General features: G+C 38.8%; 1 protein-coding gene and 1 long non-coding RNA gene across 3 annotated transcripts in view; both read right to left on the bottom strand.

Moving 5' to 3' along the window:
- Positions 1-39,200: 39,200 nt before the first annotated feature.
- Positions 39,201-56,128, bottom strand: LOC110552937 (caspase-12-like). 2 transcript variants are annotated; one of them, XM_021644593.2, is made up of 12 exons: positions 55,810-56,128; positions 54,611-54,862; positions 53,365-53,427; positions 52,250-52,327; positions 52,001-52,078; positions 48,443-48,537; positions 47,919-48,092; positions 46,968-47,202; positions 45,770-45,919; positions 42,879-42,988; positions 42,389-42,507; positions 39,201-40,031 (listed from the first exon to the last, which is right to left on the bottom strand). In XM_021644593.2, the coding sequence occupies exons 1-11, from the start codon at positions 55,814-55,816 to the stop codon at positions 42,409-42,411; spliced, it is 1,341 nt and encodes a 446-aa protein (XP_021500268.1). In that variant the 5' UTR covers positions 55,817-56,128; the 3' UTR covers positions 39,201-40,031; positions 42,389-42,408. The 2 variants fall into 2 exon arrangements, with proteins under 2 accessions (XP_021500268.1, XP_021500269.1); XM_021644594.2 differs by lacking the exon at positions 53,365-53,427 and having other exon boundaries at positions 55,810-56,127.
- An 11,732-nt stretch (positions 56,129-67,860) lies between these two features.
- Positions 67,861-72,089, bottom strand: part of LOC132648286 (uncharacterized) — a 6,620-nt gene continuing 2,391 nt past the window's right edge. The window contains exon 3 of the long non-coding RNA XR_009586652.1: positions 67,861-68,036. This is a non-coding gene — a long non-coding RNA (uncharacterized LOC132648286). The remainder of the gene's footprint in view (positions 68,037-72,089) is intronic.

Below are 72,089 nucleotides of genomic sequence, written 5' to 3'. Positions count from 1 at the left end.
CCAGCCTCTATACCTAAAATCTGAGCTCAAGGGCTTTATTTTATTCAGTATCACTAAGAGCAATTAAGAAAATGGAAAGTGATTCCCTATTCCCCATTTCTCTTTTCTCAAAGACCTGTCTCCTCTCTGCTCATTCTCCCACACTATGAAACTCAAGTATGCAGCAGGTAAGAACTGTCAATGTCTGTTCCAGATTCAAATTTGACTACTCCTGAATTATGTGTGAACCATTTGTTTGTAAAACTGACCCTAAATTCTACTTGGTCCAATTCCTCCATGTGGCTTTCTTCCCACATGTACCCATTTGCAACACCTATATCGTCCACATCCTTCAGCCAGTCTGTGGGAATTCCAAAGCTTTTGCTCTCACCATACTCTTTAACTGGCTCTCTATTACAAAAACCTGGCCTCCTTAAAAGCCTAAAACAACCACAGACAGATGATTCCCAAACACCTAATCTCTGTTCTTATCTCAAAAACTCTACTTTCTAACTCATACATATAAAAAATCCTCTCTAATTTCTTTTTCTGCTCTCAAAAAAAAAAAAAAAACAAAAATATCTTAAGATTATACTGTGAACTCTTATCTAAGGCTTTATATAATTTGATGACAACATGCTTTTCAAGCTGCCATATGACTTCACCTTCTTAAAATGACCACATAATATAAAGCAACATTTATAAAACTTCTTAGTCATAATTAACTATTTATTGTGTCATCTCCTTTTTAGACTAAGAAAGCAAAAAGTCTCATCTTCAATTGGTATAGACTTTTATGGTATTCTGTATATTGTCTCCTGGTATAAAATGTTCTTTATATGATGATAAACTTTCAAGGTTATAAAGGTCTATTCAGATTAACAAGCTAATTTAAAATATATGTCTAACTACTAATGTATTTACTAGTTCTTGGATGATGTTTCTGCTGCTACCAGCTGACTATGTTCTGGGTTTGCCTTTCTGGCCAATAGATTTGGTATAATAAATTCAAATAAAATTTTAAAATTGTTTTATGCAGTTCTACTATATTGCTAATTCTAAAAATGTGTTATTATTCACTCATGTTTTTATTGGCCAGGGTCAAAAAAACAAAATATGGGTAAAACTCAAAACTTGGGGTTACTAGATAAAAGTTTTTGCCTAGATACCTTTAAACTATGGCTATGGTTCCAAAGATACTTTAAATTGGGATACATTAATTTTAGATACATTTGTTTACAATGATAAAATTTAGTGTGGATACAAACATGTTTTTTGTTTTGGTCCCAAGTGTGGGATATGGGACTGATTCACATGGTCTACAGCAGCAGACTATTTGCTTTGTGCAGCCTCTGAGAGGAGCTCGTTGCCAACTGCAGACAGTAAAAATCTGAGGACTCTGGACAAAGAATAAATGCAAGAGCCCAGAGAGTGTGGAGCTAAGAGAAAGAACAATGCTGCTCCTGCTTCCCCCTTGCTGCTCTTGTTGCTGTTGTGAGATAAGAAAATGGAGATCTCCTGAAATGAGGACTGGACTGGCTTCAAGGAACCTGACAACCTTAAGCAGCAGAAAGCAGCTAAGAAAGAACTGTGACCCCTCTCCCACTAACCCTTTCTCTCAAGTGTAAACACCTACTTGGTGTTGGGGTGTTGGAAGGGATTGGGAAGGAATAAAGAGAATAAAATAAAAGAAACATAAAGAGTTTTCTAAAAAAAGTAGATCAACAAAAACTTGGTCATTATGTGCTATCTTCACCTTCAAAAAGGTTAAAAATCACTGCCTTAGAAATATTCTTAGACTTGTATCCTGAATATGGCAGTGTTATTAATATGTTGCTGTAGCCTTAGACTTTTATAACCTACAGACCTTTTATAAACTATAAACTAAATCATACAAAAATTGTTATGATCTCTTTATGGAATGACTAGGACTTTAAGATAAGTTATAAGCCTTTGATTAATTACAGGATGAAGCTAAATCTACTTAAAATAAACATGGTCACAAATGGCTACAAAATATGTAATCATAGATTATAGCATAATATTTTATGTTAGCAAGGTGTAATGTAGAGCAGATGACTAAATACAGAGATTGCTTAACTCAAATATGCTAGCCTTCAAACCTGACAGCGACCTGCTGAACATGGCATTTTAACATGTTTAAGCTTATTATGATACACAGAGACTCACAAATCCTAATAGTAACATCCAAGATGGTCTCTAAGAATATTTGGGCATGACAGATGACTTCAACCCTGGATTATGGTATGCTTACCACTAGGCAAGACTGCCCCCAATGCCTTGCCTGCCGCTAGGAGCTAGTATGAATTTCTGACAAACTAGACACCCGAAGAGTTATAATTTCATGTCACAGAAAATGCGATGAGGTCAATCTCTCCCATGCTTTTCCTCCACAGGAAAAACAAAACAAAACAAAACAAAAAACAAACAAAAAAAAACAACAAAAACAAAAAACACACAACTTTTATCTTCTGCACCTGATGACCGGACTGCCTGCCTGTGTTGCCATGGAGAGCTAGGGTAATTAGGATGTCTAGGTAGTGGACTCTGGACTGACTAGTCACCTCTGTCATTTTGATAGATACATAGATTCATTTAGCTCATAATTTATCCTTCTGAGATCTCTGATTATGTTGAAGCCTTAGCTAAAAGTGGCTTGACAGCAAAAGACAGGTCTCAGATATAACCTTTTACTATTCCTTTAGCTAAAGGACAATTGCTGCTCCCAACAGTCTCTCCTGTATCATTGTAAATAGGAAAAAGGCCTAAGGACACAAAAGCTTAAGTTACTAAGAAAGTATTTTAGGATATAGGAAGGTGAGTTAAGGTATCAAAAAATGCTTTTAATTTCTTCCTGTTGCTATGCTACTGTGATATTAAGAATATTTAGAGCTTTGGCATTACTCACTACAGCTCTAATTCTGGTAAAAAGAAAATCCACTATATAATCCATTATTATGGTTCCAAACTCAAGATTTGAAACTTTCTTTTGTCTTTTAAGTATAGACTTAAAAGTTGGTCCTCATTGTGCTAGATTCATAAACATCCAGTCTTCTGGATAGAGAGAAAAAAAAAAACTCTCTTTCATGATAAGTACTCATATTGAAAATTAATATCAAGTGAGCTTTTGCCCTTTTGCTCTACAGTTTTCTGTCCTCCCTGAGAACACCCACATTACTGTTTCACAGTTGTCAAAAAGATCCATGAGGCTTTTGCCTTTCCTAAGTTCACCTCAAAAAATATTCATGCTTTTAACCCAGTTTTTTTTCCAATCCTCTGCTATGCTATAACATGAAAATGTATGTCTACTGCCTTCATGTTAACATGTTCAAAACTTCTCTTCCTTGTAAACTAGAACAGATTCTTGTAAGCTGCAGGAAATCCACATAAATCTACCTCTCGACTCAAACAGAATCCAGAATAAGTATTTGCCAATCAACAGCCCAAGTTTCCCACCTACTTCCACTTTCAGAGGGTGAGAATTCCCCCCCCCTTTTCCCTGGTTTTGGGACTTCCCTCCCCAAACTTCCAAAACCATAGGTCTAAAAGTTTCAAACGTGTGCTGAGACTGGATAGGCTCTCCTGGCATCTGTGCACCCTACTTGTGGATTAACATCATGCCACTGGGACCCTATTTCTGGTCTGCACATGAGCAGCCCACTTTCAGGCTACCAGATTGCTACATTCCTGCACCCAACACAGGATAATTTGTGAGACTTCCCTTCTGGTTGGCATAAATGCTTCCTGCCATCCTTGCCAACCTACATCAGAACCCTTCATCTAGGATAATCTCCTTGGGTGAGATTTTCCCTCGCCCATCACTGTTTAGTCTGCTGCTAAAAATCCTAGTACTAAGTACACTGTGTCAGTCCAAGCTATATCCTTGGTCTCTGACCAGCACTAACAAGCTGCTGGGAGAGATTGCACCAAACTCCTTGAGCCAATCCTAGCTCTTGGGACACCTTGATGGGCCACTGTCTCCTACTCTTCCCATGGAAAGTCCATTTGCTCATTCTCCAAGTTCCCATCTGGGATGCCTTCTGGAGAATTTTAGATCCCTCTGCCTAGCGCCTGCTTTTGTTGTGCCCAATTTGCAAGACCCCAAAAGGCTGCCAGGAGTTGAGTCCATTGCAAAACACATGAGGATCTTTTTATTACAAGCTAGAGCTTGGGCTCATACTCACTAATGCAGTGGTTGAGAGTAGAGACTTGTGCTCAGGGTAGATGGGTGATTTAAAGGTCCCAGTCCCTTCCAGCGCATCCAAAGCAGGATAATTCCAGCCTAGCAAGCATCTATTGGTTGAAACACAAAAGGGGATGTTGCATTTTGAACTGATTGGCTGTAGGAAGTCCCCAAAACCATTAATGGTCGGTATGGCTTCTCTTTCCCTGTTCTAGGGGAGAAGGGCAATCTGGGCCAGTTTCCTAGTAACTGTAACTCTAGTGGGCAGGAAAAGAATGCAGTAAGGCTGGTTCTTCCCACAGGTGGCTGGGCATATCTCCATCTAGCTGGCCTTCGTTCATGCTTGTGTTTTAAACTTTAATTCAATAACCTAAAAGACTAATTTGTGATTATTTGGTCTCTCACTTTTAGGACTTCTAAGCTTACATGCCTCTGCAAGCAAACATGGTCTCAATTTTCCTTCAATTACAGATCCAAAACAGGACTTTTTAATTACAGTCAGCAATCAAGTAAATGAAAGGATGTTCCCTATGTTCAAGCTTTTTCTCTTCTTAGCTCCAAACATTTCCTCTCTACTAGCTCTCCCAAAATGTTTCAAATGTATACCTAAAAGGAATTTGCTCTCTAACTTCTCTAACCTTGTCTTCTGCCCTGTATATATTCCCATGTTCTTATCAAGTCCAGGTGTTTCCTACATCCATGGCAGCACCAAAGCAGCTACCCACAAGCACTCTCGTCTAACCTTGCAGATTGCATCAAGCTGGACCTGCATTTTTTTACCAAGCCACAGTTGGTCTTCTAGATCCTGAATAGCAAATAGAACAGCCTTTGCCCCTCCCCCCCCAATCAATTCCCCACTGTCAGCAGGAAGCAGCTAAAGACTGATTTCTGATCCCATTATCCATTTATTTTCAACAAAAGACTTGGATGTTATGTTTCTACCTACTGCTGGACATGGTGGGTAAACTTCACCTTCTACCCTAAGCTTTCTAGGGCAGGGGGCTTTCCGTCCTCCTCACCATGCAACCTGACATTTTTGTGCTTGTTGTGGATATAAGCATATTTTTGTTTTGGTCCCAGGTGTGGGATATGGGACTGATTCACATGGTCCATAGAAGCAGACTATTTGCTTCATGGGGCCTCTGAAAGGAGCTCTTTGCCATCTGCAGATACTTTAAATCTGAGGACTCTGGAGAAAGAATAAGCTCCAGAGCCCAGAGAATATGGAGCAAATGGAAAGAACATGGCTGCTCCTGCTCTCCCCTTGCTGATTCTGGTTGCTATTGTGAGATAAGAAGGTGGAGATCTCCTGAAATGAGGAATGGACTGGATCATCCAAGGAACCTGATGATCCTAACCAGCAGGAAGCAGCTAAGAAAGAACTGTGACCCCTCTCCCACTAACCCTTTCTCTCTCCTACCTGGTGTTGGGGTGTTAGGAGGGATTGGGGTGAAGTAGGGAAACAAAGATAAAAGAAATGTAAATAAAAGTTTTTTTTAAAAAACTAATGCCTACATGTGCTCTTGCTTTTTTCTCTCTCTACCCCTTTCTAATTTCTCATTTTGAAAAAACTGAACAAAAAAGGAGGAATGTTAACATGAAGACACCCTGCCTCTAGGTTCTTTAGCAACTCGATGTCATCACCTGCTGCCTGCCAGATAAAGGTAGCTGTCACACCACCTCACTCTTTTCTCTGTGACTATACCTCGGTTTGTCCCTCTGATTCTCTGTATTTTCCCCTCTCCACTATGGTCTCCCACTCTGTCTGTCTGTATCTGTCTTGCCTTTCCTATAATAAACTTCTTTATACCAGACTTTTTGCATGGTGTGTAATATTTCTATCTTAACTCTTGGTCTTGGGAGTTTCCTTTCCTGATTGCCAGGACCATGGGGCTAAACATTTGAAATGTACACTGGGATAAAAATTTCCCCCTAAACTCCTTAACAGCACCTTCTTCCCTACAGACTGCTATAACACCAGCTCTAGGTTTTGCCTTGGAATCTGTATCCTCAGCTTCAAAGCAGTTATCCCCAGGTGGTCCAGCCTCACAAACTGCCCCAGCCCATCAGTCCTTTCCTTTGGAGCCTGATCATTGCTGGAAACAGCCTGCTTTTCCCTGAACAGCATTTTACCATTCTGCCCCCTCAACGATGGCACCCCAGTGTCAACAGAAAGTAAGTCACAGAGAAGACTACAAGTCATTTATTATTAACAAAATCCTGGCAGGTTAGCTTGCAAACTCAGACAAACAGCTAAGGTACCTATTTAACACATCAAAGCAGATATTGGCTGCCCGGTTTTCTTGGACTACCTCAGTCCTGGCCTGTTACAGGGCCCATACTCTGCCCCTTACTCTGAACTCTTCAGCCCAGAGGCTAGACTGCTCTTCCCTACATAATCCACTATTCTGCTTGTCTACTCACTTCTCTTTCTACCTTTGGGCTTCCTGACTGCTGCACCTAGTTCACCTATATCCCCCTTTCTTCCCTTCCTTCTCTCCCCACATGGCCCAACTCAGAATGGTCATGCCCATTCTGGACTCTCCAAGATGTATCTGCCTCTGGCTATGCTCTTCCACATATCTATAGTAAGCTATCTCCTTTAGCATACCTAGGAGCAGTTGTTTTCTTTTCCTCCCTATTTATTTATTTTTTATGTTTCCATTCACCTTTATTGACCCATCCTGCAGGTCTGTCAATGGAGATCCTGAATGGGGGAGTGGGAATGAAAAGGGGGGACAAAGGCGGGAGAGATAAGACCAAGACAGTATTTCTGATCAAAGTCTCCGTTTATTCAAGTTTTCCATACAACTATATAGGCAGAAGCAGAAGGAATGTAATTGCCTTTGGCAGGGTTACTAAGTGACTAGAAATCACAGGATGGCCCACCAAGATGTGCTAATAATGGTAATTTGGAAAGTTCCTCAGAAGAGTTACTTAGGAAGCCCTGAGGGAAAGGAGGATTTAAGGTATTTCAGGAAGATGGTCTTATCAAAAGCCCCAGGTCAGCCAGGAATGCACTATTGTATCCAGGCAGTAGTCCTGTCAAGCCAGATGCCAAAATTCAGGGAGCAGCAAGGTGCCAGAAGGCCCCCAACACTTTATCTTGCAGGATGTCTGAATTTATGCTTGTGTAGATCCAATTTACTCCTCAGGTAGATCCAATTAAGCATCTTAACCTAAAACACAAAAGTCTTTGATTTTTTTTTTAATATAGCTTCCCAGCTCTAGAAAGTGGTGTCTGATTAAACATTCTTAATTTGGAAACTTTAATCACTTGATTGGGAAATATTAGCCAGGTTTGTATACATTAAGCATATTCTTTTCTCTAAAGTTTTAAAACACAGACTTTTAAAGCAATTTTAAAACACATAGGAATATAAAAAAGATGGAATGATGAGAATTGAAGTCAACTTTTAAAAAGTGACACAATGTTGCAACATATAGTGATTAAATCACATTTAGTTTCTATGAATGCAGGAAGCTTAATCAAAGACTTCCATGAAAAAAGATTTGTGGAAGGCAATTTATTTTTTGTCCTCTATAATTCTATACCTCAACAATGGCTGTTTCTTGCCCTTATTTGGAAAGACAACACAGCTCCCTAGTGCTGAAATAATATGTTTTGGTGGAGTATTAGAATTGCATGTCTAGTTAGAACAGAGCCTGTAGCTGATGATCAGTGCCTCTGATCTACGGTTTGCAGATACAGTTTGATGGTTCCTTTGAGGATCTATCCATGGTTTCCCTTTTCAGAGTCAGGGAAATTAGTGACTGTGTGACTTTGGAAGTTATTCTGATTAAAATTAAAAGTGGGGTCTTTCATTTGAACCAGTAGTGGGAACTCAGGTCTTATACTTCTGTCAACTTTAATTTGCAACTACCAATTGGAAGTGACATTGTCACCTACCTCATTTAATTGTGGAGATTAAATGCTCAATAATACAAAGCTCTAAGAAATGTGCATTCTTAATGAGGATGTAAAAATCGCTGGCTATCCTCATTCTGCTAACTGTAAAGTACCTTTTCATAGGTAAATTTGCTAGGGCTTTAATGCTACCATGACTGTTTTGTAGCAGTCTGTTAACTACCTACTTGTTTTAGTTGTACATATAGAAAAGCTGTTACAAAAAACAACCACCCACCACTAACATAAGGAAGCTTTAGTGGTTAGGAAGATGTCAAGTTCTTTCCAGATATATACTGTGATTAGATTCTCTTTAATGTTGTGCAGTAACATCTGTGGCATAGTTTGCCCTTAGTATCTACCCAAAAGTGACAAATAAACATTTTATTAAGTATATTACAAAGAGAAAGTATTTTTTAGGCTTCTCCAGTGATAACATAAAGAAGATAAGTGAAATACTTAGAGCCATACATGTGTTCTAAGTTTATTTATGTTGTGTTCACGTTTCCCCCGGTTATTGTGTTCTCTGCAAGGACACATTGCTTTGCACACTGCTGGAAGTTAATGTCTTGATTTACTCCAAATTTGAAAAAGTATGGGCACAATTTCTTCAACATTCAGTCTTCCAATCTGTGGAATGCCATATAAATGAAGCCTATGCAACTTGTAGAAATTTAGGAATAGTCAGCTCCTTTTGAGACAATGGAGTGAGTGCCGAAATGATGCTCACAACAGTTATTTTATGAAAGAGGTTTATTGAATGGAGATAGAGCAAGAGAGAGTTGAGAGTGAGACGTGATGGGGGCACCCACACAGAGAAAGGGGAGAGGGGGAGAGAGCAAGAGCTCAAGAGAGAGAGGTAAGAGGCAGCAGTCCATTTATAGCTGCTGCACAGCTGAACTGCACCTGCCAGGTGCATCTACCTGGCAGGCGACACATGATGACATCATAGGTTACTAGGCAACCCAGAAGCAGGCTGCCTGAATACTAACACTTGCTACCCAGCCTGATCACCTGAGTTCCATCCCTGAAATGAGAAAAACAACTTTATAAAGTTGTCCTCAAAAATTCACAAGAACATTGTGGCATGAAAGTGTATACACACACACACACACACACACACACACACACACACATGCACACACACACACACACATGCACAGCAAATAAAATGTAGAAAACAAACATAATGCCTTAATGGCTGTTGTTTTGAATGACCTTCTGCCAAATAAAGGCAATCAAAGTCCTTTACAAGTTATAAAAAATTATGACTAAAGAATAGAGATTTATTTTAGGTCTTCAATTTAGAGACTACATGTTTTTATAGAAAATGTGTACATCATTACATTTCACAGCATTAATATGTGTTATAAACATTGATATAGTCTCCATAAGAATAAATCTACCTCCTTTGCAGCCATTTACACTGATTAGGTAATAACTACAGCTTGCATATTTCTTCCAAAATTATGCTGGAATCTATGCTGTTGTGAAAGGCAGGGCCTGCAAGTAGAGCTGAGCATACTATTTTTCCCTGTATTGAGCTCTTATTTGGTGCTACATTTTACACTGTAGTCTATGTTAGAACCACGAGAGAAGCTAAGCTTATGTTCTAACAAATTTGGGAAATATTGATGAAGCTCAGGTTATAAAAATTTACTGGAAAATTTGATAACATATACTTGTTTCATTTTAATTGCTAAGCATATGATTACCTAAAGAGGCATAGAACTGCAGGTAAGGTTGGAGTGGTAAATACAGAGTTAAGCAAAGTATACTTTAAGGAGATGTTTAAAGGGTGGTTTTTACTTGTTTGAATGGTGAGTGTGAAACTATTGATTTAATAAAGACTGCGGTACACTCAAGCTTTGACTGAGGAATTATGACTAGCCCCTTAAATTTTGTCTAAACTTCATTTTATACATTTTCGACATTGTAAATTTTTTTAAATAACTGGTAGTTTTAAAATATTATTCTTAAAAAATTAAAAATTCAATAATAACAAAATTCATAATTGAATTTTTTTACTATCACATTAACATGTATGCTTCATTTGTTAATTTATTAAATTTTTTCCATGTAGGGGTTTTCATTGTTTTTGTTTGTTTGTTTGTTTTGTTTTGTTTTGTTTTGTTTTTATCATTTCCTTTACCCTAGATATGTCAGAAATGAAACCCATAAAGTCTGGTCTACACGACTGCCTGAAACTGAGGTAAATACATTTTGTATTCCTTAAGTGTAGATTTTTTTCAAATTAATTGGGAAGTCCAGAAAGTTATTCTCTCAAAATTAAAGCTAAAAAATAAACCCTAAGACATTACTTGTTTGAAGGAAGCAGATGTGACAACCAGAGTCTAAGGTTGAGCCTGTTGTTTCTGGGGGCAGGTAGGAGAGAAGTGGGCATGACCTTGCCAATCAGCCTCACCTGGAGCTGCTGCTGTGTACTTCACTGAGAGTGACCCACTTTAGCAAATGAGACACCCAGGCAATACAGTCTTTTAGAAATAAAATAGGAGTTTACAATGGCAATTCAACATGAGCTAGTGTACAGAGTTATCAACTGCCTAGCTAATGAGATCATCATATTACATGATCCTGTCGGGTATACTGGCAATTTACAATATACAAATAATAAGCTCCTTGTAATATTTCTCTTAAAATTCATAGTAACTGGACATTTTCTTCAGATATCCATAAATTTTTCTAAATGACATGAGGAATGTTGTTTGTGTTTTAATCCCATGGTTTGGTAAATTCTTAACATTCTCAGGTTTTTAAATTTCTATTCACTCTTTGAAGACAGCTATAGAAGGAAGGAGATATACTTGAATCTTCGAGGAATTTAAGTATGGATTGTAATACATAGCAAAATAAAAATAATTACTATGTTTGTTTCTGACATTTTTCTGTGTAGTACATGGTCCTATTTGGAACATGATGTTGGCACCTGATCCAGTTTGCGTTTAAAGTACTCTCTGGTGGGTAGATAGTTTGTAGACTCTACATTATTTTGATGCCTATCTGTAATCAACTTCTGTGTATGGAAGTCTTTTATTTGAGTATAATGTAAAAGAGTAAGGGGTAGTTCAAATTACCATGAAATATTTAAATTTTAATATAAACTTTTTATATTTATTTTTTAAGATTTATTGTATTAATGCATATATCTCTCTCACAGTGTGTATATGTGTGTGCACACAAATGCTCATGGGCGCACATGAGGGTTCTCAGAGTCCAGAAGAGAGTATTATATTTAGCTGGAACTAGAGTTATAAGTAATTGTGAGCTATCTGACATAGATTCTGGAAACCAAGCTCAGACCCTCTGCCAAAGCAGCAAAGCTAAACTCAGCAGATAAGAACATTGATATTTCTTTTGGTGCGGCCAGGTTAAGTTCCCAGCACTCACACAACAGCTAACACCAGTCTGTAACTCCAGTTCCTAAGGTATCCAACATTCTTTCTGACCTCTGTAGACATCTAACATGCCCATGTAGTACACAGACATACACACAAGCAAAACACCATGAAATAAAAATAAGTCTCTAAGAAAATCTAAAACTTAACAAGTGCTTTTAACCACTGAACCATCTCTTTAGCCAAATGATTTATTAAGTTTTAGAAGTTTTTACCATGAGAGATTTAACTTTCAGTGGTAACATTTTATATTTACATATTTTTTTGTATATGTTGCACAGCACTAGTGCTCTGAGATTTCAACTTTCTCAGTTTAACCATTGTGAAAAGTCTTCTGAAGAAGTGGCTAAAAGAAAATTCCATGCATCCTGATAAGCAACCTACAATTTGATAAGTATATAGGCCTGATTTATTGCTCAGAGCAGGCTGAATTTGATATTCTGGCTTATTTTGTAGAAGGGAACACCCATATTTTTGCACCATTTTTCCCCCAAGCACCAAGTCAGTCTCTTTAAGAAGCCAATCCCTGCCCAAGGTGGTTCACGCTCCAAATTCTGGGTGCTCTCCTTTTCCCTCTACACCTCTACCTGGATTCTTGGAGACAGGCAGACATTGGGGAATAGTATTCACCAGGGAGCAGCAGAAACCATCAAATAACAGCAGAACCTACATTCATCAGGGACCAACAGCATCTGGTGAGCCTCATTTTCTGGTCCCCTTCTCCACAGGTAATTCCAGAGACAAGCCACGATTAGAAACTACCAATTCTCCCTGTATCTCCAGAGGCCTGATACCACCTGGGAAAATCCAGAAGACTGCTACCATTTAGAACAACCATCTATAACTACAATTCTAGAGGTGAGCTACCATGAGGCAACATGAGGTTTGCTACCAACAGGAAAAACCAAATGGCTAGAAGTCAGCATAAGAACACAAGCAAAGAAGAAGAAGAAAACAGGAAACAACCTAGGAACCTACCACAGAGGGCCTCTGAAAGCCTCTGCCCTTCAGACTATCAAAGCAGATGCTGAGCCTGATGGGCAACTGTTGGGCAGAGTGAATGGAATTTTAGGTAAGAACTGGGAAATAGTAAGAGCTGGAGAGGACATGGTCTCCACAAGGAGAGCAACAGAACAGGAAAATTTGAACACAGGGAACTTCCCAGAGACTCATACTCCAATCAAGGACTATTCATGTAGATAACCCAGAACCCCTGCACAGATGTAGCCCAGGGCAGTTCAGAGTCCAATTGGGTTACATAGTAATGTGAAGAGGGACTGCCTCTGACATAATCTGATTGGCCTGCTCTTTGATCACCTCACTCTGGGGGGGAGCAGCCTTACCAGGCCATAGTAGAGGACAATGCAGCCACTTTTGATGTGAACTGACAGACTAAGATCAGAAAGGAGAGGAGAACCTCCCCTATCAGTGGACTTGGGGAGTGGCATGCAAGCAGAGGGAGGAGGGAGGGTGGGATTGGGAGGGGAGGAGGGAGGGCCTTATGGGGGGATGCAGAATGAATGAAGTGTAATTGATGAAAAATTTTAAAAAAAGGGAAAAAAATAATTTAAGAACATTAAATGACTTTCAAAAGTGGAGGAAAACATGGAGTTAGTCAATTGGCATGGAGCACGTCTCGCCCCTGGGGGCAATGGTCTCCTGAACCTACTCAGACCTCGGACACCACCACTGCTAGTTCTAGAACTGACGCAGGATGTTCCAATGAGGGGGTTAAGGCTTCTCATAATATTTCCTATAAGCCCACACCTGTTTGTCTATATCCCCCATTTTTATTCAGTATTAGCCAGATAGAGCCAAGTAATTGTGGTGATGATACTTGCTTTTTTGCCCAATGCTGGAATGCTAGTAAATTTAGGTATGCCCTGGTTACTCGCATGCCTCACTGCGTGCCTGTGCCCATTGATGCTCCTCACGCTATGACTCTCTTCAGACAGAAAAGGGATCTTGGAACTACAGCCACCATTGTTACTACCATCTCATTGGCGGCTGTTGGAGCTACCACCGGGGCATTAGCCATGAGTCATACTGGGCAGACTGCTCAGACCCTGAACAATCATTTAGCCAATGTAGCTCATGCCTTAGTTGTACATAAAGGAATTAATGCTCAACTAAAAGGAAGCTTGATGGTGTTCATTCAGAGGATTGACCTCTTGCAGGAGCAAATTGATACCCTATGGCAAATCGCTCAACTTGACTGTCAATGAAAATATGCTGGACTTTTAGTCACTAGCATATAACATGAGAATTTTTCCTGTGCTGCAAATCTGTCTAAACAATTGTCTAGCTATATTTTAGGTAATTGGACTGGAGAATTCGATACTACGATGGAGCAGCTGAGAGTGGCCATTGTCACAGTAAATTCTACCAGAGTGGACACAGGACTAGCCACAGGATTATCATCATGGATTGCTGCAGCCATGAATCATCTGAAGGAATGGGCGGGCATAGGAGCGTTAGCAGGCCTTCTGGTGTTGGTCTCCTTGGTTTCCTGTGGTATATATGCAAGATTAGAGTCTCACAACAGTGTGATGCAGCCTTGATCATTTAGGCCTTTACAGCCATTGAAGCAGGACATTCTCCCCAAGCATGGTTGGATACCATAAAAAGCTAAAATGTTACGCTCAGGATGCGAGGCTAAGCACTGCACTCAGGGTCAGCTGCTTTGGACCCAGAGAAGAGCATGTCTGGTTGCATGCGGGTTGATGCCCCAGGTCCCGCCTCTGAGAAAAAGGTATCTGTTGGGTCTGATACTCTTTGGGTGGATGACACCTAAACGAACATCAGTACAAAGTCCCAATTTATTTCTAATATCAGAGATCAGACCTCTACTCTTGCCTGATGCGTCTAAAACAAAAAGGGGGAACTGTAGAGAGCTGCGGAATGCTATGCCTTAAAGATGGAGCTGGTTTCTGCCTTCCACCTTCCCGATGGTGAGTGCTCTCTGTCACGAACAATTCCACATTTGGCTAAGGCTGAGGATCTGGCTTGCTTCCATGTATGTGGACCTATCTGCATTGTCCACGTGGCACGCCTGGGTTGGCTACGCAGAGGCTATTTAAGCTGTGGGCTGGCTTTCCCCAGGGTCCGAGGATTGTTCAAGGTTCCTGAATAAACTGCATTGAAGAAAAAAAAAAGAAACATCAAAATGTCTAAAAAAAAAAAAGAACACAAGCAAAAAAAGCCCAGGGACATTTAGCACCATCAAAACTCAGCTATCCTACTTCAGCAAGCCCTGGATACCCTAATGCCCCTGAAGAACAGAAAAACAATCTGAAAGCTGATGTTATGAAAATGATAGAGGCTTTGAAAAAGGAAAATAAACCCCTCAAAGAAACACAGAAGAATAAAATCAAACAGTTTGAGGAACTGAATAAATTCCTTAGAGAAATGTAGTAAAGTACAATCAGAATTTCTGGAGGATATATGGGAAAAGGAAATGAATAAAACTCTTCAATACATAAAAGCAGAAATAGAAACAATAAAGAAAGCACAACCTGAGGCAATTGTGGAGATGGAAACCTAAGAAAGAGAGCGGTAACTGTAAACATAAGCATCACCAATGGAATATAAGAGTTGGAAGAAAGAATCTCAGATGTTGAAGATAGGATTGAAGGAATCAATACATCAGCCAAAGAAAATTTTAAATCTAAAAAGTTCCTAACACAAAACATCCATGAAATCTGGGATACTATAAAAAGATCAAAATTAAGAAAAATAAGAATAGAAGATGCTCCAAGGCCCAGAAAATAACGAAATCATAGAAGAAAACTTCCCCAAAGTAAAGAAAGAGGGGCCTACACACATTAAAAAAAAAAAAAAAGCTTACAGAACAAAAAATAGATTTCACCAGAAAAGAAAATTCTCCCACCACATAATAATCAAAACACTAAATGTACAGAACAAAAGAAAGAATATTAAAATCTGCAAAGGAAAAGGCCAAGTCACATTTAAAGGCAGACCAATCACAATCACACTTGACTTCTCAACAGTGACTCTAAAAGCAGGAAGGGCCTAAGCAGATACCTTACATACACTAAGAGACCACAGATGTTGGCCCCGAGTTCTGTACCCAGCAAAACTTGAAATCACCATAATTGGAGAAAACAAGATTCCCAAGACAAAAACAAATTAAAATCATTATCTACCCACAGTCCAGCCTTATAGAAGATACTACAAGGAAACCTCCTATTCAGGAAGGCTAACTACACAAAGGAAAACATAGGAAATAAATAATCTCACATCAGCAAAACAAAAAGAAGGGAAAAAAACATACAAACCACATATATACACTCTAACATCAACATCAAAATAATAGGAATTAACAATCATTGGTCATTAATGTCACTCATCATCAATGGACTCAACTCCCCAAAATATAAAATCAGGCTAGCAAAATCAATGTGAAAACAGTATCCATCATTCTGCTGTATAGAAGAAACACACTGGCAATAATGATATCTATTACTTCAGAGTAAAAGGCAGGAAAAAGGTTTTCCAATCAACAGACCAAAGAATCAAGCTGGAGTAAACATTCTAGTATCTAAAAAAATATACTTCAACCAAAATTAATCAAAAGAGGTAGAGGAGGACATTTCATACTCATCTAAGGAAAAATGGACCAAGATGACATTTCAATTCTGAACATCTATGCCCCAAATGTAAGGGTACCCACATTTGTAAAAGAAACACACTACTAAAACTTGAACAACATATTGAACCCCATACATTAAAAGTGAGAGACTTCAGCACCCATTCTCTACAATGGACAGATCATCAAGACAGAAACTGAACAGACAAGTTATGAAACTAACAGAGTTCATGAATCAAATGGATCTAACAGATATCTACAAAACATTTCACCCAAACACAAAGAATACACATCGTTCTCAGCACCTCACAGAACCTTCTCCAAAAACTGGTCACAAAGTAAGACTCAACAAACACAAGAAAAATCAAAATCCCCCCTTGTATCCTATCAGAGCACCTTGAATTAAAGCTAGATTTCAACAACAGAAATAAGAGAAAAACCTACAAACTCATAAAAACTGAGCAACTCTCTACTCAATAAACCATTGGGTCAGTGAAAAAAATAAATTAAACTCTTTATAGAATTTAATGAAAATGTTGTGAAAAGGCATAACATACCCATATTTATGGGACACAATGAAAGCAGTGCTAAGGGGAAAGTTCATAGCACTAAAATATTGGAGAGTTCTGATACTAGCTGCTTAAAAGCACACCTGAAAGCCTTAGAACAAAGAATCAAACACCACCCAAGAGGAGTAGATGTCAGGAAATAATCAAACTCAGGGCAGAAATCAATAACTTAGAAACAAAGAAAACAATACAAAGAGTCAATGAAAAAAAAGAGCTGGTTCTTTGAGAAAATCAACAAGATAGACAAAAACTCTAGACAAACTAACTAAAAGGCAAACAGAGCATATCCAAATTAACAAAATCAGAAATGAAAAGAAGAACATAACAACAAAGCCTGAGGAAATTCAAAGAATCATTAAGTCTAACTTCAAAACCTGTATTCCACAAAATTGGAAAATTTAAAGGAAATGGATCATTTTCTTGATAGATTTCAATTACCAAATTTAAATATAGGTCAGATAAATAGTTTAAACAGCCTTATTACCCCAAAGAAATAGAAAGAGTCATCAAAAGTCTTCTAACAAAAAAAAAAATCCTAGGGCCATAAGGTTTTAGGAATGAATTCTACCACACTTTGGAAGAAGAGCTAATACCAATATTTCTCAAATAATTCCAGAAAATAGAAACTGAAGGAACATTCTCAAACTCCTGCTATGAGGCCACATTCACCCTGCTACCTAAGCCATTAAAGAATGAACAAGGAAAGCAAATGTCAAATATCCCTCATGAATATTGATGCAAAAATTCTCAATAAAATACTCACAAATAGTATCTAAGTACAGGTCAAATACATCATCCACCATGACTAAGCTTAATCTTAGGGATGAAGGATTGGTTCAACATACAAAAATCCATCAATATAATCACCATATAAACAAAATGGAAAAAAAATGATCATCTCAGTAGATGCTGAAAAAGCCTTTGACAAAATCCAATACACTTTCATAATAAAAGTTCCTAGGACACTGTGAAAGAGGAAATACACATTCCTTATAAGACTGGAGAGTGGGGGTGTGGGGAGGGAGTGCTCTACATTTTCTGAGGATCAGGGGAGGTGGGAAGAGGGAAGAGAAAGTGACAGAAGGGAAGGATCAAGAGGAAAGGAGAGATAGGGCTATGATTGAGATGTAAAGTGAATGAATGAATGAATGAATGAATGAATGAATGAATGAATGAACAAATAAATCGATGCATGAGACTAATAGGTTCTACTGTTCATCCTATCATCCTATATCCCTTCCTTTTTAAATTATTACCTTTCACCTCCTTTTCTCCATCAGAAGGTAAGAGAGAACGATATGAGAAAAATAAAAATAGAGGGGAGAAAGAAAAAGATTTTAACCTTTACTTTGTTTCCTCCCTGACCATAATCAATAACAACTTATAACCAACCAACCTAGAGAACAACAAACATCCATAGCATATCAAATGACCCAAAACCACCCACCCTACCTCTTAGAAATGGGGGAATGGTGTTCTTAAAATTACTTCTTTCTGTCTGGGGGGCAAAAACATATTTTGGGTACCCTAAAAAAACTGGAGTATTGGCCAAGTCCCCAGAAAGCTAGCTGTATCTTTCTCTGTCCAGTTTCTGTGGTATTGATCATTTGGGTTACAACTTTTCAAGTTGATTTGCATGCAAATTCTTGAGAAAACAGTAACTGAGGCAGTATGTGAGACTGAATCACCTGGACTGCTTGCTTTGTGAAGATACTCAAGTCTCAGCTGATAGGAGGTATTCCCTGGCCAGATCTAATCTATAAGTTTTGTTAATAACCATATTTTTCATTCCCTGTAGATATTATAAGATAAGCATAACAATGTCTGCATCTTGAAACTATTGCACGCTTACCTTCTAATGTCAACTCATCCTCATTGTATAGTGGTTGACCTAGTACCTCAGTTTTTTCCTGTAACCCAGTGTCTCTCAGCCACTGTTGTTCCTTTTTCACCAATATTAAAAACATTTAAAGTTAACAAAGCATTATTTAGGCTGTCACTGGGTGTCTTTACTCTTCCTTTTTATTTACTATGTGTCTCTTTTGTGGTATGATTGGCTCTTTCTACTGCTCCTGTAGGACCGTGTGGTATACCAGTAATGTGCTTTATATTACAATGTGCAAAGAATTGCTTCATCTTACTGGATAAATATGCAAGAGCATTATCAGCCTTAATTTGTGCAGGTTTCCCCATAATTGCCATTATTTCTAGTAAGTATGTGATTATACAATCAGCCTTTTCAGAATAAAAACCCTGATAAGGATCAATGGTATGGTATGTATAGCTTTGTTTTCCAAATTCTGCAAATGGAAACACCTCCATCTTTCATATTTCATTTCTTTTGGTACCCCTGGGGTTACTTCCATCAGGTGGTGGAGTTTGGTTATACAGAGAACACATAGGGCTTTTTCCCTCTTTGGCTTGTTGCCAGGCAACATAGAATTTTCTTAAAACATTTACTGTTAACATGATATTTCTCATGAAATTCTAAGGCTTCTAACACATTTCCTATTAGTACTTGGTCAATTTCCTCATTTCTTTGTTCCAGTGGACCTGGCAAACCTGTATGCAACTGAATTTGAGTAATATATAATGGATAGTTTCTACTTTGGATTTCCTGTTGCAATCACATAAATAACAAAGTTAATTCTGAGTTATCAGGAATAAATTCAGCAGTTTTTATATACAAAACAACTATTCTGCATATTGAGAGTCAGTAATTACATTAAGAGATTCAGGAAAATCTAATAATACCATACAGATTCCATACAGTTCTGATGTTTGAACCGAGGTATTTTGGCTTTTAATCACCTTGCTTATTTTATCTGACTTATAGCCTGCCATTCCCATCTTGTTTGCATCAGTATAGAATGGCAGTATCTCTGGAATTGGTGTTCCCTTTACAATATGTGGAAGAACCCAATTAGTTCTTTTTATAAACTATATATGTTTGTTTTTTAGGATATTTGTTATTAATTTCTCCCAAATAGTTATTACAAGCTCTTTGCCAATATTCATTGATTACCCACAATGGCATAATCTTAGCATTAGTAAGAGGTACTACAATTTTGGTGGGATCTGTTCCTGACAATTGACATAGTTTTATTCTATTTTTTACAATTATTTCAGAAATATTTTCTATGTATGTCTTCAATTTTTTTACTTTATGTGCTAAAATAATACATTCCATAACACTATTTTCTGTTTGTATAGTGAGCCCAGTAGGAGAAAGAGTTGAAGTAAAAAAGACTAAATTACAATCACTTTTAGGATCAATTGAATCCACATATGCATCTTGCAGTATTTGTTCAACCAGAGTTAAATTTTTTTCTGCTTCATCTGTTAGACATCTTGGACTGTTTAAATCTGAATTTCCTTGTAATGTTTGAAACAAATTACTTAACTCATAAGTACTTAGTCCAATTGTAGTTCTCAGCCCATTAATATTTTTTTGAAAATCATTAAGAGTTTAAAGTTGGTCCTTATGGATCTGTACCTTGTATGGTCAAATTTTTGTTGACTTGTTTTTATAACTCAAATATGTAATTAAATTTTCCCTTTGTATTTATATCTGGAGCAAACTGTAATCACCAACATGGCAGAATTCTTTGTGTTTCCTTAAACATTTTCTCTAAAGTATCTGTGTCAGAATTAACCAGCAAAATATTATTCAGGTAATGATTAATAGTAGATTAAGAAAATTGCCAACGAATTATTTCTAATGGTTGCCATATAAAATATTGACATAAAGTTGGACTATTTAACATTCTCTGTGGAAGTACCTTCCAATAGTATCTCTGCATTGGACCTCTGTTGTTCAGAATAGGTACTGAGAAAGCAAATCTTTCCCTGTCTTGCTCATGCAAGGATATTATGAGAAAGTGGTCTTTAAAGTCAATTATTGTTATAAGCCATAATCTAAGAAACAAAGACAGTAAAGGAAGTCCCGGCTGTTATGGAACCATTGGTTGAATTATTTTATTGATGACTCTTAAATCTGTTATCATCCTCCATTTTCTTGATTTCTTTTTTACAAAAAGCACAGGGGAATTCCATGGGCTGGTAGACTGCTCTATATGTTAAGCCCCAACTGCTCTTGTACCAGTTGCTCAAGTGCCTACAATTTTTCTTTTGTTATGGGCAGTGCTCTTGCCCCCCAGGTCTGCTTGATATCCATTTTAGTGGTACTGCTATTGGTATCTCTTATAAATTTGAAAACTTAATACCTGCAATGTCCTGTGTTTGGACAATGGGCACAACCTGTGATTGTTCTTGATTACAGGTATCAATACCTTTTCCAGGAGCACCTATCATTTCACCCCTAATTTCATCATCAGCTGTCTCTGGGATTAAAGGGATATTAACTTGAGTACCACATCACTGTAAAAGATCCCTTTCTTACAAATTTATGGGTATGTCAGCCACGTAAAGTCTCAACTTCCCTGTTTGCTCTTCTGGTCCCACACATTTAATATACTTTGTCTTTTTTATTTTTTTAATTTTATTTTTTATATTAATTACAGTTTAGTAATTTTGTATCTAAGCTGTATCCCCCTTCCCCCTCCCCTCCCAATTCCATCCTCCCTCCCTCATCTCCTCCTATTCCCCTCTCCAGGTCCACAGATAGGGGAGGTCCTACTCCCTTTTCATCTGACCCTAGCTTATCCAATCTTATCTGAACTGGCTGCATTGTCCTCCTCTGTGTCTTGGCAAGGCAGCTCCCCCATCCAGGGGAGGCAGTCAAAGAGCTAGCCACTGAGTTCATGTCAGAGACAGTCCATGTTCCCCTTACTAAGATACCCACTTGGAGACTGAGCTGCCATGGGCTACATCTGAGCAGGGGTTTTAGGATTTATCCATGAATGGTCCTTGGTTGGAGTATCAGTCTCAGAAAAGACCTCTGTGCCCAGATATTTTGGTTTTGTTGCTATCCTTGTGGAGCTCCTGTCCTCTACAGGTCTTACTATTTCCCCCTTCTTTCCTAAGATTCCCAGCACTCAGCCCAATGTTTGTTTATGAGTCTCATTATCTGCTTCTATACAATGCTGGTTAGGGTCTTTCAGAGGCCCTCCATGGAAGTCTCCTGTTCTGATTCCTGTTTTCTTCTAAAATCCATCCTGTTTGTCTTTCTGAGTGAGGATTGATCATCTTATCCAGGGTCCTCCTTCTAGCTTGTCTTCTCTAGGTATTCAGATTTTTGTAGGTTTATCCTATATTATTTGTCTAGTATCCACTTATAAGTGAGTATATACTGTGTGTATCTTTCTGTTTCTGGGATACCTCACTCAGGATGATCTTTTCTAGATCTCAGCATTTGCCTGCAAATTTCATGATTTCCTTGTTTTTAATTGCTGAGTAGTATTCCATTGTGTAAATGTTCCACAATTTCTGTATCTATTCTTCAGTTGAGGGACATCTGGGTTGTTTCCCGGTTCTGGCAATTACACATAAAGCTGCTATGAACATGGTTGAGCAAATGTCCTTGTCGTGTACTTGAGCATATTTTGGATATATGCCTAGGAGTGCTATAACTGGATCTTGAGGAAGCAGTATTCCTAATTTTCTGAGAAAGTGCCAAATTGATTTCCAAAGTTGTTGTACAAATTTACATTCCCATCAGCAATGGAAGAGCGTTCCCCTTTCTCCACACCCTCTCCAGCATGTACTGTCACTTGATTTATTTTATATTAGCCACATATACTTTCTCTTTTTTATTACATCTTTTATTTATTTTTATTTCTTTTTTAATTTTTTATCAGTTACATTTTATTAACTCTGTATCCCAGCCATGTCCCGATCCCTCATTCCTTCCCAATCCCTCCCTCCCTCCCTCATCTCCACTGTGCCCCTTTCCAAGTCCACTGATAGGGGGGGGGACCTCCTCCCCATTCATCTGATCCTGTTTTATCAGGTATCTTCAGGACTGGCTATTTACTAATTCCCATAAATTCTGTATAATCTCTCTGAAGCAGCCAATTTGGATTTCAAGACTTTTGTGAGAGGATACTGACATCAGCTCCTGAATCTACCAAATCTTCTATTTCAGCACCATCCATTTGCAATATTAATTTGGGCTTCTGGTCATTAGCCGCCATTTGCCAAAAAACATGTTTTCCAGGATTCCAAAATGTTCCTTCTTTCTGCTGGAGTGGCTTTGCCCTTAGTGTAAGAACAAGTTTGTCCCCTGTATTAATTTGCATCTCCTTTTTCACATATGCCATGATTTTAGTTTCTTCCTTGCAATTCCCGATAGCTGGATTTAAAATAAACCCTCGAGATGTTAATCTACTTCATACCAAGATTATTTCTATTGTCCCTGAAAGTAAAGTACCATACACACCAGTGATTGTTGTGTAACATTCAGCTTTTGGAGACAGTATCCAAGATTTACCTGTGGCCACGTCGAAATTCGCGCTGCCTTCAGTAGTGTAAGTAAGATCAGCAACACTTAGTTCTGGTCTTTCTGCCTGCTTGTTACTTCCTTGCTGACTGACGAAAGGTAGGTTATACTGTTTGCTGTGGATCTTTGAACTGGCAGACTCTTTGTTAGTTTCCTGATGGCAAGATGTCCCTCTTGGACCTCAAAATCTTCATCCAATATTTTCCCCTTCCACAGTACTACAAAATCCTAGAAGTCTTGGCATTCCATTAGAACCAGAAACTGTTTATTCTCATCTATTAATACTGTCTTCTCCAGAATTAGTGCACTTTCTGTTTTGAGCTCTGAATATTTTAACCTTACAATTTCTTTGCAAATGGCAAAAATCACCACAGTTAAAGCACCAGGGATATTGATATCCGAGATCTTTATCTATATGGCTTGTCCTCTGATATTGGTATGATGCTCCTAAGAACCAATATCAGTTATCCCTTATCCATTCATCTATTGGGGATGCTTATGCTTTTAATGGTATAATTGAGTATTTACATTCTCAATTGTCGACATCTCCATTAATGCCTGTCTGGTATCAGGGTCTGTGAAGGCTTCTCAAGGGTCTTGTATCATCTTATAAATGAAGTAGATATTTTCCCAGGCTCATCAACCATATCCCAAGCTCTTAAGCCTGCAACATGACAGTCTTCTGTAATCACATTGTCAGACTGGATTTATCTTTTGGTCAGCATAATGCCCTTCACCGAGTAAGTGATCTTTAGCAATATTCATCTCCCCTGCTACATTTTGTTGTTCTACTTTTGTGGCTTTGTCCCTTCATCTTGATAGCCATTGCTATAGTTGCTGGCCAGCTTTTAACACAGCTGACACCAATCCTTTCCAGTCTTGGGAAATAACTATGTAACCCAGTTACTTAATATTTGCATTTTGTAGGGCACAATAGACTCTTTAAAATGCGTTATATCTAAAATTTCTATTGGATGCCATGCTATCTCATCATAATTATGACTGCTGTTATTAGCAGGCACATGCTGCACAAGTGCTGGAAAAGCTGCTGGTGCCTGTGCAGTCCCAGGCAACTCCTCTGGCAGTGCACTTGACTCAATACTCTCTCTTTTGCCCTGATCTTCCTGGCCCCTTGCCTCACACAAGGGCTCCTGGCACCTGGCAGTGAAAGACTGTGGAGCAAGGCTGGACAGCAATCTACCTTCCAGTCTAGTCAGCCGCCTTTTTTCATCCTGTGGGAAATTCCTGCTCTCAGTTACCAAGTGTGGCCCATTTTGTTCTCTTTTCATGAGCACAGCTTTTTGTTTTCCAATCACTTCAAGCTCTACCCACACACTCTCTAGTTGCACAGCCACCTCTGCAATACTTTCCAAAACAAGAGAGTTAAGTGACACTTCTGTTTTTCCTATTTCATCCCTTTTTGTTTCTCAGGCCCCTTCATATCCACTCATAACTTTTCTAAGTCTTCATTCATTTGTCCAATCTTCTATAAAATGGAATGTAGGAAGACGATGAAGCAAAACCAGAAAATCCCCTCTGGGAGCAAAGTCAGGGAGAGTACAATAGCAGCAGCAGCCATTTTGCTGACATTTTGAAACAGTATTTTTAGTCCTTCCTAACCTGCTGCCTCATGTGCCCTCTCATGAGGCCGTTACCATCTGTGGATAAACTAAAAGTATGCCTTCATCCCACTCTTAGGATTACAACAAAAACATATCTACATAACATAACCAAACTTCCACTATAACTTTATGATGGAATTTATCTCACTATCGTGAATATTAAAAATAAATTCAAGAAGTGACCAGATAATCATACATAGACATACAAAAGAGGTATTGTGCTGTATTCATACACAGAAGAAATCCCTGCTGACTGTGGCTGAGATGCCACAAATTGCCAAGAAAATGAGCTAGATAGCCATTCCACTTGCCAACAGTCTTCAGTGCCACCTGTAATTAATTTCTGCCAAGATTATTAAGGTGAAATAACCTAACACATGGTTATGATATATGTCTACCCCATGCCCATCCATCTCATCATCTCTAAAACAAATCTTAAAAATGGACTGGTCTTAAACCTTAACTTTAAGTATAAGATGAAAAAAAACTCATGCTCTTTCTATCTACATTGTTATTTTCCTCAGTGGTTAGGAACTTGAGCTAGTTCATCTTGGGCAAATTACCCAATTGTTATGTTTCTGAATTTCCTTACTTCTAAAATCAGGGCAGTTCAGCATTTTTAATGGTTCATTATAAATATTTAAGATTAATTTAAAATCTTCTATGATATAAAATCTTCTAAGATATAAATCAAGCAGCAGGTATTTTAAAGGCCCAGAAAATGACAGTAAGGATTAGGGGTGGAAACAAGTGAAGTGATTCTCAAGATAGATACCTCAGTGTGGATCATTAGCACTCAACACTTCTTGCAAGTTGCTTAACCAGTATTACTCTACCATTCCCTTCCCTCTTCCCCATTAAAACTTGATATTCTTGCAATGCACTTAGACAGTTGAATTTCTTTTGAGAGGGGAGAAACAGAGTTGGAAGGGTGAATGACAATGGGAAAGTTTAGGATTTTTAAATTAAGCACAGTAAAACTCATATGCTTGAGGTTGTGATTTGCATATTGTTAGCTGTTGGGGTATGATCTGGTGCTTTGTATTTTTTAATTGCTTTCGCCCAGAGATTCTTACTGTTTATGAACAAACTGTCATGCAACACAAGTATTACTGTTTAACCTTGCCAAAGAGATTATTCCTGGTTAAGTCAGTTGGCATGGGATGGTGCTCGAAGATATGAGATAGTGTAGGTAAAATATCTGCTAAGCCCAAGGTGAATAAGGCAGTTACAAAATCTAACAGATACCCGTGTCTTATTGATTATGATAGCGGGTTAGATAATAATGCCAAATTAATTACTTAGCTAAAATAATAAACATATTTATCCCAATACCATTTATTTGCAATAATAGTTAGCTATTGGCCTGACTTTTATTGTCAGTAGTAGACATACATACATACAAAGACATACATTTATTAAGAAATAAACAAAAGCCTCTTTAACATAGATGAGGAATTGTTAGTGTTTCTGGAGGAATGTCTCCAGGCAAGTGTGTCTTCTGTTTTATCCTGTAGGCAGTACTGTTGCAAAAATTGGCACATTCTCCAAATCACTTTGTACAATTGCTTCATCCAATCTCAGGTGTTAGAAGGTGCAGATCATTTGTTGGTAGCTGAACGTCAATACTCAAGCAATAGCTTCATTAACTACCTGACTCTATTTTGCAATAAGAGGTAAGTAAACTGAGCCACAATGCATAAATCAGAAACAAGAACATCTACATTAATAACTAATTAGAAGATTAGATTAATTCTTTCCTGTTACTTTAGACTAGCAGTGCCTTGTGTTAATGCTTGTTAATCTGTTATCAGATAGAACTTGCTTATAATCACAGAGAAACTTACTTGCCAAGTAAGTGTTAATTATCAATAAATGCTGATAATAAATAGATTTCTTATTTCCTTCCTACTGTGTAGGCAACTATGATTTGAAGGATTAGTCTAGAACCAAGAAAATTCTTTTCTTTTATCTTGTTTTGTAGATAAATATGAAAAACTATGTCAGTTGAGATAGTGTAAGACTTTTCATTGTCTTCCACATCTCTTTCTTTTGTAGAAGAAATGTACTGGGCAACTTGCGGTGAAAAGGCAGATTGAAGCACTGTGGCACTTGCCTGCAATCCTAGCACGTGGGTAGGGAACGGCAGGCAGATTTCTGTGAGTTCTAGGCCACCCTAGTCTACTAAGTAAGTCCAGAAAAGCCAAGGCTACACAGAGAAACCCTGTCTCAAAAAAAAAAAGGCAGATTGAAAGTTCCAGATGGCTATTAATTAATTATAATCTATGCTTTTAATTTTGGTAACTCAGGATCACCATAGAAAAGCACTCTCAAAGTTGAAAGGGCCATTATGGTTATCAATTTCAACATCTGCATTTACCTTTGAAGAACTTTGTCATCATTTGAAAACTTGTGTAACCCTCCTTTCCTTTTGACTTTGCAAATGAGAGCAACAAATGGAAAATCTAGTCCAGTGGTGCTGAGTAGTCCTAATAAAATTCCACATGCTGTGGTGATTTCCAATCTCAAATTTACTTTTGTTGCTGCTTCATAATTATAAATTTGATCCTGTTATTACTATGATGGAAAATATCTGTGGTTTTTGGTGGTCTAAGGTCACCCTTGAGAAAGAAAGGGTTTTTTGACTCCCTCCCCAACTGGCCCCACTCCAGAGGTTGAGAACCACTGCTGTACTCCTTTGCCATTGTTTTCTGCACTTACCCCCTTTGCTTGCTTTGAGAGTTTCTATGTAAAGAGCCTTGTGTAAATTCATCATGGTGCATGATGTTCTTAGCCCAAGCATCTCATGATAATCATGACAAGAACTATCATTTTGGTAATAGAAATCACTTCAAAGTGAAATTTCTTTGACTCAAAAGAACTACACAATTAATACAGATACAATTAATTTTGACCTAAGATCTTCATAATCTATCAGCTGGCCTTAAACTTTCCTCAATCTTACAATGAACTAATCAGTTCTATATCTCTGTATAGTTAGTTTGTGTTCTTAATAACTGCACAGTATTGAAATTTTGGTTCAAATTTGTGTGGAATGATGGCAAAGAAAAAGAGTAGCCAGACATGTAATATATTTCAGCACCAAATATATGACAATAATTCACTTCAACATAGTTAGAATAACTGAACACACCAGAAGTCTCTAGTCTACATAAGGCAAAATTTAGCCAGAGAAAAATTTGCTGGCTCAGATAGTGCAAATGGCATCATTGGCCTGAGGTAAACAGGCAGCATACTGTTAAGTTTCACAACAGAAGACAATAGCCTTGTTTGCATTTCAGCACTTTCCTAAAGTGTGCTCATACTATTCTAGGATGCTCTGACTCCTCAAAGGCAGGATAGACATTCTGACAACTGTAGAAGAAAAATGAAAAATTATGGGTTTGCATACATAGGAAATGGGCAAGCAGAACTGATAGTTTTTAAGCATTGACGCTAATATGTTTTTATATGGTCTAAAATTAAAATGCGTGTGAATGCAACACAATTACTAATAGTGACAATATACAAGTTATGTCTCCTAGAGATACATAAATATTCCTGGAAGTGGCCTCTAGTGTGCAATAAAATGTGATAATTGCATGTCTAAGTTGAAATGATGAAGCAAAGGACACATATACCCGTAAGTATAATTCACAGGATCTAAAATGAAATTTGTCTTTTATTTTTTGCATATGTAAAAGGGTTTTTTATGATATTAATTCTTCTTGTTTACATACAGTTTAAAAATATCAATTTGTTGTGTTAAATCCTACCACTTGAGACAACTGTATTGATAGCAATTATGAAGACAGGTGGAATAAAAGAATTATAAGTGATCTTCTTGGTAGTTATATATTGTAATACTTTATAAAACACATAGATTCACATCTAAATTGCATTGCTATTAATCATGTATGTGGAATAACACTTTAATTTTATTTTTTCTTTAACAAGTTACGTTTGTTTAATTTAGTTGTCAAGTAAATGACACATTCAGTCATCATACATTCATCATTGTTTTGACACATCTACATACAGAGAGGATAAACCAATCTTATGTATTACCTTATGTGCTTTTATGAAAACTACTAATATCTTTTCCTTTGGTCAGTTTCACAAATAAAATACCATAATCATCAAGGGTATAATATGTTGAACTTATTCTTTCTGTCTGAAGAGCTTTATCTTTGTCTAAGACCTCCCTATTACCCTCCTGTCTTTGATGACTATTCTTCTATTGCTTAAATTAATGAGTTCAAAATCTTCAGATTCTTATATAAGGAAGTTTCTGATATGTTTATTTTACTAAATTGGATTGCATCAATTATTTGTGTTTCCTAATAATAAATGCTACTTTCCACACCTGTAAAAATGATAAATATATACTATCAAAGGATAACATGAAACTGTGAGAAATGAATACAAGCTTATGTAGAAATAGACTAACAATTTCTGAACACACTTTTACATATTACCCTATATCAACTCAATTGAAAAGAATGTAACATCAACCTAACCACCCATCATCATTAAATTAAAAAAAAAATTACTTTGAGGAATGTTGAGGACTGAACCAAGGCCCTAAGCAGATGGAGGAGATACCTATGCTTGTGACAATCTAGCACTCAGGCCTTTTAATTTTGTCTTACTACTCATAGTTGACATTTCCAGTTAGGCCTTAATGTTTTTCAATGCCTTAACTAATAAGTAATTCTTTTTCATAAAACTGCATGTAGAAAATACCCAGGCATTTTAATCTATTTTTTATATTTCTTTAATTTGTATACCACTGACTTTGGTGTAATATTTTATAGTCTACAGTGTCCCCGTGCACTTTATTTTCTTTTTGCTTAAACTCTGTGCAGTTCTCTGTGGAAAAATCTCATCCTGAGTTTACAGTTAATAAACTGAAGCTTAATGTTTAAATACCTCACAACATTAAGTTTGATTAAAGCCGCCTCTTCAAACAATGGATGAAACATCAAGAAAACTAAAGGTGAATAAGAAACAGCAGGCTCTTTCCTGAGCACACGATAGGGTTGTTCACACAATTTTATTTCCCTGTTCCAAGGCCACTGGTGACAAACTTGGATATTGAACTGCCATGGGCTACATCTGTGCAGGGGTTCTAGGTTATCTCCATGCATGGTACTTGGTTGGAGTATGAGTCTCTGGGAAGACCCCTGTGTTCAAATTTTCTGGTTCTATTGCTCTCCTTGTGGGGTTCCTGTCCTCTCCAGATCTTACTATTTCCCACTTCTTACATAAGAGTCCATGTACTCTGGTATGCTTTGACTCCAAAGTCATCCCTACAGTCTGTCAATTTGCTTTTCTTCCTATCTATGGACATCAGCGAACTGTATTCCAATTTTATATTTACCTTACACATAAAATAAACCATTGACCTGTATTGTAGCTTCTTCATATTTTTCCTTAATAGTATATTTTCAAACACTTAAATTCCACAAATTAGTTAATTTTGTTCTGTGTATACAAGTCAATACAACTTTTTCCTTTGTCACAATATTTGTAACGCTGAATATTTCAAACTTTGTTATCATATTTACTTTTCACTGGCAGCAGAGAGTGAAGCATGGACTTAGAGAAAATAAAATAGATTCAGTTCCATGTTTAATGAAGCCTGTAACCAAAGTTGCTTAACCTGTAAGCTAAGGAATCAGATATATCTTGGCAAAAAGACAGACATTGTTGACTAAAACTATGATTCAGTTGTTCTTGCAGAGCTGTTTTAGCCTATAAAAAGATGCTGTCATCCACTAACAAGAAGGAAGAACACCAAACAGGAACCTCCTGCCATTCCTCCTATCCTTCTGCTCATCACTAACCATGGGAAGCAAAATGATCTATCTAATTTGGAAGATTGGAACACATTGCAGTTAATTAGTTTGGCCTTTTCCTTGCCTCTTTGCCGAGCGGTATAGTCTTAAGAACGTGTTCATTGATTCCTCTCCAGTGAAATAATTTTACTGCAATAGATCTATTGATTGTGGAAGAAAGAGCATATCATTTTGAGCAGAAGCCTACTTTCAGCAAAATACTATTTGGAAACTGATTTCATCATTAGTAAAACAGATATTCTTTGCTTCTGTTTTCATTTAAATGGGGCGTGGAATTATAATTGGCTACAGATTCAATAGAAAGGAGGTGAGTGTTACTAGCCATACATCTTAATAGTAGTGACTACTTTTGTCGTAAATTTACTATTTAGATATAGATACAATTGAACAGTAGATAAAGTTTCCTAAATGTACTAATTAGTTTTGAGAATTCAATGTGTGTGTGTGTATGTGTGTGTGTGCTGCGTGTGTATCTGAGACCAAACATACTGAAGAGAGCATGCCATCCCCTGGTGCTGGAAATTATACTCTGGTCTTCTAGGAGAAAAAGACATGCTTTTAACTGTGCACTACCACTCCAATACCATAGGACTATGTTTTAGCTTTGGTTTGACCAGTAACGAATTCTACATAAAGGATATAAAAAACGTTCTGCTTGTGGAGCTCCTATCCTTTCCACATCAAACTCCCCTTCTTTCATATGATTCCCTGCACTCTGCCGAAGGTTTGGTTGTGAGTCTTAGTATCTATTTTGGAGCACTGCTAGGTAGAGTCTTTCAGATGCTTTCTGCGGTAACTCCTGTCATACCTTCAATGCATATCCCATTTGTCTTTCTAACTGAAGATAGATCATCATACCCCATGTCTGCTTTCTTGATTATCTTCTTTAGGTGTATAGATTTCATTTTGTTTATCCTATCTTTTAGGTCTATATAAGCGAGTATATTCCATGTTTGTCTTTCCCCTTCTGGGATACTTCACTCAGAATGATCTTTTCTAGATCCCACCATTTGCCTGCAAATTTCATGATTTCCTCCTTTTTGATTGCTGAGTAGTATTCCATTGTGTAGAAATACCACAATTTCTGTATCCATTCCTCCGATGATGGACATCTGGGTTGTTTCCAGGTTCTGGCTATTACAAATAAAGCTGCTACAAACATGGTTGAGCAAATGTCCTTATTGTGTACTTCACGTATCTGGGCACAGGGTCTTTTCTGAGATGGACACTCAACCAAAGTCCATGAGAGGATAAAACCTAGAACCTCTGCTCAGATGTGACCCGTGATAGCTCAGTAATCAATTGGTTTCCCATAGTAAGGGGAACAAGGACTATTTCTAACATGAACTCAATGACTGGCTCTTTGACCTCCCCACCTTCCAAGGGAGGAGCAGTACTGTTAGGCCACAGAGGAGGACTTTGCAGCCAGTCCGGAAAATACCTGACAAAAGCAAGTCATATGAAAGGGGAGGAGGTCCTCCCGTATTAGTGGACTTGGAAAGGGGCAGGGAGGAGATGAGGGAGGGAGGGTGGGATTGGGGAGGGAATGAGGGATACAGCTGGGATACAGAATTAACAAAATGTAACTAATGAGAAAAATAAAATTATGGAAAAAAAAACGTTCTGCTTTACTCCCTCATTTCTCGCCATCTTTCCTTTCTCCCATTACTTACTCCCTCACTTTTTTATTCCTTTTTATCTTACTGGGGGTGGGTTATAGTTTGGGATCATGAGTGTTTTGTTAATTTCTGAATCATGTTTAATAACAAAGTTGAGATAATGACTAAGGCCCCATTATTTTCTAATAGAAAAGAGATCTTAAAACACATCTGAGGTTTTGGTGACGTTTGATACTTCTAATGTCCATAATAACATAGCTTACATTCTTTCAAAGGTAAACACGATTCCTATCATGTCATTGTTTAAGTCAAGAGTGGGAAAAACATCTATCTGCCATCAGTTTCCATCCCTAACAGTGCAGTGCTGAGTCAGAGATCCTTCCAGTTCACAACCTCTTGCATTGACTTAATGCTAGTAAAACTCCCTTTTGCCAAAGGTTTGCATAACTCTCTCAAAAGATTTTTTTGTTAGAAACTGCTTTTTCATCATCCAGAATGATTAAAGGTGAATTTCTTTCCAAATTCCTTAAATACAAACTCACCAGTTGCAAGTATATGACACATTATTAAAAGAATTCATAGCTGAGTCTCATTAAGGAATGCAAATTTGTTCTATTAATTAGATTTTGGCTTGACTTGAAATATAATATCCTTGGTGTCATAATATAGTGTTTGGCCTTCTTTTCAAGTCCTCTTTTAATACTAAAGGCTACTAGAGCTAAATTGAGGACAAGTTATATGGGGTGTTGCCTCTGTGTTAATGAAGCACTAATTGACAAGCTAGCTCAGAGATCAAGGACCAGAAATACATTCACAGTACATGAAAATGTCCAAACCCACACCTTTTAAAATCAAATAATATGCTGAGAAAGCAGCAAAGAGGTAATATAATAGTCTTGAGAGGCATACTATTTAGGAAATAACCTCCAATCTTAGAGTTTATGCACTGACAAATGCAGCTTCCTTTTTTGACTTATTAGCCTTCATACATAATGGTTTACTCTGATGGCCACAGTAAAGTGCTGAAAAGGAAAAGTCATAGAATCATAGAAGACATCCATAGTCCAGCACACATACACATTGTGTCAAAGATATGCAGTGGCACTGTACTGTGCTTAGTTGCTAATTCAACTGTCCTGAAGTCTTTGGCATTATTTGCATTTCTTGAGTTGAGCATAAAATTTATGAGCAGTGGATGTCAGCCAAGCAGTGGCATCATTTCTACCCCTCCCTCTCCTTTCTCCATCTCTTCCATCTCTCTGAAACTCCTGACCTCTTGCTGGAGGAGTTTTACAGCTCTTTTGGACATTAAGCCCTTCCCTAAAAAGGATGAGAAGCAGAACAGTCAGGAGGACAGCATGTTGAGCAGGGAAGACCAATCAACTAGGCTGGACCAGGCCCTAGGTAGACCAGGTGACTATGGGAGCTGACAAGGCCACCAGGTGGGCAGATATGAGGATCTAGTAGTGAATGTCTAGACAGAGAAGGACCTCTCCAAAATGGCCCTTCAAGTATTACAGTTCAATGAAGTAGCAATTCTTAGATGATTTTCAGTGAATCACCTTGTGCCAGCTTATGGAAGGTCAACGGGGACTATATAAACCTTGGGGAGGCGAAGGGATTTTCAGGGTGAATGTATTCCACTGGTTGTGGCTGACATGCTGGGGATGCGCTCTTGGCATCCAGGTTCTGGCGACATGACTACATGTAACTACCTTGAGAGTTGTGGATAGCCAGCCATGCAGGCACAGAAGCTGGGAGGGAAAGTCCTATTCTTATCAGTCCTACTCCTACAGATCTCAGGATAAGATGTTCAGTCTCAGGTTTGAGATTGTCAGGGACTGGACATCTTGACCTCCCTAGAGCTCCATTCCTGTTGTTCCTGTTCAGCAAGCCTATGTGCCTCACAGAGAATAACTTATTGGTCTCTGTTTCCATACAGGTATCTTTATAACAGTGGGAAGAATGAAAGAAGACTAAGCTGAGGAGCGGAAGCATTTATTGTAAACTAAAGAGATATTTCTGAATGTTAGAAATAGTTAAATATTGGTCACTTTTAAAAGACAAATTAATAAGTAATAGATATTTCATAATATTTCAACACACAAATGATTTTAAGGACAATGAGATTAAGTAATTTTGTATACAAAGACACTGTAGAAACGAGAGAAATGAAAAAATATTCTAAGCATTTATACATTTATTTATATTTTAAATATAAATAATTTAAATATTCTATTCAAATATATCTATATATTTATTAATATATTAATATTTATATATAATTAACACATTTATAACATAATGAAATATACTAATATATTTATTTCATATTTATTCATATATCTATATAGCTTACCAAAGGCAACAGATTCAGTGCAATCCCTATCAAAATCCCCAACACAGTTCTTTACAGACATTGAAAGAACAATTCTAAATTTCATATAGAAAAACAAAAACCCAGAATAGCTAAAACAATTCTACACAATAAAAGAACTTCTGGAGGTATCTCCATCTCTGACATCAAGCTGCAGAGCAATAGTTAGAAAATCTGCATAGGATTAGCATAAAAACACTCAGCATGATCAATACAATCAAATCAAAGACCCATAAATAAACCCATCTAACTATGGTCACTTGATTTTTGACAAAGGAGCCAAAGCCATACAACGGAAAAATGACAGCACCTTCAACAAATGGTGCTTGTCTCATTGGATGTCTATGTGTAGAAAAATGCAAATAGATGCATATTTATCTCCCTGCCCAAAACTCAAATCCAAGTGGATCAAAGACCTCAATATGACATCAGAAACACAGTAGAAGAGAAAGCAGGGAAGTGCCTCAAACTAATTGGCACAGGAGACAACTTCCTCAACAGAACATAAACAGCTCAAGTTCTAAGATCAACAATTAATAAATGGGACCTCTTGAAACTGAAAAGCTTCCGTAAGGCAAAGGGCACTGTCAAAAGAACAAAAAGACAATCTATAGATTGGGAAAAAAAATTTCACCAATCCTACAACTGACAAAGAATTAATATTCAAATTATAAAGAACTCAAGAAATCAAATACCAATAAACAAAATAACCCAATTAAAAATGGGGCACAGAAGTGAACAGAGAATTCCGGAAGAGGAATCTTGAAAAGCCCAGAAGCAAGTAAAGAAATGCTAAACTTCCTTAGTCATCAGGGAAATGAAATTCAAAACAGCTCCCCCACCAGTCAGAATGGCTGATATCAAAGTCTCAAGTGGTAGCACATGCTGGCGAGGGCGTGGAGAAAGGGGAACACTCTTCCAATGCTGGTGGAAGTGTACACGTGAACAATCATTTTGGAAATCAATCTGGTGCTTTCTTAGAAAATTGGGAATAACTTTACTTCAAGACCCTGCTATACCTTCTCCTGGGCATATACCCAAGAGAAGCTCCACCATACAGCAAGGACACTTACTCTACTATGCTCATAACAGCTTTATTTGTAATAGCCAGAATCTAGAAACAACCTAAATGTACCTCAAAAGAAGAATGGATAAAGAGACTGTGACACATTTACACAATGGAATACTACTCAGCTATTAAAAACAAAGCAAAACAAAATTATGAAATTTGTAGGCAAATAGATGGAACTAGAAAAGTCATACTGAGGGTATGACCCAGACCCCCAAAAGATGCATATGGTATATACTCACCTATAAGTGGATTTTAGCCATATAGTACAGGATAAGCATACTACCAGGCACAGACCCAAAGAAGATAAGTAATAAGGAGGGCCCAAGTGAGGCTGCTTAAATCTCACTCAGAAGGGGAGATAGAATAGACAGAGATAATGGCTGAAGAGAGGGAACAAAGTAGGAGAGGGGGCACAGAGAGTTAAGAGTGTGGAAATCAGACCTGAGGGGAGCAGGGGAAAGAGGACAGAAGGCCTGTAGAGAAACAAGAAACTGAGGGTGGGGACATCTCTGTGACAAACTTGAGACCTAAGTCAAGGTAGGTTTCTGGGAGGGTTAGAGGGTTAGAGGGTTAGAGGGGCCTAGTAGCAGAACTCATAGAGGCTGAAGAGGACATCCTCTAACTAGACTTGTCTTCTAGCTGAGGGAGGCTAACACCAACACACCCACAAAAACTTTGACCCCAAAATTTACCTTGCCTCCAAGATGTGCAGGGATAGAGATATAGCATAGAACAGAGGTTGAAGGAATGCCACACAGATGCCTGGCCCAACCAAAGACCCACCCTATGGGAGAGTGCCAGACTCTAACTGTCTGCTAAGCTTGCAGACAGGAGCCTGTCAGAACTGTCCTCTGAGAGGCTCTACCCAGAAGAACCTCAAAAAAAAAAATGCTGAACCTCACAGTCAAAAAATGTAGATGTGTAAGGAGCCTTAGGGAATAGTGGGAGGAAAGAGAAAAGGATCTGGAAGTGACAGGAGCTCCACAAGGAAAACAACAGGACCAACTAACCAGGGCCTAGAGCTGTTAGCTGAGACTGAAGCATCAACCAAGGACTATGCATGAACTGGACCTAGGCTCCCTACAAAGATGTAGCAGATGGGCAGTGTTATGCCCAGATCTTAAGGTCCCCAAAGAACACCAGGAGACAGACCACATATGAAAGAGAAAAGAGCTTTATTCAGGCCTAAGTTCAGTCTATCCACTGTCAGCATTGCAGTGAATCAGAGAGGATAGCCCCAAGCAGCCACATAGTAGGGTTTTTATTGGGGATGGAGAAGAGACTGGGAATTTCTGGTTTAACACTTACAAAGCTCTCTCCTCCTGAGCTCAGGGCTCTACACTGCTTAGGTGATGATGTGTGGGCAGGAGCTTGTCATAAAAGGCTCTAGTGCGTTTGGGTCAGAGTCCACTCCTTGGTGGTCTTTGGGGTCTGTGAGAGTAGGGCATAATTAGGCACTGTAGAGATGTTGTCTCAGACAAAACTAAGTAACAAGAACCGAGATCTGGATCTCTGATGACCAATGCTATATCTGGTGTGAAGTTAATGACATAAACACATAAACAGTGAGAAGAAATAAGGAGAGAGAAAATTTGGAAAGAGAACAGGCAGATTAGGTGAATAGTTTAACACAAGGGGTGCAAGAGAATGAAGTTACAGATGTAGGGATCTGTCTTATAAAGGTGAATGTGAAGATAAAATGGTTGACCTAGAAAGCAGAAAGAGGCTGAGTCAAGATTCTTCGGTGCAGGATACAATTCCACGCTTAGAGAGCATCTCTAAGTGCATGCAACATAGGCCTCTCTTGTTTGCTCTATACTTCGTATTAATACTCAAGCTCTGTTTTTGAAGGGAAGATTTGGAACCATGAATAAAAAGGCAGATTATGTATTCTGGACACACAGTAGTTCCCAAGAAGAATCAAGGGGGAAAATGGATATTAAAAAAAAAAAAAATCCTCAAGTAAAGCAACTCTTAATTTAATAAGTTAAGGGCACTTACAAAATCCACTAAAATCTCAATATATAATGCGCCATATAAAGCTTTCTAAATCAATCCCCTTCTCAAATGAAGAATTAGTGAGAGTGCCCTCCCTACTAGGCACTCGTTAAGCACTTTGAACAGCATAACAAAGAAAAGGAAGATCCCTTATGGAGCTTTCGTTCTTGCAGGAAGACAAGGATACATAAATGACAAAACAAGCTATATAGGCGTTCCCACAGGAGTCTTATTTAGCAGTGCTCAGATGTTTTTTGACAGAATGAAAAATTTGTAGGACCAGGGAGAAAGCATGAAATGGTTAAATTGTAAATAGATATTTTAGGAAAAAGACCATAGTTCTGGTATGGTTTAGCAGTAACCAGGGGTGACTCCAACAATTTCTTTTTTTTTTTTAATGAATTTATTCATTTATTCATTTTACATCTTGCTCATAGCCTTCTTGTTAGTATTTTGGCAGTTTGCTTCTGGGTTGCCTAGCAACCAATGATGTCATCATGTGTCACTGGCCAGGTAGCTGGCTCCATAAAAGGACCAACCTGCCACTTTGTCTCTCTCTTGGCTCTTGGATCCTGCCCTCTCTTGCCCTCTCCCTTTCTCTGTCGGGATGCCCCCTTCTCTTCTCCCTATCATGTCTAGCTCTCTCTCTCCCTCTTCATCTCCATCTAATAAACCTCTTTCATGTAATATCTGATGTGTGCATCATTTAAATAAAAAGGACCCTTTGGTCTTTGTCTGAATGTGAACTGTTACTGTGTCTTCTGGGGGATATGCACTGTATATATGTATGCCTTGAAATTGTGGGAGTCACAGCCAAACATTAGGCAGGCCTAGGGGAGTCTGGCAGAGGAATGTGGGGAAGAATAGAACGTCCCAGAGAGGGAGACAAGAACCCCTCAAGAAAACCAACAGTGTCAACTAACCTAGGCCCGGAGGGGCTTACAGATACTGGAGCACCAACCAAAGTGCATTCATGGACTGGGCCTAGGCCCACAACACATATGCAACTGATAAGCAGTTTGGTTCTCTTGTGGGTCTCCTAGCAACAAGGGAAGCATGCATGGGTTATATCTGCCATAGACTAGGTTGCCTGCTTTTGGATCACTTTTCCCTACCTGGGCTGCTTTGCTGGGTCTCAATAGAAGATGTATTAAGTCATGATTAGCCTTTATGGGCTTGGGTGGGTTTGTAACTGGAAGCTCCCCTTTTCTGAGGGGGTGGGGGAAAGGGAGAAGAGTACAGGACAGTTAAGAGAGGAGGGTGGGGTGTTAGGACCAAATAATACAATGATGATGGATGGAGATGGACAGAGAGAGGGAAAGAGAGAGAGAGAGACATGATAGGGGGACAACGGGGTGTCCTGATGGAGAAAGTGGGGAGAGGTAGAGAGCAAGAGCATAAGAGGTAAGAGGCAGGGATCCATTTATAGCTCCTGTGTGGCTGAACTGTGCCTGACAGGTGGGTCTACCTGGCAGGCTACACATGATGACATCACATGTTACTAGGCAACATAGAAGCAAGCTGCTAAATGCTAACATAAAGAGTCTAGAAAAAGATTCTTAAACAATTTATAAAGCAAAGAATAAACACTGATTTTATTTCTGGCTCAACGAAATAAAAAGAATGATATAACATTTTCAAGATAGCAAAAAAATAACCAGGCTTCATCACAATCTATTCCTGAAGAATCCAACTCTGCATAGAGTTTTGTACAATATTTTGCATCAAAAATTACCTTTAATGCTTTTAACCATGTCATTTCTGTTTGGGTTTTTTTTTTTTCAATAATACAGACAGAAATTTGAATGTGTTTGTGTGAGAACATTTTTAGTCCAAAAAAAATTAAGACAACAAATTTGTAAATAATGTAACTTTGTAAGGTATATCTTCACAAACCAGTTAAAAGGAATGCTAAGCAGCCACTAGGCATAGAAATCATGCATGATAGAAACAGACAGTGGAACTGAGTCTCCCATATCTCATCCCATTGCTAGCGACATGACAGCATGTAACGGACTCTTCCTTTCTCAGCTCCGCTGCAGAGAAGATCTGCTTTGTGAGTAAATTATGATGCGTAGTTCATAAGTGTAAGTGGTTCCCCAAAAGGTGGTGTCCACGTGCTCTTCGGTGTCATCCTTTCATTCGCTTAGTACAGATGTGTGACTACAACATTTCAGAAGATGAAATAAAAGCTGTGAAGACTCAGAAGGAAAGAGCTAGTCTATACTTTTCATGAAAAATTTCACATTTCAGGTTTCTTTCAAAAAAAAAAACCTATCAGAAATTATCCAGATTTATGATACTTTATAAAACGTCTAAACTGAAAAATTTTCCACATTTAAAAATCCAGGGAGCTTGGTATTCTCTTCCTCTCACCAACAGCAATACCTGACTGGAACTGTGTAGAAAAAAAAAATCTTAGTTAAAAATAATGACAAAATATAATAGCCTAGGTATTTTTCTTAAAAATTTTGAAGTTTATAAAAATATAAATACAAAGATCCTGATGAAAATAAAAAGTGGCAAGTAACAATGAATCAGTATAGCACAGTCTTGAACACAATTGAACCCATCGGGTCTTCTTACCCACTCTAAGAAAACCTGCAAGCTTATTATGAAAATTACTAAAAAAAAAAAAAAAGCGTACAAAAATAAGACTAACTAAGGAAAGCATGGACAACACATGGAACTAAAGTCTCAGTCACTCACAGCATGGCATGACATTCACCAATGAGAGGCAAGCCAATACATGTAATGGTAACAACTCATAGAGTAAACAATTGTTCAAATGCCAGCTAACGCAGGAGAGACCTGCCACGCACACACTAACCTGTGGAGTCTGGTGTTAATGTACACACTCAACACCTGGTGTCAGTGGTGCCAAGTGATTAATTAATAGTGCTACAGTGAATTTCACAAGTTCTCAATACTATTAAGTGTGCATAAGTCTTAAAAGGAATCATTTTCTAAGTATTGGTAACTATCCTGTATTAGTAAGATGCATATGGTTTCTCACTTAATTTTGGTATTAATTTATACAGGCCCGTAGAAATATTTGTATTGATTTTAGGTATATATGCTGAAAAAATTAGCTTCGTATGGATAAAAGTAAAGTCATAAAAATATCACTCTCAAAAGGTGTGTGACACTCTGCTAAGCTTGAAGACAGGAGCCTATCAGGGTTGTCCTCTCAGAGGCTCCACTCAGCAATGGTTCTAAACAGATGCTGAGACTCACAGCCAAACATTGGATGAAGCATAGACAGTCTAGACGAAAAGTGAGGGGAAGGACAAAAGGACCTAGAGGTGACAAGAGCTCCACAAGACCAACAGAGCCAACTAACCAGGGCCCAGAGGGGTCTCTGGAGTCTGAGACTCCAACCAAGCACCAACCAAGGACCACGCGTGGACTGGACCTAGGTCCTCTACCTATATGTTGCCAATGGCCAGCTCAGGTTTCATGCAGATTCACTAGTATGTCTGTTGCCTCCTTTTTGATCACTTCCCTGTAACAGAACTGCCTTTCCAGGCCACAGGGGAAGAGTGTGAGCTCAGTCCTCATGGGACTAGTAAGCTGGGGTAGGTTTAGGAGGAGGGCTCTGTTTTCTGAGTACAGGAGGAGAGATATGAGAGGGAAGGTAGAACTGGGAAGAGAGGAGGGAGGGGTATATGACTGGGATATAAAGTGAATAAATAAATTAATTTAAAATGATAACTCACTAAATAAAAAATTTAAAAGGTGTGTATGATTTAAGTAATAAACAAAACTTTGAAAGTAAGGTCAGAGGCAGTAATGGGGTATGCATGCTTCACAGATGCCATGAAAATCAAAACTGTAGGAAACATTGCATTGCCATTATTAAAGGTTATAACAAACAATAACAGACAAAATTAAATATAAGTAGAGATTTTTAAAAATGGATTTTTTTCCAAAAACTTTGGCAGTGATCATTTCTTTGTTATTTTTAAAAATATGACTTTTATATTTGTTTTGTAATAGGCATGATATAATCTTACATAATGAGAAAACTGCACAGCTTCTCGGGATTCATTTGTTCATATGTCCACTTATTGCATTTTTAATCCTGATATTTGTGGAAAGTAAATAGAAAAACAGTTTGGTTCAAAATATCTCTATGGGAAATGGGTCTCTTAACAATTTTTGTTGTTGCTGTTGTTATAATTATTTCTCTTTTCTTGAAAAGGTAGAAAGGAGTATGCTTAGACCTTCACAGTACTACATTTAAGATATAACTAGAATGGTCTCTGCAGTTAGACATCTATCTACAGAAAGGATGTGGACTGCATGTGTGCACGAGGGGGAGGGGGTGAGCTGACCCTGGCTCTTCAGCACAGTTGTGGCAAGGCCTCCTCAGTTTACACCATGGCTCAGGCTGTGCTTATCACAGCAGTGTACGTAGTTCAGCGAAAGGACTTCTTCCTAAGAGAAAACTCCTGTGCATGGTACTTCTAATTACAAAATGTTATATACGCATCAAATCCAAATATTTTCCCCTCACTGATTAAGTTCCAGAAAGAAAACTCTAACTCTCAGTGGGTTTTCACTTGGCTACCAGAGGACTAGCCATTTCTTAGATCAATTTTTATACTACAATGAAAGCAAATAAAAGCAAAAATTTCCCCAGCTCCCTTAAGAAATACCCTCAGTAACAAGAAGCTGGTATGTCAATATCATTCTCTATTTTCTGTACAGAACGTAAATGTGTTCCCAAATCCCCTCTTCACATACACTCACCTGCACGTGTGTTGCCAGTGTTAATTCCCAGGGAAAAGGTAGAAATACCGTGTCATGGATACTCTCTCGATGGTGGGCATTTGGGTGAGTTCCCCTGGGACTTCAAATGAGTGTTGAACCTGCAGTGGCAAAGAAAGTCTTCAGAGATCTTCTAGGAGGAGAATTTATTGTGTTGCTCTACACAATGACAACAAAAGTCACGGTGTACATTAGGGCTGTGGCTGGGTACTGTAACAGTGTTTAGCTATTTTCTTGGATATAGTGCAGACAGAATGACTTATGAAGTTAGTAACTTATGAAAAGTGACTAAGCAGGGGTGTGCAAACCAGAGGGTTTTGGAAAAACATACTACTCATATGTAGTATTTTAAAAAAAGTTTCTTTAAATAAATTGGTGTGTTAAGTATCCTCAGGATGAAAACATTTATGGCCCTTGGCATATGCCTCTTTACAGTTTTCAAGGACATAAATGATTAAAACCAAACCCCTACCTTTCGAAAAATTTCCTCCAAATGATAACACCAAGAGTACTTTTTGAAGCAGTCGATGAGTTTGGAAATGAAGAGAGACCCACTCTTGCCTACTTTCCAAGAAATATTATCTGTGAATAAAGGAATGGGAATGATGATGAAGAATGAAGTGTGGAAGACTCTTGACACCATGGTTTAGGACCCAAGTATGACTGGATGCTTTACAGAAGATAGGAGGCCAAAGCTGAGGAAAGTAGAGACCTTGAGGTTCCATAAAAGACACACGGAAAACCTGTACAAACCCTGGGTCGTAAAACCACATGCACTTTTTAATAGGCAAGGCCAAAGTTACAGCATGCAAGCCCTGTGAAATAGCAGGGTCCTTCCAGCACCAACTTAACGTTAGGGAAAAAAACAAACAAACAAACAAACAAACAAAAAACAACTCTGACCAGTCCTTGCTTCTGTGCTTCTTTATCCTGTGTGTTTCCAGCTGTATCTTTCTGCATCTTTTTCCTATCGAGTAATGCTCTTTAAGAAGACCATTTCTCTGCCATTTGAACTAAGCTTTTGCTGTTAAAGCACTGAGTAACAGTTCTCTAACTGCCATTTAACCAGCATCTTACTGCCAATTTTTCTTTTACTGTACTCAGACTTTTTCTTCCTTGATAGTTCCTTTCCACAAGATTCTGCTCACTCCTATCTGGCTGTCCCTTGCCACCCCAAAATTTCAAAGCCCTGAATCAGTCTCAGTTACCAGCCTCACCTGTACCTTGTCTGCCATTAGCGTTAGAACTTATCAGCTCTGCCAACCGCATGGATAACTCCGCAGTCCTTTCCTTCATTTTTCCTTCCTGTGATCTGATGAGTCAGGCACAATAGCTAGCCCTTCCATCCGTAGTCTTAATTTCTAAGAGATTTTTTTCATGCTAACTCCAAGTATTTTTCTCACACTATTCTCAGTTTCCTGTTGTTGTTGTTTATAATCTATGTTTAACATTGCCGAATATTGTTTTGACAACTGACAAGTTCTGAACTCAGTCTTTAAGGCAGATATCTTCTGGGAAATACACAACTGCTCAACTCTTTATTAATCATTTTACCTTTATTAATCATTTACCTATGTCATGGCCATCTCAAACTTTCTTGCAAAATCTATTCCCTCTTTTATTTTAAAACAGTTACATTTGTTAACATTTTAACATATAAAATATCAGAGAATATTTATAGTAGATCCCTCCACATAGGTTTGTGAGAAATAGAATTTTAACAAGGTACAAAACAAGATAGTACAATATTTGGGGAAAATAAAATATCCTACTTAAATAACTTCACTGTAAACATCTTCTTGGATAGTGTATAGCCTCCATATTTCCTATCTCTTCCCAAGCGATCAATTAACCAGTGATTATATTAATTCCATGTACTAATTGCTGGAACCAATGACTTGCCTCACTCCACATTATCACTATCACCTCTGTGTCTCAGTTCTGAAAAAGCAGTCTGACCTGCTTCTCAGCATCCCATTAAGAGTCAAATCTGCATTATGTCATTGTTTAAATTTCCCCAAAGTTATTACCATAAAAGGTCATGTAAGATCGTCCCTTATCTGGCCCCTGCCTCTCCCATGAGTCTGTGCTTACACAGCTTTGTCTTTTCTTCTAAGATTTTCTATTTCTCAGGTCCTCTGTACACTCTGTTTATATCATGGGGAGCATGCCCCCTTGATGTGGATAACCTCTTTATCCTGTGAGCCAAATATTCCTCTATAGTATTTAATGCAAGTGACTATTCTGTTACAATGTGCCCTGTTTTCCTTCCAGTAAATGTCTGCCTCACAAGCCTGTGAATTGGCTCAGAGAAGTGAGGCTCCACATCTGCTTTCATTGTGGAACACGTATTTTCCACTAGCCCAATTCTAGCATAATATTTTGCAGACACAATTTGAATGAAATAGTTTTTGTGTACTGTGCTTCATTTCTACCATTTCCACAAGTAAACAATTTTTCAGTGTTCTTAACAGATCAAGTATAATTTTTAGTTTCTTTTGTCTGTTAAAAGTATAGAATTTTCCTTTTAAATAAAATTTCATTAAAATTGCAAAACAAAAACATAAAGTAAGTACATGTGTGCCTTATCCAGGTGTGGATGGCCACTGTTTGTGCAGTCTTCATTCTCTGCTCTGTACCTGGAGAGTCCTCTAATCTCTTAGCTCAGTCACATGTCAGGGGTACTGCAGACACACAGAATGAGAACTCTGCACATTAGCTTCTCCAAGTGATTCCTACACTACTTAGACTTCATAGTCACAGAATATGAATGCAAGGAAGCATGATTTGTGCAAACTGGTCTCAAGTTGCCTTGCTCTCTAAATCCTTGATAGAGCCCTGTCGCAGATGGCTATTTAGAAGGATGTTTGGCTGCATTGACAGCTACTGGGAATGTTCTGTTTCAGGGCGGTAAGTCACCTTTATGTAGGTCACCTGTATGACTCAGGGACCTCATTGATCATTTGTTGGCTACGTTAATGAGAAGTCAGACATTTCAGTGTTACCTAATTTTCAAAAATTAAATAAAAATAATATGCCAAGAGTTACTACAGTGTGTGCTGTGAACCCAATATATTTTCTGGCTGATTTTTAGAGAATTACAGGGAAGGTTATGCATCAATATGTCACTAATGTATTTTAAAAACAAATCAAAGTGAAATATCATTAATTTTTATAGTAAAAATATTTGAATTGGTATCTTATCATTGATAATCTCTGAACAAATCTAGTTATGAAAACTGAAATACTTGAAATATCACCATCACTAAAAACATCCAATTAGACATAAAATGTTCACTAAAAGTATATTATCTAAGTGTAGCATGTTGTATAAACATATTCAGTACAAATGAAGTCACTTACGAGGGGTAGAAGACTTAAAAGCAATAAAATCCTTTTCCACATGGGCCTTTGTTATGCTCTTATTCCATTTAGAGTTCAGCTTGCGCTCATCATTTGTATCAGCAGTGGCTATTCCTCTGCTTGTGGATACCCAAATCATTCCATCTTGACCTAGGAGAGATGGCATGTTTTAAACAAATGTAACACACATGCACACACACACCTACACATTCCATAGAAGTAAAGTATATCTGTTGCCATTATATTCTCATTTGGTACACTGCATTATGACTTTACTGAAGATTCAAATACCTATGTGTATATGTTGTATGTGTAGCATGTACATATGTGAGTGCAAGGCATCCGTGTCCTGGTGCAAACTCAGAGGCCAAACAAAATGTGTCGACTGTTTCGCTCTACCACTCCTCAGCTTATTCTCGTGACAGGGTTTCTCCCTGAACCTGGAGCTAATCAGGCAGCCAGCATCAGGAACTGATCTGTCTCTACCTTCGATGGTCCTGGGGTTACGTGAATACATGCTATGCCTGGCTTTTCACACAGGTTGTTGGGATTAGTTCTTACACAATGAGCACTGTTCCTCACTGATCCATCTCTCTGGAGCAGATTATTTAGAGAAACTGCCACTGACCGAGAACAATACAACACCCACCATGTTGACAAATGACTGGGACATTTCCCTCTTTCTTTCTTTCTTTCTTTCTTTCTTTCTTTCTTTCTTTCTTTCTTTCTTTCTTTCTTTCTTTCTTGTTTTCCTTTCCCTCCCTCCCTTCCTTCCTTCCTTCCTTCCTTCCTTCCTTCCTTCCTTCCTTCCTTCCTTCCTTCCTCCCTCCCTCCCTCTCTCTCTCTCTCTCTCTCTCTCTCTTTCTTTCTTTCTTTTTTTCTTTCTTTCAACAGTCTTTCTCTGTGTAGCCTTGGCTCTCCTTGGCATGCTTTGTAGACCAGGCTGACCTCAAACACACAGAGATCTACCTGCCTCTGCCTCCCTGAGTGTAGGGATTGTAGGCATGCACCACTGTGCCTGGCCTGGAACATTTCTTACTATTCCAGACTACTTACTGTTTGTGTAAAGCATAGGAAATAGATAGTTTCTTTTGGACTGGACACATGGATAATACATAAGTGTTCCCCCCATTTATCTTCTGAGAATGAAATGCACATGCCAGACTCATAGAAGAAAGTTCAGCTGACTCAGACTCACTGCCTCTGCAGGCCTGCATAATGAGGACCTTGGGTTTGTTTCTCAAATTCCTACAGTTGGAGTTGTTGAAAATTGTGAAGATGGTGTCATCGTGAAGAACATCTGGCTTCCTGTTTCTGTGCTTCACTCCACAGATTCCTTCCAGGATGCCATGGGACATAAACACCAGGAACGTGCTATCAGAGGACTGGTGCTCTGGACGGCCAGCAAACTCGATTAGTTCTGTCTTCATTTCCTGAAAAGACTCTAGAATCACTCTCAGTGTATTCTCCAAATAAAGTTTGCATCTGAGTAACATAGGAAGTTCACAAAACAGATAAACAACATCTAGGAGTTACGTGATTTGGGCAGAGGAGAGTTGTAAGAAAAAAGAGATTTACCTCTGGTCAGAAAAAGTATATTCATAAAATATGAACATTAGTGGGAGTTTACATAGTTTCTAACCCTATAGTTTTAGAATCTTGGATCTATAAAGACTCTGAGATATATAACACAATTATGCTTGGGGAAATTCTCATTAAAAAATAGGCAGACAAATTTATGTTGATAAAATTTAAAAATATGAAATTTCTTGATATCAAGTTTTATATTCTTTAATTGCTTTAGTCAGAACTGAGACTTGTATAATTCTCAATAATTAGACATTTTGTTCTGACATTGTTAAAGCCTCATATGCTTATTCTCTGGATCATGTAATTTCAAGGCCCAGAGCTTAGAACATCAGGGAATATAGACACCTAGACTAGCACTTTAAAAAGACCACCTGTTTTGTCAAAATAATGTTGCAAAGTATTCTGTGAATACTTTCTATGAGAGGACAATTTGGAGAAGGTAGAAACCAGGAAATCCTATTCTGAAGCAAATATATTTCCTATATTGTGACATAAAATTTGTTCTTGTTGCTACCAAAAGTAGCACAGGGAAGGTTGCCCTGATCTTTGGGGTCATTACCTGAGCTGTAAGGTTTTCCTTTAATACTACTGAGTATCCAAGGTTTTGAAGTAGTTCTTGCATGTTCAAAATGTCCACCTCGGCATCATCTCTATCAAAAAGGTAGTCAAACTTTTTGTTGCAGATGATGAGGGCCAGACGTGTTCGGCCTTCCTTCTCCATCACTGGATATATCTGCAATTAACAGATACAGAGTGATTAGATGAGGGACCCTCATCATGCCTCCAAAATCATACAAAGCAAACAAAAATAGTTGCAAGATTGTTGCTTATGGAGTTATGCCCTTCTGAGGAAATGATAGGACTTGACACAGGTACTGTGCCTGAGTCTGGCTACTGATGTGACTTGGATTATATGGTAGAGTGGACTTGAGGACATGTCTAAGATGAGATTAGAAAAATGGGAAAACTAAACTGAGTGTCACTTGATTAGATGAAGTTCAATGTCCATTGTCTTATGTGAAGGAATATGCCCAGAGAGTCTGAATGGGTTAACTCCAATCCCCTGGATCCAAAGCTGATCACCTCTTTTGACTTTTCTCTCTTCATCTTACAAAACTGCTCGTGAGGACAAAGCTTCAACGTGTCATGGGCTTCTGTGCTCAAAATTTCCTGAGGAGCTAAAAGAGAAAACAGAACCAAAACTCTGAAATGGCTTATAGTCATGCGCATATGAGGTTCCTATGTTCCACCGGTCTGGGGTGCTCAAGGCTGTTCCTCAGGAAAGGAGAAGAACACCTCCTATATAAAAGGGCTGATGCTAAAGTTCTTTTGTTGTCCTTGTAGTCACTCTTTTTGATTTCTTTTTATCACTGAACCTGCCAATTTTTGTACTTTTTTAGTGTTTACACATTGGCTAGTCTTTTACAAACAACAACAAAAAATTATTCGAATCACATAAATTCAGGACTCTAAACTTTGTAAGGACGTTAAGTTTCACTCAATTTAACTAAACTAGTAATTGATATTTTATTTTCTACTCTTGTATTACCTTTCAGGCCATTCCAGGGATAGGAAGCTTACATCAGTTTAAGGAGTTCTTTACTGTTCTAGGTGTTATAAAATATGCACCCTCATATCTGGACCACCTCTCCCCACAAAGTTCTCATGAACTATTTTCTGTTTACTGATTGTAAACTTAAAACAGGAAGAAGCCTTTAATCTTTGTATTTCCAGCATGCAGCCTGATGCCTGGCAGTAGAAAAAAACACTTCACTACTAATGACTGAATATTTTCAATTTGCTGAAAATATTTGTTCCTATTTCTTTGATTTTTCCAAGGGGCAGTGAAACTCTTGGTTTTAATGAACAACAAATCATTCGTTTACCTGTGTCTATCTATTTCTGTGCTTTCTCTTAATCCAAAAGAAAAGATACATACTTTGTAAGGAAACTGCTTCCCTTTCCGTGTTTAATTCCACACCTCGCTCACCTACAAGAATTTTCCTGGGATACTTACTGAGCATTTTGTGCTTCTCTCTCCCTCTTTTTTTTTTTTTTTCTTTTTAGATAAATTCTTGATTTTTCTTTGTTTTTTTTTTCAATGCAGTTTATTCAGGAACCTTGAACAATCATCTGATCCTGGGTAAAGCCAGCCCACTTTAAATAGCCTCTGGGTAGCCAACCTCAGCATGCCACATGGGCAATGCAGATAGGTCCACATACATGGAAGCAAACCAGATCCTCAGCCTTAGCCAAATGTGGAGTTGTTTGTGACAGAGAGCACTCACCATCGGGAAGGTGGAAGGCGGAAACCAGCTCCATCTTTAAGGCGTGGCATTACGCAGCTCTCTACAGTTCCCCCTTTTTGTTTTGGACGCATCAGGCAAGAGTAGAGGTCTGATCTCTGATATTAGAAATAAATTGGGACTTTGTACTGATGTTCATTTAGGTGTCATCCACCCAAAGAGCATCAGACCCGTCTGATACCTTTTTCTCAGAGGGGGGACCTGGTGTATCAACCCGCATGCAATCAGACATGCTCTTCTCTGGGTCCAAAGCGGCTGACCCTGAGTGCAGTGCTTAGCCTCGCATCCTGAGCATAACATTTTGGCTTTTTATGGTAGCCAACCATGCTTGGGGAGACTGTGCTGCTTCAATGAGAATTTTCCCTGTGCTGCAAATCTGTCTAAACAATTGTCTAGCTATATTTTAGGTAATTGGACTGGTGAATTCAATACTACTATGGAGCAGCTGAGAGTGGCCATTGTCATGGTAAATTCTACCAGAGTGGATGCAGGACTAGCCACAGGATTATCATCATGGATTGCTGCAGCCATGAATCATCTGAAGGAAATGGCGGGCATGGGAGCGTTAGCAGGCCTTCTGGTGTTGGTCACCTTGGTTTGCCTGTGGTATATATGCAAGATTAGAGTCTCACAACAGCGTGATGCAGCCATGACCATTCAGGCCTTTACAGCCATTGAAGCAGGACAGTCTTCTCTCTCCCTCTTTAACCTCCTGTTCTCTTGCTCTTCCATAGCATATTTGACTCTATCAACAAATGTTCATTTTTACACAGAAAAGCATATAAAAGGGGAGTTGAAAGTGTGAAGGGAAGTGACTATACACAAATATGGTAACACAGAACACAACGATATATACAAAGACGTTAAAAAGAGCGCAGCATAAATGACAGATGTGAAAGGGAAACGGGGTGTTAATGTGAACTGGAGTGGAAGGGAAGAAAAGGGAAGAAAGGACAAATGGAAGATGAGAAGTGGGAGACTGAAAGTTTTCTCTGGAATCACCTTCCCCCCCCCCCTTTTTTTTCTTTTTCTTTTTTACATTTTAGCAAGAAGGGAGAATCACATTCTTAGTAAAAAAAAAAAAAAAAAAAAAAAAAAAAAAAAAAAAAAAAAAAAAAAAAAAAAAAACCTATTGGTTATATTTCTCATTGTCTGTTTTGATCATCTATGATATGCAAGCTGAGAAGAAACAAACAGCTTACTCACAAAGCATTGCTTACTATTCTTACATGCCGAGGACATTTCAGTAGCGGGTGTTAACTTGGGGATGATGGGGCTGATCTGTGAGTCTATATTTTACTGAATTTTTATGGAATGACAACTCCTAATGAAGGCAGTTTTGTGAGACACACACACACACACACACACACACACCTACCACAGTAGACTCCTTTTCCACTGAGAAGAGGCTCTAGGCAGTCCATCTCTGACTCTGAACTTAATACCTTTACTTATTTTACTCCTGGTTTCCTGCTTCACAGTGAGAGTATAGCCTTCCATATGGACTTGTGCCATGTCAAGATCATTCCTGCATCAGGTCTTTTACCCTGAACTGTTTTGCTCAACATTTTCACACAATTTCCTTTGCAACTTTAAAGTGTATTCTAGCATATCTCCTCACTGGGGTTGGTCTTAGCTAAGCATCTGAGCATATGGCTATTCTCAGCCCTCAACCCATCCTTAAACATGCAATTGTTTTCTTTAGTCTAATTCTTTTTTTATATGTTAAATGAATTTATACTACTTCCTACAAATTTATCGTATATCACTGCTCACTAAATTATAAACTCAGGGGTAGGGGGAATCTTGATCTTGATCTATTATTCTTACTGTTATACAAACCAAATATTGAGAACACAAGTGCAATTTTTCATTTACTATAAGGCACAGGTATACATAAAAATGACAAAAGTTTTATTCTTTAGTTTGTCAGAAATTCTGAAAATATAACATTCACACAACACTATCACTCCCCATTCTAGGCAAATGTAATTCCTTAATAAACCTCATAGTTCATCAGTTTCTTTGGTGAACACAAAGAATGTTTAACTCATACCATGTTAGGTATTTATATATAATTATATACAAACTTTAAAACACATTATACATATGTGCTTAACCACATCTTACTTGTGCTGGTACTTTCTGAAACCTTTAGCGTTTCATTAATTTAATATGTTATTAACATCATTTAAAAACATGGGTTATGTCAACGATAGTGATGGCTCTCCTGTATGACCTTTTTGGCTGTGACCCTAGCCCCATAATCCATAAAGGCTTTTAAAGTTTGCATTATCTCAAATAGCATCAGCATACACCCTGGGATCAACATTACCTGTCAGCATAGGGTGTGATGCATGGGCCACGCCAGCATTTGCCTTCGTTTCTTCATCTTCTTCCCCCCCTCTGCATTCTGAAGAGAAGTGGAAAAGAAAGATCTGAGGGACTTTCTAGTGGTAGAGGTGCAGAAAACCCAGACTTCTGAGCCTCAGTGATGTGGTTCTCTGCTGTAATTCAGAGAACCTGTGACCCTCTCCCCCAGTTATAAGCAAGACCTCATGAAATAGAGGTTTGGTGCAGTTACCTATCAGAGATAAAGCAGATGTCTGCTCTAATAAAGCTTGTCCATCATCTTTGTTGTCTTCAATTTCATTTTCAGAGTCTGGAGCAGATAAAGGAAGGGAGTATTAGAACTCTGTTCCAAAGATGTTTTCTTCTTTATTCATTTGCTTTTAAAGTTTTATGTGTTGATACACTGCATTTTGACCATGCCCATCCACCACTACTCTGAGACCAAAACAGGATAAATACACCTTACAAGTGAGAAGTTAAGGGCTCTGTTTGCAGTAAAGGTAGTTAACAAATAAGTTCAAGTCTGCCTGTGCAGGTTAAGGTTCCTGTTTGTAGTTAAAAAATAAGTTCTTCTTCGTCCAGTGTTACAATCTTGCAAGTTAGTTTCTACTTGTAATTAAGAATAGTTTCCTATTTCTTAACTCTGATGTAAATTACAAAACATATTTTCAACCTACACTGTTATGACCACACTGACATGGTGTATATCTTTACCCTTGTCCCTTCCCTTTCATTGTATTTTTCTAACAATGTGTAATAGGCAGCTCTACAACCCCTGTAAACAATGTATCTCTTCTCAAAAAAGGACCTCAAGAGGCCATCAGGGGCTTCTCCGTCAAATTCCTACATCTCACTGGCCAGTCCCGGCTGTACCCAAAAAGACAAGCTTAGTTGAAAAATTGTGAATTTAGTCTTTTCTCCTTGCAATTCTCAGGTTTAACACTACCTCCTCTAACTCCTGTTTGTTTCCCCATTAATTACCCCTCTAGTGTCACATCCTCCTTTTACTTTTTCTATTCTGCTATTATTATTAATTTCTAAGTCCAAATAGTGCTGCCCATTTTCTTGTAAATGTGTGGCCATTCACTGTATCTGAGCAACCAGTGGCCATGTCACCAGTGTCAAGTGACTCCCTCTCCTTCAGCGATTATCTAAAGATTTTCTTCTCTGGAATTAAGCCACATCTAAGAGAAGAGAATGAACTTCTCCTCCCCCTCAGTTCAACATTCTATGTACTCAGTTCAAAGAAGGAAAATGTGTAAGACCACAGTTCCCTGAGTCTTTACCAGGACATGAAAGTAGAGATCAAATGGTTTCTGTGGCAGACTGAGGCATGGGGCTAGTTACCTAATGGAGAAGGCAGTATAGTCAGTTTCTGAGGTTCATCATCTTCATCATCAGAATGAAATTCTGAAGCAATATGAACAGAAGATATCAGAGGAGATCTAAATACGTATCTAAGGTCTACATACATGAAAACCTGGCACAACACTGGTCAGTAAATGATCATGCTGCTCTTTGAACCATGGATGCTCAATCTGTTCTCCAAGCTTCACGCTTTTTATTAGCATGCTGGCCTCTTCTAAATAAACAAATGGAGGCACAGATTCTATGAAGCAAGGACTTATCTCTATCACAATCATTATATAAGTAAACACGTAGCCAAACTCTGTAGCCAGAGATTCTCTTTAGCATTTATTTTTTCTGACAAAAAGATGCTTGACTGTATTCAACAAAAATAACACAGAAGAAAATGTCAAGAATTTGAGAGATACATTTTCCATAGCACTTGCTGGGGTAGGATCTGTGGGCCTGCAGACTAAGCTCCGCTGGTCACCTTGTGATAAATATTTAGTGGAGCACATAAACACCCACTGCTCCTCTGTAATTGATGCTGTCCTGCCAAAACAGAAAATCTGAGACATGACGGAGACAACCACAGGCACAAAATCTATAATGCTTACAGTTTTTAGAGACAAATTAATATTCCCTAAACCTCAAATTCTGGTTCTTCTTCTTTTTTTTTTTTTTTTGGTTTGTTTTGCTTTTCCCAGTAAAAATTAAGGCAAAGATTTTCTTCTCTGGAATTAAGCAACAGCAACATCTAAGAGAGAGAGAGCGGACTTCTTCCCTCCCCCATTCAACATTCTATATCTGAGAATGAGTCTAAAATCTGTATTATGTGACCAGAAGCTTAGACCACTAAAAACCCTATTTTGGAAGTCATCATGACTGAATATTTTCTGAGCGCCCGCCATCTGCCAGATGTCATTTCTTACATGACCAATATGCACTCAAATAAAGTAGCCAAAAAGGTCTGCCTTATAAAGACTGTGTTTTAGGAGAGCAAAACGCAATAATGGAATGAATATGTAAATTCCTTTGGGCAGTTATGGTGCAATTGTCAAAGGAGAAAATAAAATATTTAAGAATAGAAAAGTAGTTGCGGTGAATCTGGGCTTTTTAATCTGTTAAGCAAATAGACAAGCTACAGCCAGAGGGTTTGACTTCACTGAAAACAGAAGTAAAGACAGAAGCCTCGTGGACAGTAGAAAAGGAAGGAGCTGATGGCATTTTGGCCAGAACTACTCACTTAATCTCAGCTGTTTTTTGGACTTGACAAAGTGGCCTGCAAATATTTTGCCTGCCATTTCTGTTTTCTCAAAGATGTTCTCAACGAGGTTCTCAGCGTTGTTAAGGATGAAGCTTGCACCTTCTCCTATTCGGAGTAATTCGTCTCTGTTTAAAACATTCTTTTCCACCAAGTCATCAAAAACCCCATCCAGCATGTCCTTGGCCAAACCCTTGATCTTGTAGATTGGATCTCTTTCATGTATTCTCTTAGCTGTGAAAATAATAGCATTTAGACACGAAAAAAAAAAAAAGTTTAGATATCTGTTTATACACTACTAGCTTTTAAATTCATATAAAAATCACCTGCACGGCTAAACAGGACTTCCTGAATGGCATTCTTGGAATTTCTGCTTCATACATCAGGATGGGATCCATGGGTTTTCTTGTTGTTTTTCTATTCTTTTTTTAAATTATTTCTTTTATTTTTTGAGAGTATAATATAATTAATCAGGTGATTCCTGAGTGACAGTTTCTCCAAGAACTGCACAAGAATTTATCTTGTTCAACCCTCTCCAAGTTTATACAGGAGGAAGTGGAGGTTGAGAGAAGAAAAACACTCCATGAAGCAATTTAGCAATAAATATCTGATGTTTTGATGTATCATTCATGACCCGTCCAAGTTTGCTCATTTTTTCATAAATAACATGGAAAGACGTTTTAGTTCATATGTGGCATAGTGAGCTATGAACAAATTACAGCTATGTGGTGGTTATATTGCCAGGACTCCTAGATGCCGCAGTGTGGAGATGGAGAAGTGGAACTAGCTGGTTTCTCGCTGCTGAAAGTAGTTCAGATACAGAGCAGAACGATGGAGGAAACACAAGTTTTTGTTGAATAGTCTCGTTTTCTCACCCTCACAATAGAACACCTCCACAGTGGGGGAACCTCAAGTCAGTGAGTCAAAAAGCATGCTTTAAACTACAGGAAAATATTAATATGTTGGGTCTAGATAAGTTACATTTCCCTCTCTTTTCAGCAGTTGTAAAACACTAAGCTGGAGGATTGGTGTTTGCGCTCCCGCTTCTACCGGTGCTGTTAAAGCCTGTCCACTCAGACTTCCACAGCTCTGTTCTGATGGAGCCCCTCCACATCTGTCCTCTCAGAAATCCATCCAGAACTCCCTCAGCACAACCATAAACAAAGAAAAGGCTCACTTACCCGCCATGGCTGTGCAGGCTCTCTGGACATAAGAAATAACAAAAGTGAAAGCGATCTCGGAAATGGTCTGCCTTTCCTTTCCAGAAACATACCGATGGTGCTGACTCACTGGGAAACTCCAGCTTTACAATTTCTCTTGTCTTTGCCCAGAGAGCCAACCAGGGATTTCCTCTGATAAGCAATGTTTCTCCTTGACGCAACGAAGTTTTCTGACTGAAAATGTGTATTCACACAAAAATTCATTCTGGGTCCTGCCTGTTTTTAGCACAGTTTAGAAATGCACTCTGACTTCTGTTTTTCTCAGCATCTCCCTGGGCTTTCACCTAGATGGGAGACCGTACCACAGTGACACTTGCTTCACTCAGAATGTGTCGGTCTGGTAGGCTTCAGGGGACAGAGATGCTGACAGAGAAGCCAGTTCAAAACCCTGGTAAGTAATCTTGTTTCCACGTCTCTGAGTCAGCATGTTTATCTGTCAGTTTCAGAGATCACTTATCTGGAGATGCCAGTGCACATTTTAGGCTTGCTAAGTGCGCAAGAGACTCTTTCCTTCTAACTTTTCAAATTTTATGGATAAGTGATGGTAGTAAAAGTTAAATAAGAAAATGTTTATAAACGAAAAATGAATGCTATAAAACTGCTGCTTTATGTTCATGGCTCAGGACTGGACATGTTAGCTGCTTTCCTTGTGAATTATTTCCTAATCCTTGTGAAATACTTAACACAGTTCTAATGCTGTTGACTTTTTACATTAACCTTCCTTCGGTAGCTGTCTTTGCCTTACTTACCGCAGGAGTTAATTGGTGTGACCAACACATCAACTTCAAATAACTTCTGTGCAGTTCCAGGCTCTGCCTTCACAAAGCTTTCCTCCTTTTTCCAGCTTGGGTACTTGAACATCCATGAAGATAATCTGGTAAATTCTAGGAGAAGATAAAGCAGAAGATGGACACGCAGCTGGAACTCTCCTTTTCTCCTTTTTAACCACCTCGGGTCTCTGTGCAAGGCCCATAAAGCACATCCAGGCCAGCTCTCTTCCAGTTGCATAGTCAGTCCTCTCCAGAAACTCCCTCACAATCATTCCTGCCCCAGTAACAGAAAAAGCCTCTCTTAATACAGAAAAAAAAAAAAAAAAAAAAAAAAAAAAGTGCCATAGGGCCAGTGTCATATAGTTGAATTAGAAATCAATCAACTTGCTACTGGAAAACATCATAATGATATAATGAATGGCATACAATCTGATAAGTTGAGAACTATCAAGTGTGGTAGATGATAACTTTAAAATGTTTGCCGAATAATGCGGCCACAGTTCAAAGACTAGCATTAGCATAGTACAGAAAAGCTTAGAGTGAAAATCAAAACTCTCAGTTTGCCTCACTCCTGTATTCTAGATACAACGTCCCTAAAATTATTTCTATTTTTTGAATAGCAGTAATCATTTCTTAAATTATTTTGTTTGATGGTGGCACACCGTATGAATCCTAGCTGTTTCCACCCCTATTCACCACTCTTATCCTCTGTATTTCTTGCTGAAGCTTTTTTTTTTTTAAGTTGGTAAACTCCTTATATATTTATTTTTTTACTTACTTTTTTTTTTTTTTCCTTGAGACAAGTTCTCACGTTTCCCTAGTTGGCCTCCATATTGTATGTAGCTGAGGGGTGACTTTTTTTTTTTTTTCAACAATCATCTGACCCTGGGGAAAGCCAGCCCACAGCTTAAATAGCCTCTGGGTAGCCAACCCAGGCGTGCCACGTGGGCAATGCAGATAGGTCCACATACATGGAAGCAAGCCAGATCCTCAGCCTTAGCCAAATGTGGAATTGTTCGTGACAGAGAGCACTCACCATCGGGAAACCAGCTCCATCTTTAGAGCAGCTGAGAGTGGCCATTGTCACAGTAAATTCTACCAGAGTGGACGCAGGACTAGCCACAGGATTATCATCATGGATTGCTGCAGCCATGAATCATCTGAAGGAATGGGCGGGCATGGGAGTGTTAGCAGGCCTTCTGGTGTTGGTCTCCTTGGTTTGCCTGTGGTATATATGCAAGATTAGAGTCTCACAACAGTGTGATGCAGCCATGATCATTCAGGCCTTTACAGCCATTGAAGCAGGACATTCTCCCCAAGCATGGTTGGATACCATAAAAAGCTAAAATGTTACACTCAGGATGCGAGGCTAAGCACTGCACTCAGGGTCAGCCGCTTTGGACCCAGAGAAGAGCATGTCTGATTGCATGCGGGTTGATCCCCCAGGTCCCGCCTCTGAGAAAAAGGTATCAGACGGGTCTGATGCTCTTTGGGTGGATGACACCTAAATGAACATCGGTACAAAGTCCCAATTTATTTCTAATATCAAAGATCAGACCTCTACTCTTGCCTGATGCGTCTAAAACAAAAAGGGGGAACTGTAGAGAGCTGCGGAATGCTGAAGCTTTTCTTAACAAGTCCCCTCTGACACATGCCCATTCACTGAAGACTCCCAAGTGTTTTACTTGTTTATTTCAGAATCGTGGTAGGAAGGTTATTTAATGGAGCTTGGGAAGCTTAGCGATGAAGAAACTGACAATACTGCTCCAAACAACCCTCAGCTGCAAGTAGTACTTCAGGGAGGGTTTCTCCTCTACATATCCTGAAATGTTGATGATTCCATCAGGACCCTGTCATGTAAGATAGCCACGGCCACAGTGAGTTTGTGAGAGATAGCCCACGGCCACAGTGAATTCCTGTAAGGTACCCACAGTGAGTTCATGTGAGAGAGCCAGCTGCACGGAGTTCTTGAGCACAGCAGCTTTTTTATAGCCAGAAAAACATCACTTTGCTGCATGTACATCTATCTTTCAAATACTTGTGGATGTCTATTTTATATATTTTTTGTCATTGGCTACTTCATATAAAAACAAAGTATAGCTAGCTTAAACTGCCTCATTTCCCTCTTATTCCTTGATTTTCAATTTTTTTTCACCACAAGTATCATGAATTAATTTTTGAGACAAATTCCTGGTTTCAAACACATGGTCTTCTTGCCCCAAGCTCATGAGTGCTGAGACTGCAGGACTGACCTGAAAACACAGTTATTTCTTCAGTGTTAAGTGGTTTCACTTTCTTTTGAAATCTATTCTCCATTTTCACTCTAATCATACTTCATTTTGATATTCATTTTTTTTTTAAGTTTTTCCAACTTGTAAATGAGACTACCTTGAACTACCAGCATGAACACCTGCCAGTCTGCTCTGGAGTATCACACACATTCATGAGACTACTCTGCTCTCATGAGCATTAATTGTCAGAAATTATGTTTTCATTTTAAAACCTAAAACACTATGCCAATCAAACAATTACTGTCTGCTGTGGTGTGAGCCTGTCCTGTAAATTGTCATGTGCTGGAATAATTTTTACACTGTGCTGAGTTTTATAAAGACAAGTTATTGTAAGATAAGGACCACAGTTAGAAAGTCAGCCCTGCTGTTGTTGGTGTTGGTCTCCGGTTGGATAACATCCAGCATGCCTCAGTGCTTGATCCATTGTGTCCAGTTTTCCCTCTATGTTGTGATACAGATAAGTTGTCTGCAAAGATGCTGCTTCATCTATATTTCTACCAGAACCACGAGGCAAATAAATCTCTTCCTTTTTAAAGACCACTGTCAAGTTTCAATCTTGTTATTGTAAATTTAAAAAAAGTAAAAGAATATACTGCCTCCTATCCCCTTTCTTAGCCTCTACCATCTTTCTGTCTGTCTCCCTATGAATCTGACTATTCTAAGTATGTACATATTCTAAGTATGTACATACTATTCTAAGTATGTACACACTCTCTCATTGCGCCTCAGTTACTTTATGTGGTATCATATCCATAGGAACCACCCATGTTGCAGTATGTGGCAGAATCCTTTCGGTTTTTACATCTGAATAGCATTCATATTCGCACACGTAATGGGATGGTACTTCATTCTGCCTATCCATTCATTTTTGGTTTGTTACCATGTTTTAAGTATTGTGAATATTGCTGCCATGAATAAAAACTATTAAAGTACTTCTTTGATATGTCATTTCTAATTATGTTGTTTAAATGAATAGCCACCATATTGTGCGTCACATTGGCTGTAAAGCAACACCTCCCAGTGCACAGTGCAGCAGGATTTGATTGCAACACTTCCTTGCTAATATACGTTTTAATTTAAGGTTTTCTAGAATATTTGTGTGTGTGTATGTGTGTGTGTGTGTGTGTGTGTGTGTGTGTCTATACATGCCACACTTGTATGAATGTCAGAAGACAATTTGTGGAATGAGTCACTCCTCTCCTTCTACCATGTGGGACCCAGGGATCAAACTCAGGTCTTCAGCCTTGGCAGCAAGAGTGTTTATTCATTGAACCATCCCAACAGCCTTTCTGGTATAATTTTAACAGTCATCTTACTGTGTGTTAGGCATATCATATTATCATTTACATACTATTTTATCTCTTGCCCTCTTATTGTGAAAATGCCTCAACAAAAGCAATTGAAAGAAGAAAGGGCTTCCTCCAGTTAAGAGTTTTTTTTTTTAATATTTTTTTTCATCAATTACACTTTATTCATTCTGCATCCCCCCATAAACCCCTCCCTCCTCCCCTCCCAATCCCACCCTCCCTCCTCCCTCTGCTTGCATGCCACTCCCCAAGTCCACCGATAGGGGAGGTTCTCCTCTCCTTTCTGATCTTAGTCTATCAGTTCACATCAAAAGTAGCTGCATTGTCCTCTACTATGGCCTGGTAGGGCTGCTCCCCTCCAGGGGGAGGTGATCAAAGAGCAGGCCAATCAGATTATGTCAGAGGCAGTCCCTCTTCACATTACTATGTAACCCAATTGGACTCTGAACTGCCCTGGGCTACATCTGTGCAGGGGTTCTGGGTTATCTCCATGAATAGTCCTTGGTTGGAGTATGAGTCTCTGGGAAGTTCCCTGTGTTCACATTTTCTTGTTCTGTTGCTCTCCTTGTGGAGACCCTGTCCTCTCCAGCTCTTACTATTTCCCAGTTCTTACCTAAAATTCCATTCACTCTGCCCAACAGTTGCCCATCAGGCTCAGCATCTGCTTTCATAGTCTGTAGGGCAAAGGCTTTCAGAGGCCCTCTGTGGTAGGTTCCTAGGTTGTTTCCTGTTTTCTTCTTCTTCTGATGTCCATCCTCTTTGCCTTTCCGGATGGGGATTGGACATTTTAGTTAGGGTCCTCTCTCTTGCTTAGTTTCTTTAGATGCACAGGTTTTAGTGGGTTTGTCCTATGTTGTATGTCTATATGAGTGAGTATATATCATGTGTGTCTTTTTGCTTCTGGGACAACTCACTCAGGATGATCCTTTCCAGATCCCACCATTTACCTGCAAATTTCATGATTTCCTTATTTTTCATTGCTGAGTAATATTCCATTGTATAGATGTACCACAATTTCTGCATCCATTCTTCAGTTGAGGGGCATCTGGGTTGTTTCCAGCTTCTGGCTATTACAAATAAAGCTGCTACAAACATGGTTGAGCAAATGTCCTTTTTGTGTACTTGAGCCTCTTTTGGATATATGCCCAGGAGTAGTATGGCTGGATCTTGAGGAAGCGCTATTCCTAGTTGTCTGAGAAAGCACCAGATTGATTTCCAAAGTGGTTGTACCAGTTTACATTCCCACCAGCAGTGGAGAAGGGTTCCCCTTTCTCCACAACCTCTCCAGCATGTGTTGTCACTTGAGTTTTTTATCTTGGCCATTCTCATGGGTGTAAGGTGAAATCTCAGGGTTGTTTTGATTTGCATTTCCCTAATGGCTAGTGAGGTTGAGCATTTCTTTAAGTGCTTCTCTGCCATTCGGTATTCCTCTACAGAGAATTCTCTGTTTAGCTCTGTTCCCCATTTTTTAAGTGGATTACTTGGTTTGCTGCTTTTCAGCTTCTTTAGTTCTTTATATATACTGGATATGAGTCCTCTGTCAGATAAAGGGTTGGTGAAGATTCTTTCCCAATCTGTAGGTGTTCGCTTTGTTTTGATGACGGTGTCCTTTGCTTTACAGAAGCTTTTCAGTTTCATGAGGTCCCATTTATTGATTGTTGCTCTTAGAGCCTGTGCTGTTGGTGTTCTGTTCAGGAAGTTTTCTCCTGTACCAATGAGTTCTAGGGTATTACCCACTTTTTTTTCAAGCCGATTTAATGTGTCTGGTTTTATGATGAGGTCTTTGATCCACTTAGACTTCAGTTTTGTGCAGGGTGATAAGTATGGGATCTATTTTCATTTTTCTACATGTAGACATCCAGTTGGACCAGCACCATTTGTTGAAGATGCTATCTTTTTTTCCATTGAATTGTTTTGGCGTCTTTGTCAAAGATCAGGTGTCCATAAGTGTGTGGGTTTATTTCTGGGTCCTCTGTTCGGTTCCATTGATCCACCATTCTGTTTCTATGCCAGTACCATGCAGTTTTTAAAACTGTTGCTCTATAGTACAACTTAAGATCAGGGATGGAGATACCTCCAGAAGATCTTTTATTGTAGAGGATTGTTTTAGCAATTCTGGGTTTCTTGTTATTCCATATGAAGTTGAGAATTTTTCTTTCCAGGTCTGTAAAGAATTGTGTTGATAATTTGATGGGCATTGCATTGAATCTGTAGATTGCTTTTGGTAAGATGGCCATTTTTACTATGTTAATCTTGCCAAGCCATGAGCATGGGAGATCTTTCCATCTTCTCATATCTTCTTCTAATTCTTTCTTCAGAGATTTGAAATTTTTTTCATACAAGTCTTTGACTTCCTTGGTTAGGGTTACTCTGAGGTACCTTATGTCATTTGTGGCTATTATGAAGGGTGTTGTTTCCCTAATTTCTTTCTCACCCTTTTGTCTTTTGTATACAGGAGGGCTACTGATTTTTTTGAGTTAATTTTGTATCCTGCCACTTTGCTGAAGGTGTTTATCAGCTGTAGGAGTTCCCTGGTAGAGTTTTTGGGGTCACTCATGTATACTATCATATCATCTGCAAATAGTGATAATTTGACTTCTTCCTTTCCAATTTGTATCCCCTTGATCTCCTTCAACTGTCTTATTGCTCTAGCAAGGACTTCCAGAACTATGTTGAAGAGATATGGAGAGAGTGGGCAGCCTTGTCTTGTCCCTGATTTCAGTGGGATTGCTTTAAGTTTCTCTCCATTCAGTTTGATGTTGGCTATAGGCTTGCTGTATATCGCCTTTACTATGTTTAGATATGTGCCTTGTATCCCTGATCTCTCCAATACTTTGAACATGAATGGATGTTGGATTTTGTCAAATGCTTTTTCAGCATTTAGGGAGATTATCATGTGGTTTTTTTCTTTCAGTTTGTTAATATGGTGGATCACATTGATGGATTTCCGTATATTGAACCACCCCTGCATACCTGGGATGAAGCCTACCTGGTCATAGTGGATAATATCTTTGATGTGTTCTTGGATTCGGTTTGCAAGTATTTTATTAAGTATTTTTGCATCAATGTTCATAAGGGAGATTGGCCGGAAATTCTCCTTCTTTGTTGAGTCTTTGTGAGGTTTAGGTACCAAGGTGACTGTGGCTTCATAGAATGAGTTTGGTAATGTTCCTTCTGTTTCTATTTTGTGGAATAGTTTGAAGAGAATTGGTGTTAGCTCTTCTTTGAAGGTCTGGTAGAATTCTGCACTGAAGCCATCTGGTCCTGGGCTTTTTTTGGATGGGAGACTTTTGATGAATGCTTCTATTTCTTTGGGGGATATAGGTCTATTTAGTTGATTTACCTGGTCCTGGTTCAGCTTTGGTAAGTCAAATCGATCAAGAAAATTGTCCATTTCATTTAGATTTTCAAATTTTGTGGCATATAGACTTTTGAAGTAAGTCGTAATGATTGTTTGGATTTCCTCAGTGTCTGTAGTTATATCCCCCTTTTCATTTCTGATTTTGTTGATTTGGGTGGTGTCTCTCTGCCTTTTAGTTAGCCTGGCTAAGGGTTTGTCGATCTTGTTGATTTTCTCAAAGAACCAGCTCTTGGTTTCATTGATTCTTTGAATTGTTTTATTTGTTTCCAATTGATTGATTTCAGCCCTGAGTTTGATTATTTCCAGCCATCTACTCCTTCTTGGTGTGTCTGCTTCTTCTTTTTCTAGGATTTTTAAATGAGCCATTAGGGTGCTTGAATGAGCTGTCTCGAATTTCTTCTTGAAGGCACTTAGTGCTATGAACTTTCCTCTTAGCACTGCTTTCATTGTGTCCCACAGTTTGGGTATGTTGTGTCTTCATTTTCATTGATTTCTAGAAAGACTTTAATTTCTTTCTTTATTTCTTCCCTGACCCAGCTGTCATTTAGTAATAAGTTGTTCAGTTTCCATGTGTGTTTAGGCTTTCTGTTATTTCTGTTATTGTTGAGGTCCAGCTTTATTCCATGGTGATCAGACAAGATACATGGGATTATTTCAATCTTCTTGTATCTGTTGAGGCTTGCCTTGTGACCCACAATATGGTCTATTTTAGAGAAGGTTTCATGAGGTGCTGAGAAGAAGGTAAATTCTTTTTGTTTGGGTGTAAAGTTCTGTAAATGTCTGTTAGGTCCATTTGATTCATGACCTCTGTCAGAGACATTGTTTCTTTGTTTAATTTCTGTTTTGTTGACCTGTCCTTTGTTGAGAGTGGGGTGTTGAAGTCTCCCACTATTAATGTGTGGGGATCTATATGTACTTTAAATTTTATCAATGTTTCTTTCACAAATGTGGGTGCCCTTGTATTTGGGGCATAGATGTTCAGGATTGTGATGTCTTCCTGGTGGAATTTTCCCTTGATGAATATGAAGTGTCCTTCCCCATCTCTTTTTATTAATTTTGGTTGAAAGTCTATTTTATCAGATATTAGAATGGCTACTCCTGCTTGCTTCTTGGGTCCATTTGCTTAGAAAGATGTCTTCCAACCCTTTACCCTCAGGTAATGTCTATCTTTGTGTCTTAGGTGTGTTTCTTGTATGCAACAGATTGCTGGGTTTTGTTTACGTATCCATTCTGTTAATCTGTGTCTTTTTATTAGAGAGTTGAGTCCATTGATGTTGAGAAAGATTAATGACCAGTGGCTGTTAGATCCCTTGATTTTGATGTTGGCTGTGGTCATCACGTTGTGTGCTTGGTTGCTTTTTGTTTTACTGAAGTGAGGTTATTTATTTCCTGTGTTTTCTTGGATGTAGCTAGTTTTCCTGGGTTGTATTTTCCCTTCCAGTGTCTTCTGTAATGCTGGATTTGTTTGTAGGTATTGTTGAAATTTGTTTTTGTCATTGAATATCTTGTTTTCTCCATCTATGAGGACTGAGAGTTTTGCGGGGTATAGTAGCCTGGGCTGACATCTGTGTTCTCTTAGGGTCTGCATGATATCCATCCAGGCCCTTCTGGCTTTCATAGTCTCTGTTGAAAAGTCAGGTGTGATTCTAATGGGTTTGCCATTATATGTTACTTGGCCTTTTTCCCTTGCAGCTTTTAGTATTTTTTCTTTGTTCTGTATACTTACTGTTTTGATTATTATGTGGCGGGAGGATTTTCTTTTCTGGTCAAATTTGTTGGGTGTTCTGTAGGCCTCATGTATTCTAATTGGCCTCTCCTTTAGCTTGGGGAAATTTTCTTCAATGATTTTGTTGAAAATATTTTCTGGGCCTTGGAGAAGGGAGTCTTTTTTTTCCTCTATACCTATTATTCTTAGGTTTTGTCTTTTCATATTGTCTTGCATTTCTTGGACGGTCTGTGACAGGAATTTTTCGGATTTAACATTTTCTTTGACAGATACATCGATTTCTTCCATTGTATCTTCTACACCTGAGATTCTTTCTTCCATCTCTTGTAGTCTGTTGGTTATGCTTACCTCTGTAGTTCCTGTTTTCTTCCCTAGATTCTTCCTTTCCATTATTTCTTCCATTTGTGTTTTCTTTAATTTTTCCAATTCTATCTTCAGGTCTTGAGTTGTTTTGTTTACTTCCTTCACCTGTCTGATTGTACTTTCCTGTTTTTCTTTTAGTTCCTTCAGCTTTGTTTCTTTTATTTCATTCAGTGCTTTAAGCATTTCCTTTGTAATGGCCATAAACTGTTTGGCTGCAGCTTCCTCTATTTCTTTATGGATGGCAATATTCTGTTTGAGTTTATCTTCCTCTATGTCTTTACGTATCTTATTTGTTTCCTCTGTTATCATCTTCATGAGCATACTTGTTAGGTCATCTTCTTGGATTTCAGTTATGATGGGGTATCCAGGGCTACTTGCCCCTGGGTAACTGGGTTCTGGAGATGCCATATTGCTCTGTCTTTTGTTGCTTGAGCTTTTACGCTGGCCTCTACCCATTGTGTTATCTTAGGTGTTTGGGGTTATTTTCTGGTGGTTCCTGGGGCTCCTGTGGTGGAGAGAATCGCCTTTGCAGAAAGCTGGTTTTTCCTGAAGGATGTCTTCTCAGCTTTTTGGGTATAGTCCCTGGATGGCTGGTGTTTTTTCAGGAGTTGCTCACCTCAGGGATATAGACCTGAGTGGTAACTGTGGTCTTTGTTAGTGGAGAGGGTTCTCCTCTCACCCAGGGAAGTCCTGAGGGCAGCTGCCCTGTTTCTGGGTTTCTTGTTGTATATTTAATGATAAGCTGCTGTGACCCAGTTGGACATCAGGCGCGCATCAACTGTTTGTGCCTGTGTCTGGAGCATAGCTGAGTAATGGCGTCTTGGCCTCACTAGTCTGCTAGACTTTTTCTAGGGAAAGATTGGGTGATTTATGTCAGTACAGTTTCCTTCCTTCCCTGTGGATTCTCTGGAGACAAGGACTCCCAGTGTCTTTTTTTGCCCTGGTGCACACTGCTCAGTGTCCGCCAGCTGGCTGGCCACAGAAACTGCCTGTGCCTGGAGCACAGCTGAGTGCTGGTGGCTCAGTCTCTGCCAGCTGTCTGGTGTGCAGAAACTTCCTGTGTCTGCCTTTGCAGCCTTTGGGAGCCTGAGTGCCTCCCTAAGCTGGGTAATTTTCCGGGGACCTTTTCAGGCTGGGGGTGTCGGCTGAGTGCTCTGAGATCAGACCAGCCGTTTCCCTCCCTGTGTGTTTGCACCGGACAGTGAAACTCATTCGCTGGTGCCCTGGTGCCCACAGTTCTATCTCAGGCGGCGAGTTAGGCACGCAGGCAGGCAGGGCTCTGTGCCGGAACCTGGGTCCCCCGCTCTGGCTCCAGGCTGGCTCCTGGGGTGCCTGTGGAACCCGAGTCTTTTCTAGGGGATGTCTGGGTGACCTAAGGCCAGTCCCAGTCGTTTCCTGTACCCTGGGGTTATCTCTCGACTGAAGATTCCAGTCTCTGATAGTGTGGTGCCCAAGGTTCAGTCTGGGACCGTGACCAGAGACACTGGCTTGTGGCTCTGGGCTGGGGCTCGGGCTGGCGGCCGGCAGCCAAGCGTCTGGCGGAACCAGGGTCTCTTCCGCGGTTTAGCCGGGTGAGTTAAAAGCTGATTGAATCCCCCACCGTGGGGTATTCTCTCACCTGGGAAACACAATGACTGTGTTTTATGGCCACGAGTTCTGATTACTGGTCACTGTGCTGATCCTGATGCTGCTGCTCAGAATGAGAGTCCTCCCGGCGCCACCATCTTGCCCCTCCCCAGTTAAGAGTTTTTATGGTACAGTCCATCATGATAGCCATTAAGGTTGCATAAACTTAGAGCAGCTGGTCACTTTGTGCCCATACCTGAGAAGAAGGAAGTGATGGGCTCCTGTGCTCAGCTTGGATGATGAGCTCAGACATTTGGATGATGCTTCCCACTCTTAGGCTAGGCCTTCCTTCATCAGGCAACCTAGTCAACACAATGGCTCACTGGCATGCTTGTTTCCAAGGTGAAGTGTACAATTAAAAGCTGACTATCAGACTCACCATTTTCTTTCACTCTACTACCGGAGCTAAGCTTCCCGCTTTTCTCTTTCAGCAAGGTGGACATCATATGAGCCTGAAAGTTAGAAATCATAGTTTGTTTTTCCCCATCATTTCAACTTACTAACATTTTAATTTAAATATATTCTCCATTAAACAACTCAAATAGACACAGTTAGTGGCTTCTTTTTATTTTACGTGCACAATTCAATGCATGTTCTCTTTTGGCGAAGAGTGTTTACTCAGGCTGGCCTTGAATTCCCAATTATTCTTTTCTCGGCTTCCCTGTTTCTGAACAGTAGGTACACAACATGATCCTTGGCCAAAATCACTTCTTTAAGCTGATAATCTTCTATTGTTTCTTGCTTCTGCAAAGGAAAGAAAGCATGTTTATTCCATAGAGAATCCATTCACTCATCATTGATGGCTAATCATATTCTTCCTATGATTAGGAAGAACATGATACCTTGACACCTACTTGGATTCTTTGTGGTTCATACAGGAGAGAAAAAAGATACATCATAAGACAGAGATGATATATACACTAAAAAAAGTATATGAGCACAATATAATTTACTTTAATAATTGTTGTTGGTATAATGTTCTTGTATACAATTTACCTTTGTTCATTCAAATGCTGATTTTTCTACCCCACTATCCGGTTCCAGTCTGGACATTGCATTGTGATGTTTGTTCTAAGCATCACCTGTCTCAAGTTTGTGTTAACAGGCCACCATTTGTTCTCTGTATTTTCAATTAAACAACCAGCCAATGCTGCACAATGGAGAGAATAGGATTGGACTTCCTGGTCCAGAGGGGAGGAGAAAGAAGCCAGTGGAAGAAGTAGGAGAGGAGATTCAGGAGGAGAGCACTTGGAACCAGGAGGAGAGATGAACCGGACCAAAGATATGACTGAAAGCAAGTATAATGTGTAAAATCTGAGTGGTAGGAAACTCTGCGGGCTTGGAGGTTTAGGATGGAGTAACTATTGCCCAGCTATTGTGCTCTAGGTTAATTAAATAAAGCCTAATCTCTGTGTGGTGATTTGAGTATACAACTGGTTTAAGAATAACCACGATTTAACTAAAACATAAATCAATATTAAATATTAATATTCAACAACAAATTGTTAAATTAATCCTTCTGCCATTTATTGTTGTTTGGTTTTACCAATAACTTTTATTATTTGCTTGATTGTTTGAAATGATAAATGGAATCTAAATGTATGGAAGTATAATGAAAACTTGCTGGTAACCAATGAACTAGGCCAACCTAGAAGATCAGCTTGGCCATCCAAGTTGAGGTTTCTACTGGGAAATCTACTTACTGTTCTCAGTTGCTAGGAAAGAGGTAGAAATACCTTGTCTGGGTTGCCCAATCAATGATGAGCACCTAGAAATTAATACTTGCCTTCTCAAATGACTGTTACACCTAAAACCAAAAAATAAACTGTGGACTATAAAAGCTTCAAGATTCACAGAAAACATGCTTCACTATAGTGCAGAGTTGTTTGGATGAGGTTAAGTTAATGGATACTTTCAGTCAGCATTACTACCCAAGCCCATGTAGAATTACACTCTACACAGAAGTGAACATCCTGCCTAAGTAGAGATCTTCCCACTTCTATTCATGAGAATTCAGTTCGGAAGATGACCTATTTTTTTTTTAATTTTTATTTTTTAATATTAGTTACCGTTTGTTAACTTTGTATCCCTCTGTTTCCCGCTCCCTCTTTCCCTCCCAATCCCACCCTCCCTCCCTCATCTCCTCCCTACCCCTTTCCAAGTCCACTGATAGGGGAGGACCTCCTCCCCTTTCATCTGATACTGGTTTATCAGGTATCTTCAGGACTGGCTGTAAAGTCCTCCTGTGTAGCCTAACAGGATTGCTCCTTCCTCAGGGAGGGAGTGGGGGAGGAGGTCAAAGAGCCCACCATTGAGTTCATGTCAGAAACAGTCCCTGTTCCCCTTATTAGGATACCCACTTGGATACTGAGCTACCAAAGGCTACATCTGAGCAGAGTTTCTAGGTTACATCCATACATGGTCCTTGGTGGGAGAAACAGTCTCATAAAAGACCCCTGTGCCCAGGTATATTTGGTCCTTGTGGAGCTCCTGTCCTCTCCAGGTCATATTAACTCCCCCCCCCCTTTTTTTATGTTTCCCTGCACTCTGCTGAAGGTTTGGTTATGAGTCTTAATACCTGCTTTGATACACTGCTAGGTAGTCTTTTAGAGGCTCTCTGTGGTAGGCTCTTGTCATGTTACTTGTTTGGAGAAAGGGGAACCCTCCTCCATTGCTGGTGGGAATGCAAACTTATACAACCTCTTTGAAAATCAATCTGACACTTTCTCAGACAATCAGGAATACTGCTTCCTCAAGATCCAGCTATACCACTCCTAGGCATATATCCAAAAGAGGTTAAAGTATACAACAAGGACATTTACTCAGCCATGTTTATAGCAGCTTTATTTGTAATAGCCAGAACCTGGAAATAACAGATGTCCCTCAGTTAAAGAATGGATACAGAAATTGTGGTACTTTTACACAATAGAATACCACTCAGCAATTAAAAACAAGGAAATCATGAAATTTGCAGGAAAATGGTAGGACCTGGAAATGATCATCCTGAGTGAGATATCCCAAAAGCAGAAAGACACACATGGTATATACTCATTTATATAGACCTAAAAGATAGGATAAACATACTGAAATCTATATACCTAAAGAAGACCCAGGGTACAATGATCAATCCTCACTTAGAAAGACAAATGGGATGGACATTGGATGTAAGATGACCTAATTTTAACTCCAGTCAAGATGAAGTAAATTAATTTACCTCAGTCAACTGAGGTAAATTAAAAATCTCAGTAACATCTTTTTAAGGTTTGAATCCCAGCTGAATCTCACAATCAGCAATAGCTGACTTATTAAGCCTATTTGCTTGCATTAAGCAATCACATCCTACTTACCATCGATACACAAATACAGAACTGAGTAATTAAATTCTCCCAACCCAAACTATCTAGGGCCAGGTGGTTTTACCACAGAGTTTCATGACAGAACTGACCGTAGGTAATTTTAGACACAACAGAGAGTGGGGATTGAGAAATCACAGGTTAAAAGAAAGACACAGAAAACTTAGGATGGTTTTGAGATGTCCATCAGTCAATACTGAAAAGCACCAAGTTTATTCCCCAGCCCCTTTTTAAAGACAAAGCAAAACAATTCACATCGGTACAAGGACGAGGTTCATGGAAAACAGTTAAACTTGTTTTCAAAGGCATCTACATTCCTGTAAGGCAGATGTGGTCAAAGGTCTCACAGATGACTTAAAGAAACTTGGCAAAACATTCTACTTACTTCTGTTTCAAGTTAAAGGCTAGGGTGAAAACATGGGGGTTTTTTGTTGTTTTTTTTGTATTTTATTGTTTTCTGAATGCTCTGTAACAAAGCAGCTTGCCAGGCAAGCATCTGTCCACAGCTTGAGAAAGAACTTTTGCTTCCCACAATTCTATAAGACTTTCAAAGAACAATTAATGTGAATATTTGTCAAATTAGTCCACCAAACAAAAAGAACACTGCTCTATTCATTTTACAATGGCCCAGTTATATGACAACCAAGCAACATAAAGGCTCAACAAAAAGATAGAACAACAAACCATTTGCCCTATTGAACATAGGTGCAAAAATTCTCAATAAAAATTTTGCAAACTGAATCCAAGAACATATGAAAACAATCATTCACCATAATCAAGTAGGCTTCATCCCTTAAATGCAGAGATGGTTCAATATATGTAAATTGATAAATGCTACTTTATAATTTATAAACAAACTGAAAAATGTAATCATATGATTATCCCAACATGATCTTTACATCCAGAAAGGGTCTTTGCAAAAGCCTTACACCCCTTCGTGATAAAATTGCTAGAGAGATTAGGGATACCAGGGACATACCTCAACACAATAAAGGCAGTTTGCAGCAAGACCATAGCCAACGTCAACTTAGATGGAAAAAAACAAAAACAAAACAACAAAAAACAAATAAACAAAACAATTCCACTAAACTCAGGAGCAAACAAGGTTGTCCACTCTCTCCATACCTATTTAATATAATACTTGAAGTCTTACCTACAGCATAAGACAACTAGCCTACAGAACAGACTTTTTACCAACTACATATCTGATAGACAGCTAATATGCAAAAAATTATTCAAATAGTATCTTGCCTGTAAGATATGCTAGTGCAATGGTGATATAAAGTTTGTGGAGTAGCCAGCCAATAACTGAAATCACAGTCCACAAAATGGAATCCATATCTGAACTAGAGTAAAACCACATACTATCGTTCCCAAACCACAAAATCAGACCAGACCAAAAAAAAAAAAAAAAAAGCCACAAGTGGTATTTTCCTCTAAGCAC

Source organism: Meriones unguiculatus, chromosome 1 (genome assembly GCF_030254825.1).
Source record: "Meriones unguiculatus strain TT.TT164.6M chromosome 1, Bangor_MerUng_6.1, whole genome shotgun sequence".
NCBI lineage: Eukaryota > Metazoa > Chordata > Mammalia > Rodentia > Muridae > Meriones > Meriones unguiculatus.
Note: the sequence above shows the minus strand (reverse complement) of the source record. Positions and strands in the feature narration are given on the sequence as shown.

Coding starts and splice junctions, on each gene's coding strand:
- LOC110552937 (XM_021644593.2), bottom strand. Junction 53,428..54,610: donor CAAAAAACAGCTGAGATTAA/GTGAGTAGTTCT, acceptor ATATTGCTTCAG/AATTTCATTCTGATGATGAA. Junction 42,508..42,878: donor TGGAGGAAATTTTTCGAAAG/GTAGGGGTTTGG, acceptor TTGCCACTGCAG/GTTCAACACTCATTTGAAGT.